The sequence below is a fragment of the Perna viridis genome, chromosome 5, assembly GCF_037379345.1.
Source record: "Perna viridis isolate PV_CMFRI_1.1 ecotype Kerala chromosome 5, ASM3737934v1, whole genome shotgun sequence".
Lineage (NCBI taxonomy): Eukaryota > Metazoa > Mollusca > Bivalvia > Mytilida > Mytilidae > Perna > Perna viridis.
The window spans coordinates 35950940-36011887 of record NC_142449.1 but is presented as its reverse complement, the minus strand read 5'-3'; the positions used below and the strand labels follow the sequence as shown (position 1 = coordinate 36011887).

The window sequence follows — 60948 nt, the reverse complement described above, 5'->3', positions numbered from 1 at the left end:
CCATGTCTGGTCTTTATCCCTGATAACATTCATTTTCTGATTACCGTTATGGCCTTGGTTCCCTTGCTAACTCTATCATATATCATTTATTTTTAATGAATATCAGTAGAAAACTCAAAATCTACTTTGGATGAAACAAAGTATTTTAAAAAAAGGTTATACAAATGACATGAACTTAAGAAAATCAGTTTTCAGTTCAGTTTCATGTTTAATACTTCCTAAACTGATTGATCATTTTCTTCCTTTAGGACATACGTGCCCTTTGGACTCACGTCAACAAACATGAATTCTCAACTTTTTTTTAATGTTCTAAGATATGTAAATTTCCTTAACAGATCTAAAAACATAACCTTTCACCTGATTTCATATTTATAGACCCTCGTTTTTGTTCTAAATTAGCCAAGTTACAGTATTAACAATCCTGGATTTTTCATTGTCTTTTTAGTCCTTTAACAAAGAATTGATACTAGCAAATACACATGCTACTGTGTATATCATGAGAGATAGAAACTATGTATATACAATAAAAAAAAATATCACAAATTTAACAAAAGCATGTAAACTACATTTATTTCTCTGATTGGAAAAGGTTAATGTTGAAAGAACTGTAGCCTTATTGAACATAAAAGGTCAATTTCATTTTGTCAAAGTAATAAACATCACCCCTTCCACCACATGAAATAAAATCTTGGCATTTTCACTTATGTGTAAAGATTGGTTTCATTTTTTGAAAAAAACTAGAAGTTTGTCTGCCTTAGTGCCTTCTGGTTTCTCTCCTGTCTTTGTACACATTCATTCATAGTACTAGCTAGAAAATCTCTCTGGTTTTCGAAGGCTATTATCTCATCCCTTTTCCTACTTCGATACCCCCGTAAAACGGCAGTATGGGGGTTATCTTTTGCCTCAGGATGGGCTGTCTTGTATTTAAACTCCCTCCTTGTTATCACAGGTATCAAAAGGTGTCCATTGTTGACAGGAACTAGATCATTACCTGAGTGTGGATCAACATATTTAGGAAATTTCTTACGAATTTCGACAACATCTCTCAGAGATTGCTCTCTTGCCTCCTCTAAGTTGGTAATGACTCTGTGAGGATAGTGTACTCCTTAAAATTGAAAAAAAAAAGACATTGACTTGTTAAATGAAAGACTGCTTTTTTTATTTAGAACATTTCATTTTCAATACACCTATAAACAAAAAATACTCTAATTATTTTTTCCAGGTTTAAATAATGGTACAATAGAATTAGCCATACCATTGAGTCTTGTCTTATCAGCACAGCTTACAAATGACGATTAAAAAGGGGCTATGGGGACCCTGTGCTCCCTTTTCCTCAATAGTTTAGTTGATTATATAGAAAAATGTAGCAGGCCCAACATTCTAGATCTTCCACTGGTCTAAAGACTTTCAAACTATCATGATTTTTCTATGAACAGAAAACATCAATGTAGCACAACTGAAATAGTTTTGTACAATTCTGATGATTTTATCGGTGAAATTCAATAAAGTCATTACTAGATATTTAAAAAGGGAGGATGTACACTCTTAATATGAAGAAGAGGCTTCAGAGAGTGAGAAGCCCCTTGAGATACAAAAAGACTCATATTTGACTATTAATTTGACAGTCTTCCTATCTTTAATCAAATATGATTATTACAAGCTCTGGTTAAATTGATAACTAATTTCAATTTTCAATTTGCAGTTGTCAAAGTTCCAGAACCCTTAATTTCTGACTTAGGACCTTTCAAATTTCATTTACCCTGGTACAGGGCCTTCAACTGCAGGTATATTCATTGACACTTTTGAGTATTTTTGATTTTGTTGAAGTGGACCATCTGAAAAATGAAAAACAAATCCAGGAATTTACTCTTGAAAGTAAATTTGGACCTCTGTTAATTTATCATTTATCACTTTCTAAGTAGAACCCATTTGAATTCAAAGTCTTCAAATTTAACCTTAAAAGGTCAATAAGTCATGATAAAAAAAACTCTTATGGCTATGACTCATATAATTGCATGTATTTCTAAGGTCTCTTATACTTAAAGCATATGTTGGACATAAGGCCATTATAAAAACAAATTCTTCGATTATCATCCAACATTTTTCAAAATCAGGGGCGGGCAAGCAAATTTCTTTTTATCAATTTACGTGGAAAATGCTCTCAATTTTAAAGAAATTGACCATAATTGGAAAAAATATAAAATAAAATTTTTTGAGGAGGGTGACAAAAAAATCAGGAGAGGATGAGAATCTAGGATTTTTTTTTATTTTGGCCTTATGTCAAAATATTCTGAGCATATCTTTATACCTAATTCTACTTTACACCTCTTCATTATAGATGGAGGACATTTCCATGGTTGATGAATGAATTCATTAGGAACCATAGCTATCTCAGGACACCATTGTCTGACATATGACCCCTCAGGGTCACAGGTCATGGCAGCATCTACTGGGTGCATCACAAAGTTCCACTGGTCAAGGCCACTCATTCCACCATTTTGCCACATCATAGCATTGATAGCTACATCAGCATCCAATAAAGTGTCCTGTAATAAAATGGTCATCTCATAGCTTTGTGGTAGTCCTTTAAGACTTACATATACACCATAAAGATCAGTAGTTAACTTGGACATTTACATGTGCAACATAAACAGCTCAATATAAAATGTAACACAAGTATGAAATTTATGTTAAAGGACTTGTCTATGTGGAAATAATAAATACATGAACCAATTCAGTATACCCATGTTTCTAAGGGCAGTAACTCCTTAATAGTGTAAGTGAAACTCATCAAAAAGTGACCTTGACCTTACTTATATAATAAGAAAAAAATATGTACTAGTAGATTTCTTGCATACATCAAATCTGATACAGACACAGACAGAAAACTATAGTCTGGTAAAGTAGTCACATTAATGGAACATTAAGTTACAACCTGCTATGAATGGTGAAAAAAGGGTTGGCATAATGTTAAAAATGGCCTGACTTGAAAACAACAATTAGGATTTTGCTATATTTTAACTTTACCTGTATTTAATAGTACAAAAATATATGAAAATTTTAAGAAATATCATTGATTCCAACAATTTTATTCTCAACTTACCATCTAGAAACTATAGAGGGATGTACAGATGGGTATGCACATTTGGAGGCTATCACATAATACCTGGCCACTTTGTGTGGTAGGGTATAAAAACATTCACTATGCATAATTACAGAAAGTAGTATACACACATTTCTAAGGGAAATAACTCCTAAATAAATCATACAAAAATCATCTAAACAGATCTTAATCTTAGCTTTAATAATAGAAAAAAAAATAACAATATTAAATACATGTATATTCAATGTATTTCTCAATAGGAGCAAAATGGCTTGATGAACAAACAAGGAAGGAAATCTGATCAAAATATATCCTACCAATTTTTCAAAATAATTTAGTGGACTACATCATATAAAAATAATATTTGATTTCAGCTATTCTTAAATCTTGTGTTTCCTTTTAAGAACAGGCAGTGACAAGATTTTTTAATATGTCTGGACATTACAGTCTGTAACAGTCTTTTACAGTGTTTACAAATGGATTACAGTAGTTCACTTCCCGTGCAACACCCACACAGGCCCCATTACTAAATTGACTTTAAATCATTAATAATAATCTCATTATTGTTTTATTGTATCAATAACAAAAATTAAATATTTGATGTATTTAAATCTCCTTTTTCAATTACTTATAGCCAGTAACATGGTTAACTTCAGGAAATAGGAGTTGGTCTTCTCTCCATTAATGGTCATTACCTGATGAACCTTTTTAGGTAGTTAACTGGACAATTAACAAGGAAATTTAAACTTTTTATTATTTCATAAGTATTTCACTCAGGTTTTATAGACAGTTTAAATTTCCTCGTCATACCAAAAGAAGAAATCAGATGAATGTCATCTAACCAAGGTAAGAACTCTATCCCATGAAGTTAACTATAACACTCACTGTAATAAAATGATTCATATTGTTGAAGCTACACATAGACTGCTAATTTGAGGGCCAAACAAATCATTCTCATTACATGTACTTAAATTAACTAGATTGATGAAGTGAATAAACTTTAGTGGTGTTATTTATTTGTGAAAATGTCATTTACTTGTATAATTTGTTCTAGCTATCAAGTATTGTCCTTGAATGATTTAGAATGGTCTTATTCTGTGCATTTATGACTGTAAATACATGTATTAACCTCCATCCATTTTTGCAAATCTTTTTTTTTTTTTTTTTTATCATTGATCAAGTTACCAGCCACTTATTTTTGCTAAACAAGATTGGCATTAATGCTTCTGAATATGAAATACATGTAGTCTTTTTTACAGTAAAACATGTCTAAATTGAACCCTGTATAATTTGAAGACCTGTCTAATCCAGACACTTAAAATTCCTTTTGTAACAATTTTAATGTATTTTGGACCTTGGTAAACTGAATCAGTTTCTAAACCAAACCAATTCTAAAGTCAAAAGAGGTCTAGTTTTGACAGTTTTCAATGTATTTCAACAATATTATTTTTTTTTATTTTAATTCAATACCATAGATTAAGGCAAAAATTTATTTCTAGTGAAAAAAAGTTGGTAACAATCATTTCCAAAGATTTATTTTCATCAAGACTTACGTATTTTAAGACTTATATAGCCTGACTTACCTGGAACCACCTATATCCCTCTATCCAATGGAGATGGAGGTAAGAGATGAGGAAGGAGGCTACCACGTGCCTCATATAGTTGTTAAGCCAGCCTGTCAACCAAAGTTGTCTCATAGCAGCATCCACTAAAGGAAAGCCTGTGTTACCTGTCTGCCAGGCTTTCAAATGAGCTTTGTTCTTGCTCCATCGCTGATGCTTTAAAAAAAAATTACGGATATAATTGCAAAATGAATCATTAAAGGACATAATGTGTCAGTTAACAGTGCAACAAACTATTGTATATGTAGATCTATTGACAATTTCGAAAACTATTTTCAGGAAAATTGATTGATGGACATGATGAACTTTATATTATATTAAAAAAAATATAGGTCACTAACATAATTTTGAGATAATTGAGGCCAGTGAGTAACATTAAAACTTACTTTATATTGAGGTCAAATTGGTTGACTTGGTATATTAGGGCAAAGACACTAAAACTAACTCTACACTGAAGTCTAGTTGGTTGACATGGTTAATCAGGCCAAAGACAAAAAGACTTACTCTACACCAAAGTCTAGTTGGTTGACTTGGTTAATCAGGCCAAAGACATTAAAACTAACTCAACAACAAAGTCTAGTTGGTTGCCTTGGTTAATCAGGGCAAACACATTAAAACTAACCCTACACCAAAGTCTAGTTGGTTGACTGGGTTAATCAGGCCAAAGACATTAAAACTTACTCAACAACAAAGTCTAGTTGGTTGACTTGGTTAATCAGGGCGAAGACATTGAAACTTACTCTACACCGAAGTCTAGTTGGTTAACATAGTTAATCAGGCCAAAGACACTAAAACCTACTCTATATTGAGGTCTCGTTGGTTGACTTGGTAAATCAGGCCAGAGAGTTAGTAGCCAGTATGACAGATCTCTCCAAGCAAGCTTCCTTAAGAACTTCGGTGACTTCATATGTTTGGCTTCAGTCAGAACAGCTCGTGGGCTAATCTGTCCAAAATGAAGGTATGGTGATATTCTACAAGTATTAACATGATCTGCTCTGCAGGATTCCTTCTCATACTTTCTTATACCTGAAAAAGAAGAAAATTTTTACTTGACTTGACCTACTCTGAGCATCATTCAAGGAGGTAGACCTAGGGTGTGACAAAACTCTTGAAATCAGTGATATGTTTGTATCATATTCAATTCCTCCAAAGCCTATCAAGCTTTCATTTGAAACAGAATAAAATCAGTCAAAGTTACTTTGATGCTTACATGAGACTGATGTAAAATGCTGAATACCAACATTCCCATGATTGTAAGAGTTATGCCCCATACCCTAGGTCTATCTCCTGAAATTTGAAATTTGTTTTGTTTGTTGGGGTTTAACATCCAAGCAGCAATATTTCAGCTATATTCAGATGACAAATTTGAAATCCATAAAACCCTGAGTCTTCATTCTTTGTATTTAACATCGGGCTACATGATGTAGCTTCTTTGACATATTCTGGTAGAACTCATTGATGTTGGATTTGGCTTCAAAGGGAAAGCAAAATACATCAAACAGGTGGTTTTTATATACAGATTAATTTTACATAGAATGCACCACATAGGGGTATTTTAATCATAGTCTCTTATGACAGGTTGTACAGAATGCAGGACTGTGGTCACTAAAACAGGTTTGTATTGCCTAAAACCCTTGTACATAGTTCATTTTTTATTCACTGGTAAATAACATACCTAAATGAAGTAAAATACAATAAATAATCTATATTCTAACCAGAGTATTTAATTGTACATGTGTTCAAAGGGTAATATCCTACTCTTGTTTTCTTTTCCCAAATGGGTCCCACAGCTTTATTTCAAAGCTAGAATACTTCAGCTGACATTTTCCATTAGGTGGGATATGTTGTTTCTTTGACATATTCACCATTTCCATTCTAGTTATATTCAAGTAGTAGTCCTTGTAAGAATCATGCAAAATCTGAAAAATGTGATACCGCCCCTCCCCCCCCCACACACACACAAAAAAGGCTACATATTTGTATTTTTGTAATTGATTTTTAATGGGTCTATATGAAATGTGTAATTATTCATTCCAATCTGTCTGCTCTTAGAAGATAATCAACATTGAAAATCAAATGGATTCCATTGTATTTGAGTGTCATTTAAGGGAGTTTTTCCCTTCTACAGTGCATTCTATATAATTTTTATCTCCTATGGGTGTGGGTTATATGACAAACTGAATGTAAATTTCTGTTTACTATGGCAATTCAAACAAAATATAAAAAATAAAAATAGGTTGGCTTTTCACCAATGAATCACATTTGCATGATTCTTAGCTGGAGTGCTAAACTATATTTTAAAAATTCAGAAACACATGTCTGTTACAAGAATTGTTTAAGGAGGTAGACCTAGGGTAAGGGACATAACTCTTGAAATCAGTGATATGCTTGTATCATATTCAATTTCACCAAAACATATCAAGTTTTCATTTGAAACAGAATGAAACTAATCCATATTACTTTTATGCTTACATGACATTGATGTCAAATGCTGAATACAAACATTCCAATGATTGTAAAGGTGGTGTCCCTTACCCTAGGTCTACCTTCTTATAATCATAAATCTTATAAATTTTCTAGCACAGTGCATTCAGGCCATTAGAAGTTTGATCAACTAATGGTTTGTTTTTATTCAGTTTGCAGACTGGTGTTATTTTAATTTCTCTTTTCAATTGTGATCTCTTCAGAAACAAAATTTTCTGAGGTCAACAACCAAGTGAACTTATTATGTGTGCTGTAGGACACTTTTATCAGAATTTTAAGCATTTCCTTCGAGTCCCTTCCTTCCTTGTGTAAAACTTGACTTTCAGACTCAAGAAAATATTAAATTACAGTGAAAGTACTTTTATTCGATACCAATTTTCGCTGATTAAGGAAGAAACATGAGTTTGTGGATTCTTTAATTCATAGTTCAGAGGTTTCAAGTATACATATCAATGGAAATCTCCTTTTTTGTTGGGAAACAAATTTCATTGTTTGGCCTACCCATGAAAATTGGTACAAAAGAACTTTCATAGTACTGTAATAATGATGCACTGGGAGAGATCCAGTGATTTTGAAAAGGGAAGGGGGTAGAAAAAAGGGAATTACAGACAATTATATGCATATCGCTCAAATTTTGCAAGGAATTAACAAATATTTCCAACCCAACCCCTAGATGAGGCTCCCTGATTTGTCACTGATGCAGGGAAAAAGTACTGATAGTATTGAACTGGTCATTATCGTACATAGTACAGAAAAAAGATATTGCTGCTTGGACGTTAAACCCCAACAAACAAACAAACAAACAGAAAAAAGAAACAACAATTGAGGGACTTGTAATTGAAACAATTTGATTCAATGAGCACAACTGGTATGATCAAAGCAATAGTACAAATACAAAATAATTGTCAATAACTAAAATAAAATATTGAAAATGTCAACAAAGAAAATAAGAAATTCCTACAGTGAGACCAGTATAAACCAAACTACTTTTCTACTGTAGACTTTGCTTGGTTCAGACAGGTATTTAGCTTTTCAAGATTCAAAATATATTAAAACTGATATAAAGGGACTATAAGTGTCTGGTTAAGACATGTTTTTGGTTTATTCTGTGTTTGGTTTAGACAATTTTTCAGTTGATTCAGAGTTCAGTTTACACAGGTTTCACTGTACAAATTTTCCAATCACATTCACTTCCTTTTTGATTTGATTTATTAAAAAAAATATAGAAGACAAAAAACATTGCCTCCTAATGCTCAATTACAACTCAGTTGTCCAGATTTTACTTATGGTAATTAGATTTATGGTAATTTACATAAATTAGATGTTTTCTTAAATGATATTCAGTTTTCTAGTTCATCATATGCTATTAATTAATGCAAACTCAGTATATATGGCAACAGTTGCCAAATTAGTAAACGAAAAATAACTCAATTAAAAGGGTAGAAATGCATAAATTAAGCTACATCTTGGAAACAATTTTTCATAAGTGAATAAAATTGTGTTACTTTGAGACTCAAGTTAATCAATTGTTTTGTAATGCACAATATGGCCATTAGTCCGGTGCAGATTCATAGAAGGTCGAGGACAGACCTGGCATACACCCCCTTAAATCGACAAACTCATTATTAGCATGAAATCTTGAATTTTCACAACTTTACCCATAAAATTTTTCTTGCCTTACTTCACTCAGCCTTGAATTCAATTTTCATCCTTCTAATCTGAAATTCTGTATCTGTCCCTGTTAATGTTTCTTACCTCATCCTATTGGAAAGGTAAAGTATCAAGTACGGTATGGTGGGCTATTTTGGCAGGTGTAGAATTTGGTGATTTTGAGGCAAAAAGGTATACAAAGAAATTTTGCATTTCTGATTTTTGAAGATGTTAATTCTCAAGACCTGAGAGGCCAAAAATCCTCTCAATCTTGACGATTAGAATTATGTATAACTGTTCTTCTGTGCATATACATGGTGACTTTCATCTTTACTGCACAAGTAATTAGGAAAACTGGATTAGAGATAGAATAAATTTTAGTATCATGATTCAGGATAGAGGATATGGTACAGTCATTGTTTTAACCAAGGGTCAATTATGTAGATTCATTAATGAATCGTTACTCATCTAATAATAAAAAAATAGGAGATGTGGTATGATTATCATTGAAATAGTTTTCAACCAAGTCAAGATATGAACAAGTCAAGATACGAACAATTTAACTACATATCACCAAACAGTCTTCACTGAAGGATAAAACCCATACCATAAAACAAGCTGTACAAGGCCCCATATTAAATGATGTGAAACTATTCGAAAAGACAAAATAGACCTAATAAATACAAAAAATGTTAAAGTTCATATCACTGCCAACAAATAAATTGATAAATTGGATTTATGATTACCAGAAACACTATGAAGCTAAAAAAAAAATCTTATCTAGATTAAATTCAATCATGGTGTTTATAAAAAAAAAATCATGAATATTTGTATATCAATATTGGATTTAGGCCAAAACAATGTTCTGTATTAAAAATCTTCAAAAGTTACTAAGGTGTTACCTGAGTGGTTCCTATGGTGCACTGTTAGGTCACCTGATGAGCTCATGCCATCACTTTGAATCATTAATGAGATGTCTGTCATCTGTTAACTAACTTAACTTTTTGCATTTTCTCAACTATATGGTTCCCCCTTGAATCACTTCTGTGTTGCACTTGCTTCTCGAGAGCCCTTAATTGACCAAATAAACTTATATTCCTTGTATTGGTTCTTACTAAATGTAGCTACAAATGATACATGTACATGGAAGAGCTTCTATTAATGATCTATTTGAGTTCAATGTGTTAAACAAGATGGCTTCCAGAGATTATCTAAGCTTATGAATGGCCAAAATTAATAACCCAACTCCTCTGAAAACATAAATGTAGGTGCCAATATTTGGAAAGTTGATAATATTGTAAACTTTAAGGCCCTTTACAAATAAGTTCAATTGATTGTTGCAGCTGCCCTAATAAGTCTTTGTAATTGAAACTGCAAGAGGAGGCATTTTGCCTTTAAAAGGTTACAAAATATTACCTTGAATGGTATAAGGTATACATTCATAAATGACTCATCTTTTATTCCAAATCAATAATTATACAGATATAGACAACCAAGATTTCAAATTGTTTATGTGAATGTCAGATTAAGGTTCTTTAAAGCCATTATATTGCAGATGTCATAGCTTTTTTTAAAAATCTTGTTACCGGTATATTCTAAAATATTAGTACTACCAGTTTTAGAATCCAAAAGTGAACAATTTCAAGAGGTTCTTCTAAACATCAGTCTTTATTTTTTCTTTCCTCTTTTTAAATTTTTTTTGGGTTAAAATATACCCATTAGTTCATAAGAGTTGAATTAATTTGAATATAATAGAGATTGTTAATGAGACATGGCAGATAATAGATAATAAATCATATTAATTTTGAAACTTCAGTAAAATATATGTACATGTACATGTAGGGTCGGCATCACAAACAGAGATAAGGTCTGAACTAGTAACACACAATTTATTTCAGTCCAACATAAACTACAAGAGTCCATTGGTTTAGGTGCACCAATATGCCAGTGAAAGATGCATATTTATGCATATTACAGGTAAAACACACAGGTAAATAATTTTTACTAGTACATATAGGTATTCTGTCTACAACTTCTTCAAAGAAGAATAATAAAGATGTGTGCTTAATGTTGAGGAGACAACAATATAAATAATCAGAAAATTGACAGCATAAGAAAAAAAATATTGAAAACATTTAAAAATTATTCTTCTTTACAATGCAGTAGAACCTGTCTAAACCAAACCCTGAGGAAACTGGACACCTGTGTTGACCAGATATCTAATGAAGTCCATTTCAGTTTAAATAAGATTTGAACCTGGGTGAACTAAACACCTGCTTTAAACAAACACAACATTTAGTATAAAAGGTGTTTGGTTTAGACAGGTTTCACTGTATTATCATATAAATGCAACACTTTTTTTCTTTTAGCATATTTACGTTCACCATCTATCATTTTATAATGTACATTTACCTGAACATGTACAATTAAGAAATTTTTTATGTTTCTGGATTGACAGCATAAGAAAAAAAAATATTGAAAACATTTAAAAATTATTCTTCTTTACAATGCAGTAGAACCTGTCTAAACCAAACCCTGAGGAAACTGGACACCTGTGTTGACCAGATATCTAATGAAGTCCATTTCAGTTTAAATAAGATTTGAACCTGGGTGAACTAAACACCTGCTTTAAACAAACACAACATTTAGTATAAAAGGTGTTTGGTTTAGACAGGTTTCACTGTATTATCATATAAATGCAACACTTTTTTTCTTTTAGCATATTTACGTTCACCATCTATCATTTTATAATGTACATTTACCTGAACATGTACAATTAAGAAATTTTTTATGTTTCTGGATTCCAATCCAAGCTATATAAATAATCACCAATGAAAAAACTAGTCTGCATTTTTCCTTGAAATGATTTATATGCACATAAAAACAGAAAAATTACAGATGTGTGTTGAGAAATTAACATGTAAGGGGGGATAAATCATATTTGCTTCAAAAATGTATACAAGAATAAAAACTGGTTTTAGTTTGGTACATGTTCATGTGTATACTATTAATTGTAGTTTAAACCTCTCAATATGATTTACTTTAGCAGCTTAAGACATGATACGATAAAACAAATATCTGCAAGCGAAACCATCAGAAGTACAGAAAACTGATATGCTGGGCTGACAGATGGACAGAATGATAGACACCACACAACATAAAGAAGTCACAGGTAGGGAACTAAGAAAACCTGAAATTATTCTTTTACCACATATACATGGTAAACATGTATTTATAATAACTGAAAATTAACTGCCTGAATGCAAAGGGAGATAAATCTAAAAATATTTTTACTGACTTTTTCATTGCCTTACTGCATTACTACAATGTATGTTGATGCAAAACAACTTTCCTTTGTAAGAACAGTAAGTACATTTCACATTTCTCCTAAAGTTAAGAAATATTGCTAAAATTTCTTGTTATGTTAAAATCGAAATAACGGATTGATGGCTTTCATGTAACATAAATGTACACATTGACATACATTTTTTGTATTGTTATGTTACCCCAGCATCTCACCAAGGACTCTTACATACATGTACATACAGGTTGTACACGTACATGTATGTACGTATGTATTACTAAATGTTCAATTGTGCAATATTTTTCCACAGTAGCCAGATTTAAAAGGGGAGGGTTGTGATCATCCTAAAGAACTTTAACTCTGACACATTTTTTGCACAATTCCCAACCGGGTTGTTGCCTCTTTGACATGTTCAACATATCCATACTTGTTACATTTAAATGGATCAATATGAACAAATACATTAAAACCTGTCATAGATACTACTGTATTGCTGCTCGGGCATTAAACCCCAACAATCAATCAATCAATCATAGATACCACCTGTATGCATGCAGCAATAATAGGTTTTAAAATACTTTGATTACAATATCTTTATGTAGCGCATTCTACAAATGTATCTAAAATTACCTAGTATATAAAGACATACCTGTTAAGTGTTAAACCTTCCACGTTATGTGGGAGACTCACGAAATCAATGAAAAATTTAGAACCTCCCACATAAATGTACATGTATAAAAGGTAAATGCTTCATGAGTTTGCATGACATTGAAAATGTATTAGCTTATTTTTTTTTTTAATTTTAAAGAAAATCTGATTTTTTTAAGAATTTTATTCGTTGAACTAAAGAAATAAATTTGACTTGATGATATCTTACAGGAAATTATTGTACATTTATGATCCTATTATATTGGCTGTGGTCCTTATAATTCCTACTTTTTTTCTGTTTATCTTATCATGTACATGTACATTTGTATCTCTCTTTCGATTATGGTTAATAAGTTATATCAAAGTGCAAAAACTTCAAACTTGTTTAGTTTTACAGAATAAGGGCAATAACTCAGACCTAAACAAATTGCAATATAATTGAAAATTTGTTAGTCCCTTACATATATAATTCAAAAGTTTTGCAATACTAAATTTTCTATCAATTTACTTTGATTCTTTGATTTTGACATATTTGAAAGACTGAATAAAAAGATAAAAAAAGGAGTTGTATGCAATATATATGTACACTACTGTCAACACAGATTTTAATTTCTCCATTCTCCACAGTGGATATATTATGAGTGGAGTCACAGTGTCTCTATTCTCCACAATGGAGTCACCATTACTAAAATTGTCTGTATTTCACTACTCCTGTCTTTATACCAAGGTATATTTAATAGTTCTAGCAGTTTAATAACATTTCTCAGTTATGGACAGAAAAAATACTGAATAGTAATGAACTGGAGCAATTTTATCTGACATATGTAATTTTTACTTTGGTGGAGTGATAGCGGAAGACATCAGTGACTCCAGTTTGAAGAGTGGAAATTTAAAAATTTTGGTTGACGATAGTGTACATGTACATCAATACACGCTTCATACAAATGAGTAGTAACTGTTTTATGCTGTTTTGCTTTGGGACTCATGTACACATTTGTACAGTTGTACATGTCTTATTACACATGTTTGTGTTGATATTTCATATAATTTTGATGGCTTAAGGTTAGAAAATTATTAGTTCATTCTGTCAAGTGTGTATCCTACTTTGAGTTATTTGGTAATTTGGTACAGTGAAGTTTGTTTTACATCAGATTTCAATTTCAGTTTCTAATTTTATAAAACATACATGTGTTATAGTCTGAAACTCTCATCAGATTTTGAAGCTTTGGTTAGGAGTTTACCTCATATTAAACTAACAGACAATCACTAAAGTCAATTTTCTATGTACCGGTACCTACACTGCTTAATATTGTAATGTACAATTAATAATGTGTAATAACTGAGGTCAAATTTGGGCTATCAACGGCTCAACTCTTGGTAAATATTACCTTTAAAGTTAGATTTATCAGGTTAAATGCAGTTTGAATTTGTCATTGACAAGTAAACTTTACGAACCTTTTTTATACATTTACAACTTTCAGTGAAACTGACAACTGTTATTGACTCATTGACATTTTCTTTTATAAAGACAATTTCTTTATAATAGTAAATACATGTACACTCACCTTCTGTAAGAAAATGACCAAGAGCATCCCATGCTCCATCTTCACTGAAATTCCAGGACTTCAAAATAGGTGCTGCCCAGTCAATCTGTCAATGTAAAGATGATGCATATTTACAAAAGATATACACCAATCATGATTGAAACATACATGTATATTGTACACGTAGTTCTAAACCATCTTTATGTTTTAATGTGTTTTTAATAAAAATGTGGATTTTTACATCTGTAGTTAGGGATGTTAATGCAACAATTTACAGTGAAATGCAGTTCAAAATAAATTAAATCAGGATTCACTTGAATGATTGTTGCAATTTTTATACAATGTTGATTGTAAAACTACGTGTACATGCAGTTGATAACAAAATATAATTCCATAGAAAGATATAGCAGTGAAATTATCATTTTTCGCTTAACATTGTAATAGACAAATGTACATGTACATGTATATAAATTGTATTATCCATCATCAGGTAATCAAAGCTGATGTTAAATGATGACAGTCTTCATAATACATGTATAAACCTTTCTGGTCCACCAGCCCAAACCATATTTTGGAGAATCTTATCATTACTGGCCTGCAAGTCGAATTGCTATGGGCCAACCTCCATTTTACATGTCTTAAGCTTCAGAGTACTGGTTTCTTGTGAAGACTATATTGATCATATGACCTTACCACTGATCCATCTTTTCTCCTTGGCATCTTGGCTAATTCTAAATCATCAAGAGTATCACAATCAGGTAAATGAGAACACATGGGTAATAAAGCAGGACTCTCTACTGGTTGGCCTATTGGTTCTGCTGCAGATTGTCTACAGCATTCCATGAAGTGGGTTACTGAGCCAACACCTCTCATACCTAATGTCTCTGTATTAATGGATGATGGTTCATGTAACAAATAAGAGTGAAACCTGTTACATTGAATCCCAGATTTTGACAGAGTTTTACATATTCTATCATCCCTCTCTTTAAGAAAAGGTTCATAAATGTCATTGACCATCAAGGAATTAGCACCAGTCTGTCTGCAAACAGTTTTCAAAATGTCTAATGAGCTTTGATGCTTTGCATGGTAGAACAGAATTCTATTTCCAAACCTGTCATTTAAACTCTTATTTAAATCTTTGAGAGCACAATGAAGCCACAGCTTTGTAGCACCTCCCGCAGCAACAACATTAAAGGGATCCTCTTCACGAGAAGACCAAATGTAAACAAATATCACAGGACCATTTGTTGCTGAAGCAGCCATTACAGCAGGGTTATCATAGAGTCTAAGGTCTCTTCTGAACCAATAGATTACTGGCTTGCTATTCAAAGGTCTAGGAACAGATGCCTGACCTTTTTTTCTTCTTTTCTTTTTTGTCATCTGTTCAGATATTGGAAGTCCTGGGATATTCTGAATGCATGCTTGTTTAAAAGGAGTATCTTCCTTAAAGCTATGCTCATTTCTCAAATGCTTGAGTGGTTGTACACCATTTTGGTGTATAAACTTGTCATTTCCACTGCTTTGCAATTTCTGTTGTGGGTGATATTCTGTTATGCCTAATGACAATGATTTAGCCAATTCAATATCAAGTTCAAAATCTATGTCACTTGTAAGGTAGCCATTTTCTACACTACAACCTATAGCTTCATTGGATTGTGTGTTAGTCTGAGAAAAGTATTCTTTAAATACATCTAGCAGCTGCTTATGTAACTTTGGTTTCACATTTCTGAGTGGGTGTATGAATGCGCTGAAATGGTGCAGGGTATTTTCAAACCCCTCTAATGATAAAATCAAACAAAAACATTCTTCAGCTGTGGTTGAATCATGCGCACACTGTTTCAAAATACTGCAAGAGTCTTCTGAAAACGGGTATGTGTCGTTCATTTTGTCATCTGCAATGATTTGTTTATGTAAGCATATCGGAACTCCTCGGATTAAAAGGTGCATTCTGAAACTTCTTTGTATAGTCTACGACTACGGGTGAAAAAAATATATTTTCATATGAAAGAAATCAATAAAAAAGTAAAATACAAAATGGTTGGTACAGGATTATTTTAAATCAAAATAATTGGTTTGAAATAAAGGAATGTGCCGTTGCAAGAGATCCGACAGTGCAATTCCGAATGAATGTGAGTCAATGATTAGTTTATTTTTTCGAACGCAGTTCAGATGACTGATAGAAATTTACAAATTTTATTTTTATGTGCAGCTTTTAATTTTCCATTGAAAAGAAACAATAATGCAAATTTTTAAAAAATATTGTGTTTCAAAATTATTTTAGACTTGGCCAATTAAAAAACGCCAACCGGATTTTCCATGTAGTGACGTCAGCTGACTAGGAAAATCTGACGACTTACTTTATTGATAAACAGGTATTTTGTCCTTTAATAACTTTATTTCCGAAATAACACATCATCAAGCCATTGCCATTGCATCACCTGCTTCACACTGCTATAGGATACTGATGTGTATACCCAATAAATACAAGAAATCCGAGAAATACAAGAGTATCTTTGCCAACGGCTAATCAACCATTGATTGTTTACATTGTATGTTTTTGTACAACTTGAACTTGGATTGATTTATTGAAAATTGACAGTTTCAGTTGCAAATTAAAGGTACCATCACAATGGATATGGCCCAGCTACCTGTAACCCTAGTGATTAAAGCACCAAACCAGAGAATTGGGGACCACACAGTTGAGTGTATGCTTGGTTGGACTGTGAAGAAACTTAAAAGACATTTGGAGGAAGTGTACCCCAGTAAACCAGTAAGTTTTGATTGACACATATTTGTGGCATTGTTATGTGAGAAATAAGACTAAAATAAAGTATTTTTTATGTGAGTCAACATCATACTGCATGTACATTGTACACTTGAACATGTAAAAATATTGAGTGAAAACAACTTGTACAAATGTACATGTACATAAAGAATTTAATACTGATAAGGTCTGTTTCTTGTAAGTAATGTAACACATGGAAGGCATTCAATAGCGTTTTCCTTTGATCTTTCAAACTTTTGCCAAATCTCACTCATTTGTGTCTTAAAAACTTAGCAGCTCTGGTCTTTGAAAAGTTTTTGACTGTTTCAAGCTTCAGTATATTAATATGTGGCATTAAGCATAGAAAAAAGTTCCAGAATTTGTCAGAATGAAAAAAATTATACAGATTTTTATACATTTTAAAGCATACATTGTGTCTACATGCTTGTAAGTATTCATGCCTGTTATAATGTGATTATAATGTGATGTATGCCATGTATATCAGTTGTTTGTAATCACTGTTTTTTTTGTTTTTTTTTTTTCAGAAAGAAACCCATCAGAAACTGATTTATTCAGGAAAGTTATTACAAGATCATTTATTGCTTAAGGATGTTATCAGACAGGTATTGGTCAAAGTATAAGTGAGAACACTGTATTATACTGTTAAACAGTTAATACATACGTTATAATTGTGAGTTTCATCACCTTTTCACTTTGCCATTTGTACATGTGGTAGTCAGTTCGTTGCAGTTTATTGATTTCTGAGAAGTTATTTTATTCATTTCACTTATAATATAAGCTAAATTATCTCTCTGACCTTTGGAAGCCCTGACCAAGAATTAAATAAATATTGAAATATACATGTCTGTCTCATTGAAGTTCTGAAATTATGACATTTCGTATGTAAGGTTAGTTTGCGAGAGTTGGACTCATATTAATGTTTGCTGATATAGCTTTCATTAAAAGACAACACTAATACAGAATACCTGTGCCTGCTTACATGGTGTAGAATGAAATAAAACAAATTACCATGAAAACCTGTCGAAACCAAACCCCTTTTGATCTTTGGTTTAGACAGGGTGTCTGATGTCATTTTACTAAGGTTTCAAAAGATTTCAATTGAAAAAAATTGGACCGTAAGTGACAGTCACTGTAAGAATCAGGCAGTGGGTGAAACATGCTATGAAAAAAAAACCCCACCTTTTTGAAAGTGTAATTTAACTAATTGCATTATCAGAATCAAGGAAAATAATCAAGATTATCCATATTGTTTTGGTGAATTGACTTATGATTGTATTGAAATGCACAGGAAAATCTTATTTTTCTAACATTCTATTGAAAAAAAAACATATAATGCAGTTGAAAAACAGTCATTACACTTTTCCTAAAGGATCAGAAGTTGCACTCAGCTACATGTACATACTTAATACATTGTATATATATTTTTTTTAATTTTAGGATGAAACACAAACACACCACACAGTTCACTTAGTATGTAGTCAACTGGAATCTATAGAAAGACCAATGGTAAGACTACCAAATGTCATGGGAATTTTTAATGATGTATACACACTATCACTTTTGTTGTACATTGATTAATGACCATTTCTGGACATAACCTTAGAAAATAAGCTGTTTCTGGAAATGATTGAGTCATGATAGTGTTTACCTATTCTTTAACATTCAAAGAATAGGTAGACATTGGTTGAAAATGCTCACATGAGGTTGTTTTTGGCGTGATTTAATTTTCGCTACATTCACGTTCAAAGTTGAAACACAAATATTAAATCACGCAAAATATTTATGAAGATAAAAGAGAGTTATTCATCTTTATCAAATTCATTGAAGTGTTTGTCTGCCGCAAAAATTTCATTATGCCAAAAAACCACTCCTAGTTATTGAAGAAAAACATGAAATTTTCAACACCCCCCCCAAAAAAAAACCCACTCTTTACATACGTTGTATTTACTTATTATTTATTTAGTCAAGTGGCCCCTTATTTCTCTATGATCATTTTCTGAAAACCCAGAAAGATATGCACTTCATAACTCATTTAAGAGACTGTTCTTGCACAAACCAGTTATATTCTGTAATATGGGCAACACAAGGTAAATTTTACACCACAAGCATTTTTGTTCCTATGTAGATATTTTGTAAAACTCATGATGTCAGGAAAAACAGGTCAAAAGTGAAAGACTCAGAATATACATGTATGTTCAAAGTTCCCTAACAAATCATCTAGATTATGAACAGATCAAGGAGTTATTTCCCTTTATTTTAAATTTTATTGTGCTATCTTTTCATTTTTTTTCATTCTTACATGTACCATTTCATTAAATTATAAAACAACATTCATTTTTTGAGAACATGAGTAAATATTCTTAAATGGATGAATATTATTTGAAAACAAACTTTGGTGTGTGCCATCTACTGCCTGGGTATTCTATGGACACCCTCTTAACAGCTAACAATGTTGCATGAACCCAACATGGGTTTAGAAATTCTTACACCTATCAAATGCACCTCTTCATACATGGAAGATATTTTTTTGTTCAAAAAGATTGGATTTTTTTTTCAGTGAATCTTGTCTTGTTATTTACATGTACAATCAGTGATTTCATGTGCATTTTGTTTAATCATATTTTATTCAGAAAAAATAAGTATGTGTACATAGTATTGCAGTACATGACAACAAAGACCTGACTATGAAAGGATTTTGAAACAAGTGTTGCCACTTTAACATGTCCATGTTCTGTCGAAGTCAACTCAATTTTGTTGATGCCTTTTTATTTTGTTATACATGTACATGTAGTAACCCATATATGGGACTATTTGTCTTCAATCAATAAAAAAATGAAGTGATAATAATCAGAGAACTACATGTACATGTATATTGCCATCACATTGTATATAACTTATTTTGCTGTAAAAATCATTACTTAACTTCTGGTTGGTTTTCAGGTGGTACCAGAGTCAGTGTCAACAGCTGCCCCAACTGTCAATACAATGCCAAATACAGATGGTTTACGTTATAGAAATAATACCTCCAACTCCCCACAGAATAACTCTTATGAGTAAGTTACACATATTAACTATTTTAGTTATTTGTTTTCTGAAAGTTATTGTATTTTCTTTAAGTAAGCAAGACTTGCAAGTTATATTAGTCTGAAAATGAAAAAGATTTGTTTAGAATTTGTTTACTCTTTGGGTTCTTTATAACAATACTAATTTCTTAATATCTTTTTTGTTAACATCATATCTACATTGTAGCATTGATTAGATAAAAATAAAATTAGGGCATATAATAACTCCTACAGTTCTATTTATAATTAAGAATAAGGCTAATTGTAAAAAAAAACCCAAATAATTTCACATACTTTTTAGCAACTTGTGTACATGTACATCATGTACTTTTATGAAATATTAAGGCAAATATATATATTTATGTTTGTTTTCTGTTATGATGTTAGTCATGGCGTGGCACGAGTACTGGAGCTAGACCTGTTATATCTATGAGTGTATCTGAATTATCCCTTAAAATTTACTGAAAAATAAATCCAGGTACATTTCACTTAACTTGACACTTGTCCCCCTCTAAAAAAATAGAAAATATTAAAAAGATAATCTCAATCTGCGGATCTTGAATTTTACCTCTAGGTAACTAACAGCAAACAGCCATATACTTTTTGGTGGGCTAAATCCATGTACATGTAGTTCAGGAAACATTTACTATGTTTACAGTCTGTACAAACCTGTAAAGGTTAAATGCGTTACCTTAACATAAAGATGCAAATTGATTTTCATGCAGATCTCTGCCCAATATGAATCCTACACAACCCCAAATGCCCCAAACTGGTATGACACAGGAACAGTATATGATGATGATGCAGACATACTATAATCAGATGGCTGCCCAATACATGCAATAGTAAGTATTTTTTTTTCATGAAATGTCAGTTTTGTATGTTTGAATGTTACAAAAATTAGTGCTAACTGGCAAAGTGTTTCAAGTAAATTGTTTTTAAAAAAAACTTTTTCAGAATCATTTCACTTAAAAATGTACATGAATATCTTAAGATTAAAGAATTTATGACATTTTTAATACTGGAAACATTAATTTTCGTGCATGCTAATTTTCACGGATTCTGTCAAGTGAACATATTTGCGGATATCAATTTTCGTGGATTGAAAAAATGATAATCCTGATATAGTGTTCAAAATCAGTTTCGCGGGTATCATTTTTCGCACTATTATGTTCACCGTAAAAATCAGTACACTGTGAAAATTTATACTTTTACAGTATTTGGCATTGTTTTTTTGTTAATAATAGTAATTCTTATCTTTTCATAGATGATAGTCAACTTTTCCAAACCCTTTTGCCATCTAATCTTGATATTTTACTTGAAAATATTCTGGTTATAAATCATTAACCTTGCCTGTACTCTAGAAGTTCAAAAAATGAAAGTTCATTTTCAGCAGTGGACATTATTCTTTTTCTATACAGTTACCAAACTGGAACCTTCCCGGCTATGGCTGGTATGAACATGATGAATATGACCGTGCCTACACAAGGAGAACAAATCCCTACAGAACAGATTCAACAAAATAATGTACAAAATCAACAGAGAGACAATAACGATGTTATTCTAGATGCTCGTGGACGTGTGGTTGAAAACGTGGACAATGATGACGATTTCGGACATGATTGGCTGGATTATGTTTATACATTTAGTCGTTTCATGGTTTTGATTAGTATTGTGTATTTCTACTCCAACTTTACAAGATTCGCAATAGTGGCACTTTTCTTCTTTGTGGTTTATTTGTAAGTACCTTTCACAGTAAATGAGTTGACAATGATATTTTACAGGTTTTTTTCCCTTTATTGTAAATGCTTCGATAAGTGAATAAATATTTTTTTGACAAAAAATTGATGTGTATAAATAAAATGGAGTGATTTAGGCCAAACACAAAAACATGTATTAAGTTCACCATGGAAAATCTTATATTGAATTGGATTCATAGAAGTTCAAATAACATGCATTCATAAAGAAACATAAAATTCAGATTCAGGTTGGAAACGAGCATAGCTAATACAACTTTGTCTCAATAGTCAATATACAAAGATTTAAGCAGTGCACAAAACTTATTCCATGCTTTAGTTAAATCTTCAAATGTCTGAATATGAGAGTAATATTATAGAATTTATTTCACGTCAACGACACAAGTGAGTTACATAAACTTATTATACAGTGAACAACCAAATTCACTGCCATTTATACCCAGTAACAAATAGCATGTATGAAATTTTGTTGTCTCTGCTCTTCCAATGTATAGGATGAGTCTACTTAATGACAATCAAATTTGCAGGTTTTTTTTTTTTTTAGAACATAAGAAAAGTTCAATTTTTGTTCTCACTTCTCTTGAACTTCAAATAGTTTTCTCGCCACTGTTAACTTTTTGAATGAAAATTGAAGATAAAGTAGATTAATTCCTGTCTGATTTTTGTTATACCCTCACTCATTGGAATGGCGGCTGAATTGTTATCACTTGTACTTTCATCAGTCTGTCTGTCTGTCCATTACTCTTTATTCTAACAGATTTTTGAGCCAGTGATTTAGCTAGCACTCGCCATTTTCGCCATTGACGAATGATTTTCGAAAGTGGTGAATTTTTCTCGTGCACGATTCGTCACTTGATATTTGGCTCCCCCCCAAAAAAAAATATCGGTAAAAAAGCCTCTGATGTTACCATGACCCCATAATTGACAACTTTATTACCTTTCCCAAGCCAATTAGGGTTTTACAACAAACAATCATGACCAATATTTTGATTGCATCACCTTTGTTCACACCTTGCTTGATCACCTGGTTGAGGCTAATTATCCCGACAAACAAATTAATTAACGGTAATGATTTGTTTGTTGAATGCTGTGACACGTTCTCAAAGTACTCAAAGTGTCATCATATGTATTTAAAATGGAAAGATGTTTGGATTTTTCAATCACAGTTTGAATCGCAACTATGTCCGCCATTACGCATTATTTTAGTTCGTCGTCACATGACAACGTACCTAAAGGTCAAAAGTTTAAAAATAAGTCAACTACTACAAATAGTCGCAGTGATCGACTATTAAAGGCAAAATTTAAACCAGAGTGGTCAAAGATATTTCCATGCATATACTACATAGATGGGGCGATGTACTGCCGTCACTGCCAAGATGCAGGACTTACCAATACATTTTCTATCGGAAGCAACGCATTCCTAAAAGATAATATACAGAAGCACATCAACACTGCTGATCATAAACGGGCAGTTCAGTTCTGATATGGGTTCCTTTGATTTTAAGATAGCTTTCACTTTGTGGTGCATGGCTAAGGACAGGAGGTTTATGCATTACTGATCAAGTAAACAGTGCTTTACATTCTTAGACACATGCCAACAATAAAAGCTGATGTATATAATTTTTAGATTTTTACACAATGATATGTATGAGACAGTAACAAAGTATTTTTTTGCATTTTTTATTCATGAATAGTTGCTAATGTAGAAACTGTATGTTGTTATATATTTTTTATTAATATGAATTATCTGTTATTTATATACCAGTGTTGAAATAGAAATAAACATGTTATTATTTATAATATAGTTGTTATAAGTATATGTATATACATGCATGCTGATAAATTTGCGACGCGAAAAGAAAAAAACAGTATTGAGATTTAGTCTTACGCAAAAGTGACTAATGGGTTGAAAATCCTGGCTAAATCCCTGTGAGCTTCTATTGGAGAGAATGCTTAGATATTTGGTATACTGTAATAAGGATAACTCCACTCAAACATTTTGTGTCAAATATGAAAGGAGAAGATATGGTGTAAGTCATTTCAAGGTTTGATAGATATGATTAAAATAAGGTATACTTTTATGTATCATGATGTAGCATGCAATATCTTGTTTCTCATAAGAATGCTTTTTTTACAATCATATCTTGATTTATCTTCTCATTACATGTAATTTATCCTTCCAGATATCAAACAGGATTTTTTCGTATTAGACGACGAGAACCAGCACAGCAACGTCAAGTTCCACAGAACCCTGAGGCACAAGAACAGCAACAAGAAGAAAACACACCAAGAGAAAATAATCAGGTATTTATTCATCCTTTGAGTATTAACATTGGATGGTTATCATTTATATTATTGGTATTTATGTATTTACTATGAGGCAGATATAGCTTGTAAGAGGACGAGGTTGAATATATAAATATGTTTAAAACTCTTGTTGTCGCTATTTTCCCACTCTTGTTGATTTTCTCAAAATCTTGATGGATCTTGACACTTCTTGTTGCTAATTAGTAAGACCGATAATACATAGTGGTTGTACTTTGGACTGTCTGGCTTAGGCCAAAAAGACTCTCTCTTCTGGGTTATTGGAAACAAAAAAAAGTATCTGTATTTAAATAATTATTGAAGACCATGGAATAATGCTTTTTAGCAAAGAAGATATGAAAATATCAAACTTTGTATGGGATGACTTCCTGTTATACTATATTCAGGCTCTCTGTGCTTCCATGCTTGTGACTATTTCGCATGAAATACTGTTAAGAGAACTTCGTCCTCTATTAGGCATGTTTACCATTTTTCAATACAATTACACAGTTCAGCAACAGATTCATGCTTACTCATGAAACATTCATAGAAGGGGAAGCTGACTTGGAAAAATAATGGAACTCGAAATGCTCTGGCAGTATTTAAGTATCAGTTCACATAAAGTTCAGATATTGCCAATGGTCAAGTGATTCATTGTAAGAAAAATCTACCAAACGAACAATGCTTTTTTCAGGTTACACATGCTATACTTTAACATAATGATAATTATTTCTGCATTCAGATCTCTATTTTTTATTTTAAAAATCATATATATGTATTCGACTCCCACTAAAATCAACCAAATCAAACCAAATCAAGAACCATAACTCTTGCAATGTGCTAATTTCATGTACAATCTATATCATTTGTATCTCAAAAGCACACAACTAAATGAAAACTAAGACCGGTTATGTGATCAGTAACTGTTTCTGAACAAGAAATAAAACTGAATTTTGTGGGTTTTCGAGATGCATGAATCACTTTCTGTCTGATTTTTAGAAAGACTGTTACTTAAATGTTTTTAGCTTCACACTTTTTTCTTGGTTTGTATTTGTGATAAATAATTCTATTTATCATAAAAACAGTGAATTAACATTTTTATGCTGTGTAATAAAACAAAAATATTCACACGCGTAACAAATTATGTATTACAGTCGACTCCACTTAATCGCATATCGCTTTATTGCATATTTCAATTATTAGCATAATTTTCTCCTGCACAAAACCATTTCCTATTATTCTATTAGGGAAAAAATCGCTTATTTGCATAGGCCTTGCAGGTGCATTTCGGTTTATTGCATAGAGAATTTTGCCGGTGATAGGTATGAAAGTAAAATGTTACCTTGTTATCGGATTGTTTGAACCGGATATGGCAGTGTTTTATTTACAAATATCAAAACTCTTTTGTCGTGTGATGTTAACTTTATTTGACATTAATGTTGATTTCGTCAATCTACGTACCAATCACAAAATTAAAATTTATTTGAAAACAATAAATTATAGAGAAAATCTTTATAATAGCAAATACAAAAGTTAATCAACTGAAATACAAAAAAAAAAATAACAATCATGTAAATGTAGTATGTTGTACACATGTTTCTAAAAGTATCCTCTCATCAGAAGCATTAGAATCAAATACTTAAGAAGTTGGAAATCATGAATAATCCAGAATACGATTATTGGTGTTGAAAAAGCTATGATATTTTATTTACAGACATCATATGCTGGCACTTGTCACATTTTCACATTCTCCTGCACACATGATCAGATTTCTTTTATTTTCTCCTTACAATTTAAAAATTATCCTATGAATCATTATGAACAAGGAATACAAGCATGAATGGAGAACAATATTTCACCACTGTTCCAATGATAATCTAGTACTCAGAATTTGAAAAAAAATTGTGTTAAGTCTTTAGTGCTTGATATATCCTCAGTAATCATGATAATATGCCATAAACAATACATTGAAATAATGCATGATTTTTCCTCTTTTTCTGATTTGCAGGAAGAGAACATTGAAAATTCAGAATCAACTGAAGCTGCCCCAGCCCAAGAGCCACCTAAGCCCAGTCCATTGTCTGTAGCATGGACTTTCTTCACAACTTTCTTCTCATCTTTAATCCCACAGCCACCACCAGCTGTTAATGCCAACTGAAAAATGAGGGAAACATGTCTTGACATATTACTTCAGTCTGGTGTTGGATACTAGGTGTACACATTTCAGCTGAAACAAATCGGAAGCAATAATTAATTTTTTAATGTTTTTGCATATGTGGTGAAATATTTCATGTGAGTATTGTGGACACTTCTTTGGAAAACAGTTTTCACTGGGTTGCAACTTGCAAAGACATCATTTCAGAAGACTTTGCTTGCATGTTCCTGTAGCTACAATGTATATGTACATTTCAAATTGATTATTGAAAACAAAATTGAATAATAAGTTTCCTGTCATGTCAAAGTGGTGATTTGGTATACGTCGAATGAATTAAGGAGATCATTTTGTATCATGATTAAGAGGTAGTAGTGCTAATATCTCTTCTGTCATATATTACTTCATTCAGGATAAGGTAGATAATTTTTCATTCATGAAAATCTTTACTTGTACTACATGCATGTACAAAAACTAGTTGCAATCATATTTTGGTCTCATCACTTGATATTGTATACATTTTAACTCTTTAATCAATCTTAGTGTTTTGTCATAATTGGCCACATTTTTGTATGCATAATTTTTATTAGTGTCACATAGTTTTTAAAATTGAATATGAAATCCAGATTTGTCTCCCTTTAAGAGAAATCCAGTGTATGAAAAAAGTATTATAAAGAATATGATATGACATAATAGCTTTCCATCTCACTGATAAAAACAATAAATGAAAGTTGTCAGGGATAACACAGTACCTTTCAGGGATTAAATTACAGAATTTTTTCCATTACCTAAATTTAGCAAGTACTGAAAATTTACACTTGCTACATGTAAATGTAAGTATTTTGGGTTATTTCTGGACTTTACCTATATGACACATAGAATTCTACTAGCAAGTTTTAGCAAGTGGATATATTTTCTTCTTGCAAAATTGAATTTCAACTTGCATTTAGCAAGTATTTCCCCTTAAATTTGATTACTGCCTTTATAGACCATATACAGCCATCTGAAATTGCAATTTTACGACTGAAAGGATCTTTACATAGGTTGTTGATAACTCTCTAACTTTAGAAAGTTTATTTACAATGATATGTAAGTGATGCTGAAATGCTAAAATAGTGAGCAGTAAAAGGTTGGGGTCGTGGTTTTTTTTTTTAAATTAAGTTTTCCCTAAAAATTTTATTAATGTTAAAAAATTAGGATGATTATGGATTTAATTTAATGTAAAAACTTTGTCTTTCTAAAAGATGATTTTTGAAAATGGTTGTTTCTTTTGTCTTTTCATTTTCCTTTATTATTCCCTATTCTTTCCTATATTTTTGGTCTTCTAAAAGATTTCTTAAAAAAAGAATATTCTATCCTTTTAGGCAAGGAAAAAAAATGTTTCCGCTATCATGCTCTAAAAACTAGGGCAGGTAGGTGGGCCAAACTTATATTTTTGATAGTTTTATTTTGGAATCAGGGTTGCCAGGGTTAGTGAAAACATTGGTATTTTTTTTCAGGCCTTCATAACAGTTCTAACTATTAAGTTGTTAAACTATTTATTAAAGGTCTTCTTAATAAATTTTTTTTGTCTTTTTAAAAGTTTTATATGCTTGTTATTTTTTTCCTTTTGTTACATTTGTACTTTTTTGTTTAAGTTTGTTATTGATTTAATGTACATAAATGTAAATATACTGTTAACAGATGAAATGCCAAAAATTTGATAAAATGCATTTTTATTTTGTTCATGGCAATGAAACAATATTACGAAGTTCAGTTGTGAAGTAAATGTAATTCATGTACGACAAAAAATAAGGGCATCTGTTGAACATTTTTTCACCCAAAAGAAAGACTTGAAAACCAAGCTTCATTATATAGAAAACAATACAGAAAAAGGATATACGTGCAACATGTACAAGTTCCAATATAAAAACAAATATGAAATACAGGTACAATTTAAAAAAAAAAAATACAAGATTCTATTTTATTTTAAAAAGAATATTGAATGATACAAAAGAATATATAAAATGATGTAAAAAAGAAAATGCATTTTTACCGTGTTCATTTGATATTATTTTAAATTCTAATCAAATTAAAATTTAGTTAAAAGTTATAATTGACTCTGATATGTTCATGACACAATTTTTTGCATCCTAAATCTGATTTGTCTGAAGAATACAATGTATATTGTTGAACCTTGATATTTTTTATACTTTAAAAAAAAGGAGACAAAAAAAAATCATGTTTGACATTTCCATATGTAGATGTATACTGTTTCATTTTCAAGTTTTGTGTAAATATTTGTACATACTAAAAGTCAGTCCCATTTACAAGTACATTATCAGATATTTATCATAAAAGAATAATAGAGAATTAATGTATATAAGGTTGAATTTTGTTCTAGACCTGTTAAAATGTTTCGGTCTTTTGATTTGTGGGCATTTGCTCTTTTTGAAATAGAGATAAAAATGTTTCTGGTTAAGTTTTTGTTCTGAAAAAATAATGGCTCTGTTTTCCTTCAGTTTAATATAGGCTTTGAGCTACATTTACATTTCTTTTGGTTTAGAGTTGAAGAATATTGAAATTGATCATAACTCAAAAACCCATTATTTTATTGAGTATTTCATTGAAATTTTGGGACAAAGGAGTTATAAGATTAGACTAAATTTATCCTTAACTTCTTATGCCTCCCAAAAAAAGAATTGTCATTTTTTTATTATTGTTCTATAGGGATGTAAGCATTTTAAGCAGGTCTTATTTATGGTGCTTTAGATATGGTGAATTGGTATCATTGTATGTATATCATTTACTACTTACCATATGTTTTCTTTCTGTGATGTCTATAGAATTCCTTCATGTATCATACGACACAAGTATGTGGGAAATAAATTAATTCTAATGATTTTTAGTAATATTCTGAAATAGAGTCACAATACATTAATTCACACTTTTCGTTTTGCTCCCGGTGACCCCAAGTTTGTCACTGAATGACCTTTTGACGTCAGAGAAACAATGTGATAAAGGAGAGTTCAGTATCAAAACAAGAAGATATATTTTCATCAATGGTGTCCACAAGTGTGAATATGTTTTACATAACTAGTAAAAATACTTGTGGAAAATGTAGTAGTCGGGTAAATGGCAATGTGACCACCATTGAATTATAAGAAATCTGAAGAAAACCAACCAATCATCATCATATGATTGAACATAACAATGTTTTTATAGAAAGTTGTTATAATCCTAACAATTAAGTTATAAGTACAAAACGGCTTGTGTGATACAATACGAATGAAATACAGACAAGAAGAGAAATAAGGGAACAAAACTTGACCAAAAGTCTAGATTATTGTCTTGCGGTGACTTAAAATCCCAGTGTAATGGGTTTAGATGGTATATACTGTTTTGCGATATATCTTCCTCAGTATCTTACTATAGCCTCATCATTTGCTTGGTGTTTGGTAGATATTGGTCAGAGAAATATCGAATGGAATGCATCAATAAGGGGTCTAATGTTATGGAGTTTGATCCTGTGGCACATCTGTTTCGGAATTATTTACTTGTGAAAGTACTTCTATTCGTGAGTACCAATTTTAGTGGTTAAGGGGAAAATGATCAGTTCACGGGTTCTTGAAATCGTGGATTTGACAACTCTCATACGAATGAATGGAATATTTTCTTTTCGTTGGGAACCAAATTTCGTGGTTTACCAAACCCACGAAATCCACAAAATTGGTACCCCATTAATAATAATAGTTTCATATACTGATTGAGCTCTTAATTCATAACGCCGAATGGCCATAATATTAGTATTTATTTCCTGACCAGTACGAAGCGTTATCGGGTAACCTGATAATGCCTGTTAGTATTTTGAATGCCCCACCCAATTTGATGACGTCACTTTACACGCCTTAGACTTCTCGGACGCATTTGTTTATAGAAAATATTTGGTGAATGGACCTTAATCTCTCGGATTAAAATAAAAATATGATGTTGTGATTCACATTTATCAGATTTTACTTATCATATTTATCAAAATTTGCAGTATTACTAATATCAAAATACCTAAAGCACCGAGGCTTCGTTCCTTGTACTTCACATGGTAGAATCTCTCGGTGTTGGATTTGGATTCCTATTTCAATAGTTTTGGTTTTGAGTACTTCTTGTATACAGTTAATTTTTGGATTTAGATATTCCCATGTATTTGATTCTTATGCTGCTGATGAGGGGTTACTCCCTGAATATCGGATTTGCAATAAATATGGATGGTATTTCATATTCAAGTTTATTGTGACATTGTCTCATCTTTTTACCCGCTAAGACACTATTTCCTTTTTGCTGACACATATGTGGACTTATACCAAGTTATTCAAGGGAGTGAAATGTGAAAAGAAGCGGTATATTTTTGTCTATGGATATATGCAAATGTAGAAGACTAAAAAAACAGTAACGATAGATGTTAGGAAGTTGCATCCCATTGCTTTTTACATATTGTGCCAATAAAAGCTGCTATTTCATCGCTAGTTTAGATCAGGTCCATGTTGTGTATTTTTTGATAAGTTTTTGAATCATTTCATCTTTGAAAAATAGTTTAAAGTAGTCTCACTCATTTGCATTTGGTCCAAGGTTGTGACATTATTTTGGATGAAAGTTTTATGTCGATTGGATCTTGCTTTTCACGCCAGTTAGGCTCATTGTTTGGAATGTTGTTTGGGATAAAATGGACATTTTCATCTTGATCGGATGGAATTGTTGCTGCGTCTGAAGATTCATTGTCGCTGCTTTGCTGCAATTCCTCGCCACTATCAAGCTCATGATTTCGCTCAATTCTGATAGATTTGTCATGACGTTCATTTTGTGTTTTCTTTACTGGTAGTCCGTCTGCTGTTAAGAAGTACCGTGCAAATTCATGTTATAAGAAAATATTGCAAGAATACATGATCACATTCACATTCTTTTTGTTCACAAAACGGAGTTATTGCAAAGTTATAATCATTTCAATGTAATGTGTTAAAATGTGGAAAGTTCTGCGTGGCAAGATATTAATCCACATGCGATTGGGTTATTTATACTCATGCAGGGAATTATTTGTCAACCGTGCAAAATCTAACTGAAAATTAGCTCTTCAATAAGAGAAAAAATATGGTTGTACTACGATATGGGTGAAAAAATAATAGTCAACAATGGCTCTGTTCGTTAAAATACATATATGTATGAGATATAAATATAATATTTACAAAATATGGCTTGTCTTAGACAGTCGGTATCCAAGACGGAAGTAAATTGTACTAAATGACTCGCCATCGATTTGCATTTTAAAGATATTTTATGTCCTTGTCACTAAATGTATTAAATAAGAAAATAAACCTGAAATATTTGATTTCATTGCTGTGCGTTATGCCTTATCAGCAACAGTTGACGGATTGAAAGATTATGTCGAACATCTATTAGAAGAAGTGAAAAGGGACATTTATACGAAAGTTGCAGGAAAACCGAACTGTAAGGATCAATGTAGCATTACGCAAGGCCGGAAATTCAAAGACTGGTGTCAAACATGTTCTACAATAAAACACGTTTTAAAAAATCATCACAGGTATACTAAACAGTGGGAAAATATCCAATGGAAATTGATTGACTCAAGTACCTTGTATTATTCACTAGAAGAACTTGCAAAGTGTTTCATCAAAGATCCATCTACTGTCGGAAGAACTCATGAAGGATTTGGACCTCTGAAAGATTTCGGAAATCTTATGTCATTATTCAGAAACTTAAAGATTTGCGATATTAGTTTGCACAATGTAGAGTCTCTTCTAAGGATTCGTAATAGATACTTCGGACACAATTACAGTGAAATGCTACATAATGTAGAGAAGAATGAATGTATGAGTGAATTACTTAAACTTTTTGCTTTTCCGTCTGTTAGAATATATGAAAGTTCAAAATCGGCAATTGAAATAATTAAAGAGCTGCAAAAAACAGACAATGCTTTAGTGAAAACTTTATTCGAATCTAGAAAATCCTTTCCGGAAAATATAGTAACAGACACAGAAAGAACAAATCTTTCAAATGAAGAGAGACAAGTTGTCGATAAAATGCTGGCTGAAATTCCAGAGAGGGTTGAAATAAAGAGATTCGATAACTGCAATATGTTATATCTTGCAGTAATGCTTATGATTATAGTTATTGGCATACCTGCAATTTATTATTATTATATGGCACAAAAGCTTGTTGTTGAAAACCAAAATGGAGGTAAGAAAGCAATTATTTGACTATTATAAAACAGTTCAATCTTTAAGTTAGGTGACATATAAGGACTGAATCGCTCATCTGGAACTTAGTTCTTCGCTTTATCAATATATCACGCTTCCTTCCTTTGAACATTTATACGTATAGTTATACATGGAAAAAAACAGCATGTAATATACACAAATTTTGACCATTTTAACGTTAACTGTCGGAATGCGAAAATACTGAAATTTTCGGAGAATAGACAGTAACACATTTCAAGTTGTTTTAATTTTACTACATATTATATTGTATGTACTACTGGATGCACAGTAATTGCACAGATAAACGTTTTCACTTTTAACGCTTCATTTTATATTTCAGCTGAATGCATGAAACTTATATCATCAGGCCCGATAGGATTTCCTTTCGATTTTATCCCATATATCGAAAACTTGAGAGAAGATATCATGATAGAAAGAGCATGGCTATCGGAAATTGTCCAATCACAAATAAATCAGACCGAAAGAGGGCTATTACTTTCGGCAGAAATGGGCTATGGGAAATCTACATTGATTTCAAACATATTGTGTGCTGATAAAAAGTCTCCTTGGCACGATGTTCGACATCAAATACTCTCTTATCACATGTGCCGTTTTGATCATGTTTTTCTTAGCAAACCAGCTGTGTTTATAAAAGTATTGGCGCAAATGATTGTTAGTAAAATACCAGAACTTGGAAACATGATAGTTTCGGATGAAAATGCAATGAGGTTTCTACAACTCGATTCTACTTGCTCTGAAGACCCAGACTCATGTTTAGAAATGACAATTTTGAACCCCCTAAGAAAATCACAATATCATCAAAGGTGGTTAATAATTATTGATGCTTTGGACGAATGTCAGGAGGCAATTACAAATTTGTTGAAACGAAAATTAAAATATTTTCCGAGTTTTTTAAAGTTCATTATAACATCTCGAAATATAGAAGAAGTAACCAATGCACTGAGCAAAATCAAAATTATAAATTTAGATGAGTTTGAACAACAAAATAAAGATGACATCAAAAACTATTTGACAACAAAAATGCAAATGGATGATCGAGGAATACAAAGATCTTTAAATTCAACAGGTTTTAATTTTCTCCTGACTAAATTGTTTCTTTATCAAAATGGTGAAAATACTTCTCATTTACGGTTGTCGTTAAATGAAGTTTTTGATCGAACTTTCCATAGAGTGTTTGGAAACGATTACAACAAATTCAACATTTTTAGACCTGTTCTTGAAGTTCTATGCGCTATATATAAACCCATTCCAGAATCCGAATTGATTAATATAATTCGGACTCCTTTCAATGATTCCGAGCAATACCTGATTTTGCATATGATTGGGAATCACTTGAGACATTTTGTTCGTAAAACGAGAAATGAAGTAACTTTGCTCCACAAATCTATTGGCGACTATTTAACGAATAAATCACGGAAACATTTGCAATACTACATAAAGAAAGAAAACGGGCACAAACTAATTGGAACCTACCTGCTTGATAATGCTAACTCGTCTAATTTTTTTGGGGACGTCATTGTTGAACACGTGTACCACGTTAGCTTGGCAAACAATAAGATGTTAACGAAGGAATTAATAAAGAGGATGAAACTTGTGAATTCTTCGAAAATCTTAGAAAAGTTTCCTTTACACCAGGCTGCAAGGGAGGTCAATTCTTATCAAACAATTAAATTACTGCACCAGCTTCTTGGTGCAGGTGCTGAAAATCTACGCGATGACAAAAATGCCACTCCAGCTTTCATTGCAGCAAGTGCAGGAAATTCCGAAGCTTTCCGTGCATTACTTGATATAGGAAGTACCACAAACACTACACAGCCGAATGTCGGCTTCAATGCTAGTTTTGTAGGTAGGCGTAAAAAGGTATTTCTCTGTAAGTACATTTTGTATTGTGGTTACAATCTGTTACATATTGCATCCCAGAACGGGCATATTGTCGTGGTTAAACTGATTCTGAAGAAAAATAAATCAATGATCAACAGTAGAACTGGCATTGGTTTGACTGCCTTTCATTTAGCATCTGAGCACGGTCATATACATATTCTGAAATATTTGTTGCAGTATTTTAAAGTAAAACCCGACTCCTTGTCACTACATCATGCAGCAAAAAATGGTCACAATGAAGTTGTACAACTTTTATTATATAATGGTTTTGATGAACACTGCCCAATTTGTAATGGGACTGCATATTGGATTAAAGACCATAGAAAGGGCAAACATATAAGAAATAAAAAGCCTATTTTGGAAAAGTATTTTGAACAATGGAAACCTTTTTTAAATGAAGTAACTTTACCGAATGTTGACAGATCAGTTGTTCAAGACAATTGGCATTTGATAACTTGTGAATCAGCACTTGAAGCTGCCGTTCAAAATGGTCACTTAAATGTTGTTAAATCTCTACTTAACTCAACAAACAATAGTTTGAATTGTGCTAATTTATATGGACGAACTCCGTTGATGACAGCAGCGATAAAGCAAAACTTGGAAATATTTCGATACCTTTACGAACACGGAGCCAATTCATCGACTAGATGCGCTAAAGAAATCAAAATGAACACGAACCCTTTAAAGGGGTCCGATTCTCAACATGTATCTTCAGAAACGTGTATTGAAGGAGCATCTCTTGAACACTTCATTGCCGCAAACTTAAAAACAATTGAAATGTACCGATATGTTGATAAAAACATTAGTTCTCTTAATTGGTCGAAGTTGGACAAATTCAAATTAACGCCACTCCACTATGCATTTTGTTCTAAAAGCATGGTTCTCATAATGGCTACTTTGAAAGGATTAATATCTCCAGCGAACTTACTTTTAAAGAGAAGTCTAAATGGATCAACTCCGTATCATTCATGTGCTTCATGTGAATCGTATGCGTTTTTTATTTTAGACGTACATTATAACGGGAGTAAAATAGAAATACCTGAAGTTTACGACAATGAGAACCGTAGTATTTTACAATACGGAATACTTAACCATTTACCTTCAGAAAAACACAGGAGTTGGTACTTGTCATTATTTGTCAATTATCTTGATATTGCTGGGCACAACTTACGACACGCTGACAAGTATGGAGAAAATTTTCTTCACTATGCATGTAGATCAGGGGTATATTACGTTCTACTGGATGCTATTAAAAGATTGTCAAAAACAGACTTCCACAAAGCAACACTCAAGAAAAATGTAAATGGTACAGTTCCAATTGAAATAGCCTTTATATACATGAAAGAATGGCACAAAAATGATCCAATCAACCTTCCTTCAGGCTGTTCCTTGGATATAATATTTACTTCCCAATGCTCGAAAAATATTACTGATTTGTTGTCACCCCATGAAATGTGTATATTAGTTTTACTGCAGTATTGCTTTTCAAAAGATAGCATGAATACATGCGCGTTTAATTTTGAAAGGCTTTTTGATATTTCTGTCAAGAAATCAAGGCTTTATCCCGTTTTAATGCTACGAATATATGCTAAGGTAAACATCGATGAAATATTAGCATCATCATCTAGATTTAATGAAATGCTTAAATTTTACAAGGGACCGTATTTATTGGATTTATTTATCCACGAAAAGAACTGCATTGAATGTAACAACGGAAAACCAAGCCCGATGCATGAAATTATATGGAATGACAGAAACATTCATAGAAATATAGATATTATTGGTTTGCTACTGAAATTTAAAGCGTCTTTTCTGGATCAGTGTTTTGACAAAGATGGTTATAATGTGTTGCATCGAGCAGCCATGGGTGGCAATGTAAATGCATTAAAAATTCTGTTTGTTATTGGTGTGGACATTTTTAAAAAATCATTAAAGAATGAAACTGCTTTAGACATTGTTATAGAGCATTCTCCGTATCTAATGGAGGGTCAAGCTCCATTTTATTATTTTAAACAAGAACACAGTCAAGTTTTGCGCTACCACAGAGAAAACAAAAGAGAGGATATTCGTGTTCAGGAAATTCCAATGATTGACTTTGATGAATCCTCAGTACTTATCCTTGACAAGATGTTTAATCGAGCTGACGGAAGAAAAATAAACATTCTGAAGCACAGACTTTGTCCGGAGAAAGTTAAGTCTCTTGGCTTGCTACATGTATCAGCAGCAAAGGGATTTAAAGTGTTTTTGAAAAAATGCAGAACACTGTTTGGGTTTGAAGTACTAAAGTGTAGCAATGTACACAATATTTCACTTTATTACTTAACACTTTTATTCAAACAGAAAACGATTACTAACTGGTTTCATGATTTAGGTATAAAACCATTATTACCAAATTATAATCTCCACGTGGCAATTTCAGCGAAGTGTGCTTCTCCAAACACTTTCACTGACTGGACATGTAAATTAGTGTTTTACCACAGGTTCCCTTACTTGCAAATTCACAAGATCTACAACTGCTTACGGACACTATTAGAAAAAGAAGGTCCTTCTTTACTTCCAAAAAGGGTGTTCAAAATGCGATTTTCACATCTTTCGATCTATAGGTCACTAATTCTAATCAACGTGTATAATGAAGCGTGGTTTCCTTGGTTATCATCCGAAAGTTTTAGTATTAAGCACAAGTTTGAACGAATTTCCAAGCTTCGAAAAAAATCGAAAAAGGTAAACAGTAAATTGATACAGGAATGGAACGAAATGATGATAATATTTTCTGTTGTTAGACAAGCTTTGATCGAGATCCAGAGAAAGTTGGTCATCTTGTATTTTCGTTATCTTCATTTTGAAGTTGGTGGTAAAATCAGTCTGTTTCACGAGCTGTGTAACAGTATATCATATGAAGAATCCAATGTTTCTTGCCAGGGTTCGTTTCACACTTACAGAGTCATGTCAAAGTTAAACTATCTTGGACAATTGAATGAAAGGACTGACATCAGATTTTTTCAAGAGACAACTTTGTTAAAGGCTGACCCGTTTAATTTTGTTCATGACACTAAGTTAAATAATGAGAGTAGAAACTTTTTAAATAACAAGTTAAAGCGCTTAAAAGATCGACTTCTCAAAGCTGTTCTTAAGTTATGCCGTCTGTGCAGTTTACATTTTTTTATTCATAAAAGTTTATATAACCTTGTAATTGGTTTCATTGATTTGTGTTTTTATATAGTTATACTGTATTTATACTTTTGTAATTTTAGATTTGTTCTCCTTTTTGACTTAGGGTGCGCTCATTTACTAGTCATTGTACTTGTATCTTTGACTATTTCCTGTTTTATGTATGATTGTGTACCACAATAACATTGTACCAATGCAGTCAGATTTAATTTGATGATTACTTTTCCATCCTTTTGAGACAGACCATAATGTAAAGTTTTATTATATTTAAGGTTTATATTTCATGATTGCTTCAGTAGTTTTTGTTTACATATAGCTATTTTGATGATTTATCATGCACCTTGTTCATTCATTAATAACTAGGTAACCCCGTCTGAATAGTATGGCATTATTATTCTGTGAGTGTCTTTGCAAAGTAAATTATATTAGTCTTTTTACTACCTTTTTATGACTTGTGGTAGATAACGAGAATCTTGGTATCCTACATACTGGCCTTTTTTGTTTTGATAAATTTATTGATTTTTGTTATTTTTCCTACAGAATAAGAAATAACTTAAGGAAGATAATCAAAGTTTTATTACACTACACTCTTCCCTATATTGTATTGATTTTTGACTTATTGCTTAATTATGTGTTTTGATCAACTTCATTTTTTCAATTATTATTTAGAGGGTTACCTTTTTCTTTTTGTAACTTTTTACCGCCATGTATTATTTCTAGATATCTACACAATCATGTCAACCTCAAAATATATGTTATTATGGACATAGTGTTATTTGTGGATATTATACAAAATGGTCATCTATCTGTCAGTAACCTGGCGGAATAACGTCATATTAGACTATACTCCAATTTGTACTTCTGTGCATTTTTATACTAAATATTTTGACTGAAATGTTGTTATTCAATGGTATTTATTAAATATTTTCAGTCTGCACAGCCAACTTTACACAATCACGCAATGGTCATGCTGAATTTTTACAGGTTGTACATAGTATTTTTCAGCCTGACTTATAGACTAAATGTAAAGAAAGAGTCATTTGTTAATAATTATATCGACAATAAATGTGTTTATTCTACTGAATTTCCATTGAACTTTTAATTAATGATAATTATCTGCATAGTGTACGATTTTGTTAACCTTATTTGTTGTGCCAAATATTATCAATTTATTCTAATATGGCGTCCTTAAAAGTCTTTGAGACCATAACTGTTGTTGATTTTTGATTGCATATGAGCTGCACGCGACTTATTGGGCGTGGCTTGTGTGTAAATTACTGCCCACCTTAATCATGTGAACGAGCACATGTAACATTCCGATTTGTATCAACTGTTTTCATTCATTTCAGTTGCGTGAATGAACATCAAATTCATATTTAATAAAAATGTTAAACGTTATCTTTTAGAAAAGTTTATTATATTCCGTAAAAATCACATACACGGTAGCACACACCACGTACGCCGTCATAAATTGTATGAAAACAAACAATAGCAATTGTCAATGAATGAAACATTGTACCTGTCCATGTGTGAACACTGTGACCTTATAATGCAAACAACTTTTGCCATATCTAACACCGTTCTACTTAATTCGCCCTTTCCTTCATTACAAAAAATGCAAAGTAAAGATTCACTGGCGACCATTTCAACTGACATTGTTTAAAGTGTATAGCCAAATATGGACAAATATGGTGGGTATAAGGTTACCGCAATAGGTCACGAAATTGTAACAAAATATCCTAATTGTCCCATTAGAATCGAAATAAATCACGGAAACTCCATTTTATCTTTGTTTTACCACGGGCTGGCCATTTATGCCGATATTTTAACCCTTCGCTGTCGCTCGTGATTGAATAAGGCATAAATGGTCAGCCTGTGGTAAAACAATAATAAAATGGAGTTTCCGTGATTTATTTCTTAAATATCGTTTGTCAGTAGATTATTGTATTCATTTGTAACCAATTTATTGCAACATTTTCACCGTATTTTCTTTAAACAAAATATAAGTAATAGTAAAAACAATATAACATAGGATAATACCAAAACTTTCAGCATTTCATAAACAGATCTAAATTTACAGTACTTGTATCAGTATGTTGAATCAAATTTGTCATATAATATATTTTTAAAAAGTCTACAGAACTTTCTAAATTTTCTATTTTTATATTTTTAAAGTTCAAATAGTTTTTGAATTTATACTGCTTTCTTACACTCACATTCAGCTTGTGCATAAACATGTAACTTCCACCGAACAAAATAATTATTCGATTAAAATATTTGTTTGTCACGTTTAAAGAAATCAAATTATTTGATTTCATTTATGTAAAAGTGTAATTTTCGGATCTGTGTGATTTCAAAGGATAAAAATATTTTGCCCACTCTAAAGATGAAAATATTTATTTTCAAAAAGGTCTGATACAAAATATATATTTTAAAGTTTTTCAACTAGTCATCCTCTAACGGCATGTATTAGTCAAATAAAATCATTTTTTTCTGTTTTGTCATTTAAAACTAGTATAAATTTGTGACATGTTAACAAAAACTAGAAAAAGTACTGACAATTATTTAAAACAAATGTACAGTATAGCATATGGATTGAAATTTCAGTACTATTTTTGTTTAAAGGTCACCTATCCTCAGTAATAATAACTGTCTTTAAAAGGATCGAACCATTGTTTTCTACTTTTCGTGGAGTTGATGGAGACAAAACCTATTTTCCTTTTCCTTTATCATCAATACGTTCAAAATTTAATAAGGGTTTTTCTATCTTGATTTTTCCTAAATATTCTTTTCTTGTTTCTAATTTCTCATCTTCAGTTAAATTACAATTTGAACATTTAATTTAACAGTTCTCTTTTGGAATTTTTAAATATTTTTCCTTTTCTATAAGAAGGGAGTGATTGCTAATTCTAAATTAAGTAATGTATTTTTTTGTGTAAAATTCAAAGCATTTTGATTTCAAATAATATTCGCTATGTAGAGACTGAGTGTTTTATTGATTTAAATAAACACAGTTTACTGTTTACATCTATATCTTCTTCTTTCTGTTATACATATACTCATATAGTTATTTTAAATTGATTTAACATTTGTTCTCAATGTAGGTAGTTGTTTATCAGTGGTATTACTTATATCTTTTATGTCTAATCTGCATATGCTAGTGCGAATTTCCTCTGACCCAGCAACCCTCCCGACATATCAATATCCAAATAAAAAAGAAGAGAGGAAATTCGGACTATGGATATGCATATCAACTGTACACCCCCATGGAGTCCAGATGCTATGCTCGTTTAGTGATGAATTAATTTTGCACGTTAAAAGTTTTAAAAGGTATAGTTATGTTTATGTGTTTACCGGTAATTCTTAGCTCAGTTTCGACTTCTAGGTATTAAAGAAAAGGTTTTACTTTACCCTAACTAGCACATATTTACAAAAAAAATAAATAAATGTAGTATTTTAGTACACAATTTTTCAGTATAAAAAGAAGGTCTATATTTCTTCCTTACGCTTTTGTTCTTTGTTTTGCTCTATACAAAGAAATATATAATTCTATACATGTATATATTTAGTTGTTGGTTTTACCGTAGTATCAAATAGACTATTAGATACACCCACATACTAGCATTTAAATGAATTTGTATATAATTGAATAAAAAATAGAAATTTGCCAGCTTTTTTTACTAGCTCCTCAGAACTTCGTTTTTTTTATATTCAACGTCAATATTGTTTACTTCAGTCTTAATAAATATAATGCTTTTCAAGGTTCTAACAGATTGTTTTGTAAACTCTCTGGTTTCTGGCCAACTAGGAAGGTCATCTGTAAACAGCAGAAAACCCAATTTTGCTTTAACCCGCTGTACAAAGCTATCTTCTATAGAAGAAAAATATATTGCAAACTATTGATTATTTTTCCACCACTTCACAGCCAAATGTGCCACACACGATAATCATATCACAAGTATTCGTGTATTAACAATGCAAAAAATAGCAATGCGTTTTTGTGGGTTTCGGTAAATACACACCTAATTCGGCTCTGTATGATGGGTGATATACATGTAGACTGGATAACAAAGGACATTGGTCTAGAATTACCAAGAGTTAACAAAAAAAAAGTGTTTTCATGGGGTAATTTAAAAAAAAACTGGCAATATTAGGTTAACACAGTAAAAAAAGTATTAATATCAATCATTTATGTGATACACACGATGTTATGCCGAAATCTGCTATGAAAGATATTGAAGATGTCTTTTAAAAACTTTTAAACATTATGTTAAATGATACAAAAAAAAAAAAAAAAAAAAACTCCGTTCATATAGAAAATTCAAAGATATGTATGGTACTGAGAATGTTTTGATAAAAAAAACATGCCTGGTAAATATATAGAGGTTCTTTATCTAAATTTTGGTGTGGTGTCGTATCGATAAAAATCGAAAAAAGGCGATACGAAAATTCATATTAGTAAGATAGAGCATGCATATGTTTAAGGAATGCCCGTTGTATTTATGATGATTTTATGACCATGTCTGATTCCTAAAATTTTATACTGCCAAAATCAGCCATTATACTGTTTAAACACAACGAAAAAAATGTTTTATAAAATTACTATTTCACAGTACTTAAAAGTTACATAGTCTCTCATTACTCTATAAAGAGTGACTGATATAATCTTATACTGTGCATAAGACTGAACATTAGGTGAGACTTGAATAAAGTACAAGTTTTGTCTTGACTTGTCTATGATAATCGTATGACTATGTTCCTGAAAATATAAATTATATTAATTGCCGGGAGAGGACTGGAACAATTAAAAAAATGCCCAATGACAATTTTGATAAAAAGAAATAATGGTCCCATGAAAATCTACTGCATTAACTATAGATGAAAATTGTCTTCTCTCTTTTTGGTGCTTAGTATTCTGGATTTTATATGTAGAAATGAGCTAATTAATGTCTCATTTTGAATTTTTTTGCGGACATATTTTAATAACAATAGCACATCAACACCATTCACGCTCATTGGACAGGGTACAAGCAAAAGTTCAACGTAAGAAGTTTTTAACTTGCGGCAAAGGATATTCGACAGTATTACAACTTTTGTCAGTTGTCGCACACTTTTTTTTCGTAACGGTGTATCCATCTGCACCATGAAAATTTATTTGTTTACAACGTGTCATAGTTTTCCTTTCCTCTTTCGTCTACCCTAGACTTGACTTTTATGAGCTGCTCGGTGGATGTTTCTAGAAAAGCGGAGGACACTTACCCTACCGGTGCACCTGGTCCATGTTCCCAGTTTTTAGTGGACTCTGAGTTGCTCATTTACTTTTGTGACTTTGTATGTATTATTTTGGTTATTTTGTGTTCTTTGTTGTGTTTGTCTGTTTTCCATGTCTTGTCCTTGGATTACATTCTTTTGCTTTCCGTTAGAATCTTGGTTCCCTTGATTACTCTTTTGTAAGACTCTTGTGTACTCCATTGGTATGAAATTCTGAATTATGAGAGTAAAATGTAGGGAAAGTGTAAAAGAAACCATTATTCCCCGTTCATTTGTATATATAGTGAATACCTGTGCCACTTAAACCCCTACCGAGTTGCCGAAAAGTTGTTTTAGAGCAGATCATACAGCAAAGCGCCTCAAAGCAGAAAACAATCTGACCTGACATGAAAAGGAAACATTTATTTCAGTTCATAGGTGCCACAAAAGCATCAAAACTGCATATCTAAATATATATTAACTACTTTTAGGCTGTAAGGGAAAAAAATAGTGTAAATGGCATATTCGCCAAAAAAACCGACAGCTCGAGATCGACAACTCCAGATGGCCTTGGCTTGCATAGTTTTAATCTGCCGTAAAAAATCTTTTTCAGCTTCTAAAAATTAGTTTTTTATATAGGTACCCCTGTAATAGGTGAAAATACTGTTTCTACAGTGTCATGTATTAAAACAACTATTTTTGTATTAAATCAGATAGAAACATGACTAACTGGTATTTTCTACTTCAGAAACATGCCATGCAATAGAAGTAATGAAAAAAAAAAGAGAAAATCCATCATATATTTGATTTGAGGCTATTAGAGGACTCTTCTTTACTTCTTCTGTATAAAGTTGAAGTCACGACACCATCGATATAACATTTGTATTCAACAAATTTATGTCAAATTGTGCAGTTGAGACTAAAACATTATTAAGCTTTCCAACAATAACGCATTTACTGAGTTTCAAACATAAACCAATCTAATAGGAAGGCCACATTTTTGTGAAACATGCTTACATTGATTGTGCATACAGTATTTATTAGAGGAATATTGTTTGTTTGTTTGTTTGCTCGGACGTTAAACCCCAACAAACAAACAAACAATATTCCTCTAATAAATACTGCATGCACAATCAATGTTAGCATGTTTCACAAAAATGTGGCCTTCCTATTAGAGGAATATATATGTACTTAGTATGATGACTAATTTATTATTACATGGACACTTGTGGGAAATTATATTTGATATCCCATGCACATCTTCAAAAAAAAACCCTTAGGTCCCACGGAAATTGTTCTATGAAAAAGTAAATGTCCCATGCCAATTTACCCCGGTGTCCAATGTCTTGATAAATTTTGACCGGTCCCTAAATCCGAAATTTTGACCGGTCCCTAAATCCGAAAGAAGGAAATTTAAATAAGAGGAAATAGTAAATTCATATGCAAATGCAAACATTTGCACATAGGTCAAGAAACAGGTGCTAAATATACCAATAACAGAAAAAAACAAAGAAAAAGATCTCGGAATCACCATAGATAACAAACTAGATTTTCAAGATCATGTAAATATCCAGAAAAGCAAATCAGAAACTAGGTTTGTTAAATGGGACTTTTAAATATTTAGACAAAGAAATGTTCCTTGTATTATACAAAAATCTAGTACGTCTACATCTAGAGTATGGTAGCTCTGTTCGGACAGTTCTAAATAAAAAGGAAGCAATCCTAATCAAAAAAGTGCAAAGAAGGGCAACCAGACTATCAAAAGACATCCAAAACATGAGCTATTGCGAAAGGCTAATCTATCTAGGGTTACTATGATTACAGTACAGGAGGGCCCGATCAGACAGAATTGAGACATACACAATTATTAATGGTATTGATCGAGTTGAATGTTACAATGTCTTTCCTATCAGAGAGTCGAATACGAAAGGTCATAAATATAAGATACTTAAAAAACACCGCAAAATAAAGAAAAGGAAATTTAGTTTTTCACAAAGAGTTTTGGACATTTGGAAAACATAAACATTATTAAGAGTTCCCTAAATATTCATTGGAAAAGCCATCCAATAAAATTTCTACCTGACTTTTATGGGCCGGAAGCAGGTATTGATACAAATGTTAAAAAGGATCAGAGAGGCGACGCCTAAGAAGATCTCAAAGACAAGGTAAACAAGGTAAGGTAAACATAATTTTATTACTTCAACATTAGCTATTTGCGGCTACTAAAGACCCCGGACTATCCGGTCTGATTGGCGGCAAAGATATTCGGGATTCTTCTTGACTCTCCTTTTCCTTCATTTCCGGAATAAATCTTTTAAACCATTTGTTATATTTGAAGTTAAAAATTGGAATTCTGTCACTAGCTTTCACAAATATTTTCAAAATTATAATTCTGCATTCCTGCGACACATTAGGTTTTCCTGGAAATATAACCTTCTGCTGGGTTTGTTTTAAAAGTTTCTTGTGACTAGAATCATCAAACGGCAAACGACCATAAACCTACAAAATAAAACGTACAGACACATTGAAATGGTTTGTTTCTAAATCAGGATTTTAAAATTATAGAGTATAATATCGGGAAGGAAATAAGATCAAGGATGCAAGTTTTTCAATGTGTGGTCGGGGTGGTTAGCCTTTTTATGGTTTAAAGCAAGTTCACGATCTACGATGCTCTATTAAACATTTAACATTGGCTTTGTCGTCCACAAAATACATAAAAAAGTAATGGTTAACTTTTTTTGTTCCACGACCTTTTATGCATTGTTTGAGATCCGCAAACAACTACAAGCAACTCAGTGGTGTATCAAGAGTTTTAGGTAAGGAGGGGGGCCTAAAAAATTTCTTGACAGGATCACCAGTGAGGACCATGAATTGATTCGAATTTGCTAGGAGGGTTTGGGGCATGCCCCCTTAAGAAAATTTTGAAATATTAAACCTCAAATCCTGTATTCTGAGGGTATCTTGAACAATTAATCAACCATTTTTAAAAACTGCAATTTTCTAATGGGGGCCCGGGCCCCGCCCCCCTCTAGATCCGCCACTGCAATTCTATTAGGCAATGACTGCCTGTCATGGTAAAAACATGCGACAAATTCAGAATTTTATTAAAGCAAGCAGGATCGAGAAAAAAAAAATTGAAAACGATAAATGCACCATGCAAACAAATTTCGTTCATTTTGGATAATCCTACTCAAAATTATGTACATTCACTTTTGTGATTTTGTCGTCCATTTTATGTATATTTTCTTTCAATGGCGGCAAGTGATACTAGTTTGATATATGCAAATTTTCACTTCATAGACTAAATAGTTATAATTGTATTATAAACAAAATTCTTATTAAAATACTTGAGTTTTAACATGAGTTTTTGATACATTATATTAGGTTTGAGGCATGTTATTGAATACCGAAATCTCCCATTATTAAGCTTGTGTGGACTAGATATTTTAAAAAGTCTACAGTAAGAAACTGAAAGTTAAAATAAGAATTAAACTACTACCGCTATAAGGCCTGGATCATATTCTACGTCTTATGATTATTTGACGTCAGAAATAAAAAAAAACCTTTCCCTATCTGCTACATTCTATAAAATGTCAACAAAACCCCGCAAAGATTGATTTTTTCCATTTACGTGTACCTAGGCTCAGTTGAATCTCCACTAGGGCGGTTTGTAAGACAGAAACCTCGTCGAATCATGAAGGGCAACGTCGTCCTATTATGATATAGTTTTTTTTCTACCTATGAATGGTTTCAAGTATAGCCAAAAACATCTTTTTCGCCTTAAAAGGGCGATTACTCTTATAATAATTCATGTAAAAACTTCGACCCAACGGACACGTTTCAAGCCGAAGAAGGTTAGTCATATTTATTCTTTCTATCTCTCTCTTTTTCAGATACGACTTGAAATATGTAGATTTATTCCTTTGTTCTATAAACACTAGTAGTTACCTACGTGAGCTATCAGTGCAATATACACACTTGTCAACCTTAAAATGCTGGTGATCAAATATGGTCACAATTCAGTCAGCGGGTCCAGAAAAGATTTTTTTTAAGAAATGAAACTGACAACGATATCCAAGACGGGTGACATGAGAAGACATATCAAGCTCATTTTGTGATCAGGTTGTTATTCGAAAGTGCATCAATTTCAAGAAATTAGCCACCTTTCTTCGCATTATAAAATGATGGCATTTTTTATTTAAAAAACATTGTTTTGTTTAGTATCATTGTACCTTTCGGATGTTGGAAATAATGTACCTAACTTCAGGGAATGGAGTTATATTGACCATTACCTTGTGAAATGTCCCAGGTAGTTATATAGAAAATTGGCAAGTAAATGACCTAAGGAAGTTCATTTTATCAAGGAAGACCAACTTTATATATTACCTGAAGTTAACTATATTACTCGCTGTAATATATTTTAGTACTTTATTACTTACCATTGTAAATAATACCACACCCATACTCCAGACGTCTGCAATCATTGGATCGTATGGCGTTCCTTTAAGTATTTCAGGGGGTGCATACGCATAACTTCCGCAATATGTTTCACTAAGTTTAACATCTCCCATTTTACCCCTGATAACTTTCTTTGCAAAACCAAAATCTGTAACTTTTAAATCTTCATTTTCATCCAACAAAAGGTTTTCACATTTTAAATCTCGATGAACAAGGCCTTTTGCGTGCATATACCCTATGCCTTGAGCCATTTGATAGAACCATTTGCCCGCCGTTTTTTCTTCGATTGTTTTACGTTGACGTATAACATCTAGTAAATCTACATTGCCACATTCCATCACTAAAAAGAATCTTGTTGTTGTTTCAATAACTTGGTAAAATTGAATCAATGATGGATGTTTCATTAATTTAATAACTTCTATTTCTCTGGGCAAAAACTTTGTAAGGTAGTCATCTGGAGCTTTCCTCTTCGAAATAATTTTTATTGCCACTTGGTGTTTTCTGTTTACATCATAAGCCGATCGAACACTTGCATATGAACCTTGACCGAGAAATTTTCCGACTATAAAACCCTGAGATTCTAAAATCTGATACCTCTTAGTGTTTTGTTTACTTTTATTTGAAGTTACGGAGGGATTAACAGCTTCTGGTGCCCCTTTTGTATCCTCACCATCTTTCATTGTCTTGACTTCATGGAATTTAATCTCTAATACGATCCAATTCAAACTGAGAATCATCATTCATGGCTCGGTATCCGTACAAGAAAGTCATGTTGGACGTTGGCAGGGAAAGAATGGAGGATAATTACGGAACGTCACAGCCAGTATAAAGGTAACGTCACTATTGGACGAGACTGACGTTACATGCATCATAATGTTTTTTCTTCTCCTCCAAAGGTCGCTATGCATGTTTATTTTCTACCAGCCTTATAACTCTTTTGAAATATAACAGCTAGGTGTTATATCAGCGGGCGTAATTTCAACCAAATAGTTTGTACATGTATATGAAAACTGTATTCGATTGAGAAAAAAATGTCTGCATCATTGTAAAGGGTACCGGTCCAATACTGTCCAAGGTTAGGGAAGGCTTGAGCGCTCCACATACTTTATGTGCCAGTCTGCCAAGCCAGAAAAATTAGTCCAGTGGTTGTCGGTTTTTCAATTGTTATTCAATTTACGTTTTTCTGTGGATTAGGTTGATTGTTGTCTTTTATGAATACTTTCGCTCCTTTTTTTTTACATCTTGCTTTATGGTATATGTGTTTTGCCCATCATTGAAGACCGTTTGATGACCTGTAGAAGTTTTATTACTTTTGGTGGATGACTCATACCGCATCTCATATTTCTTTATATATTAATAAAAAGATAATGATCAGTGATTAAAGTGACGTTCATCATAAACAAACTTTGTTCTGTTAACAATGATAAACTATACTTGTATTTGTTTATATACAAATCTCGTCTATCTTGTACTGCACGATGTGCTTAATGGAAATAGTTAAGTTGTTTTCTAGTCTGATAAAGGGATAATGGAAATTCATTTTGATTTAAGGCTGGCATATCCCATTTCAATGTGACAAACAAAAGTATGCAGCTCAACTTGTATACAAATACAATCGAGCTATAAATGAGTTAGAAGAGCAGGCTTCGGGTATTTTGAAGAGGAACAATCAACGTAAACAGACATTTAAATCTCCATAAAATAGCAGTCTAAGTTTTTACATTTACATTTTGAAGTGCAGTTTGGACAAGAATTGACAAGACTCAAAAAAAAAAAAAAAAAAAAAAAAAAAAAAAAAAAAAAAAAAAAACACGGAGCAATAGCCAGATCAAAACAAGAAATATGAATTACGACCCTTTTAATGATAATCGTTTAAGCGGTATAAAAGAATCACGCTTAGTTTGTAAAAGTTCAGAAAAAGGTATTACCGATTCGCAATAGAAAAAGAGTGCATGTCCTCGTGGTGTAAAAAAAAAATTGGACGATTTAATTATGGAGAAATCGATAGTTTATAAGATTTTGTTGATCGTGTATCATTTGCATACAGGTGAGAGTTACTTGTTTTACTAATTTTACGTTAGGAGACATGATCGAAATTTTGTGCATGTTTTATCAAACTGTTAACGCCCATATACTTCATAACTTGTATACACATTTCATGGCGTTATCCTAACAAAACGAAAGGGAGCGACATGCACAAAGAACGCACCTCCAGCTATTTGTTATGCCCGCGGTCCGTTGAGTCTATATTCATATTAGCGCTATAGCGTGTTCAATGTGTCTCCCAAAAAGCTCCGTGTTCGTTGTGTCGCTCCGGTTTGTTGTGTTACCAAGGATACCCAGTGTGATTTCGTTTGTTACATTAGAATGTAAAGAAGGAGGAGAAATCATAAGTAGATAAAGAATCGAAATAATTACGGTATCTGTTAGTACATTGTAGTTGACGAAACTAACTATTTCAAGCCAGTGTATTCGGGATATAAAATACGGAAACCGTATTTTAAATAGAATTTATATGACTGTGCTATTATCTATACCACTTTGTTTAATTTTAGGCCTATCCATTTATGTAGACAATGGAAATCCTTACAAAGACAATCCTCTGAAAGTTGCTGAATTGACAATTTCTAAAACATCACAAGGCAGTCCATTACACACTAAAGGTATTATTTTCTATTTTTTGTGTTCCTGAATATATTCTTTCACTTAAAGAGTTAATTAAACATTCACTTGAAGTTTGTATCAATTATTTTATAGAAGGTACGTGTTTATTACAATTTTATTTGACGCCATGAAACTTTGCAAACATTCATAGCTTATTACAATGAGTTAGATATGTGCATCGTTTGATAGCGTCCTAAATTACTAAACTGTCAAAATATCAAACGAGCCTGCATTGGCGAATTAACTATTTGTGTTGATATTAAACTAGAGGCTTAAAAGAGCCTGAATCGCTCACCTGGTTAACCGTTTGCTTATTTGAAAAACTTGAGGAATGAGACAGGCTAAGTTAAAATCAACTAAATTGTCAAATGTAAGAAATGCTTTCCATAGCATTTTCATGACCTCACCAGAATTTTGCTAAAGGCAACAATTTTTGAATTTTTTTTTCAAAAACCTGTCTTCCATTTTTAGTATAGGCAGCCATATCTATTCACGGATTGAAAATCACAACAGTCATTTTGAGCACAATACACTAAAGAACTATTATGCTTATTTTCATTCAATGATCTTAAATGGTTTTAGAGAAGAAGATTTACATGTAAAAAAACAAAACAAAACAAAACTATTTCAGGGGTCGTAACTCCTACATTAGTCAATGAATGGTTTTGATAATTTTGGCATAGGTCCTTCTCATGATGCTTAACTATTTTATCCATGCCAGAATTTGGTAAAGGCAACGGTTTTTGAGTTATTTGCAAAAAACTGTCATCTGACCCCTATGTTTTATTTTTAGTAACGGCGGCCATATTTTTTCATGAATGAACATTCTCAACAGTCATTTTATGAGGGATACCACCCTAAGGAACATAAATGCCAACTTTCATTGAATTCTGTGCAATGGATTTTGAGAAGATTTTCAATGTTGCACATGCGAAAAATGAAAAGAAAAACTGTTTCAGGGGCCGTAACTCCTACATCAGTTGACCAATCGTTTTGAAAATTTGGCATAGGTCCGTCTTATGATGCTGAACAATATTACCCTGCCAGAAATTTGCTAAAGGCAAGGGTTTTTGAGTTATTTGCAAAACAAAGAAAAACTGCCATCTGACCCCTATGGTCTATTTTTAGTAACGGCGGCCATGTTTTTTCATGAATCAACAATCCCATTTTGTGCAGAACACCATAAGAAATAATCATGCCAAGTTTAAAACTTGTCAGTCCAGTAGTTTCAGAGGAGAAGAATTTTTAAAATTTGTCCACGATGACGACGACGGACGCCAAGTGATGGCATAAGCTCACTTGGCTTCCGGCCAGGTGAGCTAAAAAGAGATTGTGTCAGGCAATATACAATTTCCACGAGTAGTGAAAACTTTTCTCTATAATTAAACAGGGGTCATTATTTTTTGTCAGTAAAACGTCAACAAACGCCAGAGGAATATCATATCTGTGATAAAAAGTAAACAATGTAACCCATTGAACTCTTCTTAACACTACCGAGAAAGCCAAGCCAAACAAAACCAATGTACAGACAAATAGAAACAAACAAGCAATCGAAAAAATCGCAAAGATCAAAAGACGGGTACACATTTCTAATGAATGTTGTGGCTCCGGAAAAATCATCCTCAAAATGTCCGGGCTACATACACAGTGAACCTAGGACACCATTGGACACACGAACCCTGACATGTGCGGATGCGGAAGATTAAACTAAAGAAAACTATTTATTAGTAAGAAACTATACATCGTCCTTGACAACGAGTGAAAAAATAACCTTTCATGAAAATCTAAATTCTATATTTATTTGAATAATTGCTGTTATTACTGTTTGACCTGTTTTTTAGCCTATTTCCCCCAAGATGCAGGAACCTACCCAGTTATATTGTTTCTTGGTGGTTTTAACACAATCGTTTTAGCCGAGTATTACGAGACATTCCTGTATAGAATAGCATCCCATGGTTTCTTTGTATTCGGGATCGATTATGAATTTCCAGTAGACAAAATCTCTACTGAGAACAGAGGCGCCAAAGTGGGACAGGACATCTCTAAATATTTCAAACAATACGAATGGGTATGCATCCATCTTTTAAAAAAGAGAGCACAAAATTTTGCATTCTTTCAAAATATTTCTTGTTTCTAATAGTGAGTCGGGCATTATATATATTAAACAAAGGCTTTTCCACAATACAATGTACAAATCAGGGGTGAATCCAGATTTTAGATCGTTTTTTTGGGGGGGAGGGGGTGTGGCACAAATACATGTAAAGGTCGACCGCAGAGATGCAAGAAATTTTTTGGGGGCAGAATTTGTAAAAAAAAATGAAGATTGTATGCAGACCAAATTATTTTTCAGAATTTTAGGGAGAGCGTAACCCGTGCTTAGAAATAAAAGTAGCAATTCTCATACCTTACTAAGCAAAATTAGTTTCATTGAAATGTCGTCCTCGGAATGTTTTTAAAAAAGAACTTAATTAGTTTATATAGTTTCATCCTCCCAAGTCAGGGTTTTGAGTCCATCCTCGCTCCCTCAAACCCTCGACATCACTCATTCATATTTAGCGGGTATCGTCCAGCGCCATCTAGTAAGTTACCTAAATTTAACCCGGATCTAAAATCCAATCAAATCACTCGTAATAGAAACTCCTCAATACAACTTACAAAACGGCTACATACACATAACGTCATTTTTTTTCCGCTAAAGACTCTAAACAGAATCTACAGTTATCATTTTTGGTCATATTGAATCTTTTGTGACATCTTACAACAATCAGTTTCTCGTATCATTGTTTACCTTTCCACAGACATTTTATGTCAAATCAAATTTAATTGGAGAAACAACCGATCGGAATTGGCTGGACGATACCCGCTAAATATCAATGAGTGATGTCAGGATTTTGAGGGAGCGAGGGTGGACTCAAAACCCTGACTTCGGAGGATGATATAGTTTAAATAGTGTACATTTTCCTTCTCATTTGTCCATGATTTAATTCCTAAAGTTCGTGCAAAATTTCGCATTTTGAAAAAAAAAACAGCAATTGGTGCAGTGAAGAGAACGCAATCCGGCGATAATTACAGATACATTTATATAGAGGAAAAAAACATTATGGAAATTATAATTGTGTAAACTGTTCCATGTATATTCCATTTATTCAAATACTAAATCTTCGTCTGCATTTACATATAGTATTATTCTAATGCGAATTTGAATCTGCTGGTACATTCGCATAATGTATAAAAGATTCCAATGTAACTCGATTAAAATTGAAGTAAGGGACAGACTTCTAAAAGGGGGGGGGTATTTGATTTTATGTTGAGTTAGAATTTTTTTACGAGACAAGCACGAAAATGTTTTTTCAGTAGCAGCTGGAGTTACTTTGTTTATTTAAAAATAAACATGGTTAAGTAATTACTAGTTGCTGAGTAACAGAAATGCTCAAAATTGGAATAATTCATATATTTTTTTTCAAAATAATCCCAGTATTGCCTCAGTATAAAAATGGTCGGTGCCTAATACGAACCACCCAATTCGCATTGATACATTGTAACACATTCAAAAATGCGCATTAGAATTCGCATTGGATTGCGAATTCTACAGTTATGGTTAAGCACTTTTGCAATAGAACTTCCGAAAATGGAAACTGCAAAATTGAAAGAAAGTAATGAACCATGTTAAATTACGGCATTGGGACTTTTTTATTGTAGCTTCAAGGTTTTATAGCGGGAAAGACAGTTGCCGTTCCATTTTGGAATATGACGGGTCTTGCTTGCCATTCAGCAGGATGTGACAGTACATTGAAATTGATAAAACAATATGCAGACAATTTCACTGTAAGTGTATGCAGTAAGTGCTTTTACATTGTCGGAATTGATACGGTGAAAATACTTAGTGTATTAGTTGTAGCCTGTAAACAGAATAAAAGCAAATACAAAACAAAAACAAAACAAGACAACCCCCCCCACCCTTTCACAAAAAAAAGACAAAACAAACCAAAACAAAAATATATAAGAAGTAATATTACTTCAACACATTAAAGTACTAAGTCTGGGAAAATTTATCTTGACGGTATTTTTTTCATACATCAACATAGTACATTTTATGCGTAAATCGACCCAATCAAAGTGACTTGGTTTAGCATCTATGGGAAAACAAATCAGTACAATATATGCAACAATGGATATGCGACATATTTTTGCATATTTTATAATGATTACATACATTGCGAAAAAAAATATCCGTGATTAAATCGGATTGGTTTCTAATATAGTCGACTGTATTTCTGGAGCCCTTCAGTTATGATGTTAAAGAGAAAGTTAATCTGGGAAAACCGGCATTTATGTATGGGACAGAATTTTCAGAAGGAGTACCACTAAAATGTGCCATTCCTGGATACGATTACAATACCTTCTATGACATATGGAGCTGTCCTAAGGTGGTTATGAATGTTGCGGTAAGTGGACCTCGCTGTATAAATATATATCTAACCACACGAAGTGGAAAGGTATTATTTGGTGCCATCCGAAAATATCCTAGTTTTTTTTGTCTCTCTGGCAGTTTCCAATAACTAAAAGATACCGATGGGCATTTTTAACCTCCCCAACCGCAAACGCGTTGAAATTAATTTGATTAATTGGAGTTATGTTTCTTTGAATATGATCATGAAGAAAGGGGAACGATTTGAGTTTAATCTTTTGTTCCGTCTGTGAAATAATTTAGCAAGTATAAATGGGTATTAAAAATATCACAAAGTGATGGGGGTATCATTTAATGTCCCATTAGATGAAGCACGAAATCACAAATCCTTGTACACAAGTTTTGACACGACGGATTAACTACTAAATCCAGATTAGTTTCAGAATAGTTTCTTGAGTAATTACACGTCTTCCTTTCGTTCGTTTATCAAAAGCCTAAATGAAATAGACACCAAAATCATGACGGTTTATGACGGTTTATAATTATAAACCGTCATGATTTTGATGTCTATCTTCATTTCGTTCATTTATCAACAGCTTTAATTTTACTTCTAGTTTTGTTTCTTTGTAGAACTTTGGTCATTGCGATATTCTAGACACGGTGCCATGGACAGGTAAGTACACAGGCAAAATTATTTCACATGATTTCCACCTGAGTTGAGAAAATGAATTGAGTGGCAGAGTTCACGTGAAATTCGGGTGAATGGAGCCTTCACGTGAAATTCACACGAAATGTTCACACGAAATTCGTGTTTACTGAATTTAACATGAAAATCATGTGAATTTCATGTGAATTGCACATGAATTTTATGTGAATTTCACATGAATTTCACGTGAAGCTCGATTAACATGAATTTCACGTGAAAATATTTGCTTGTGTAGGTCAAGAAAAATTGCGACATTACAAAGGGTGCTTACGTTACTGGTGCACCTGTCGATGCTCTCAGCCTACTGAGTTTGAGTTCCACACTTGACTATATATTTATTCATGTATGTTACTATTTGTTGTTACGTACCATCATTCTATTCTTTGTCTTTTAATCTTGTACAACATGTCGTATAGACCCAGCCAATGGTTAAGTTTATTAGGTTTCAAATTTTTGTTGTCGATGTGTTGGATGTTAATTTGAAAACAATTTTATCATTTTGTTCTGTTGACAGACATTTCAGCGGAATGGCAACCCCCCCAAAACAAAACAAAAAAAAAAAAACAACAACAACAACAAAAAAACAAAATACACAAAACAAAACAAAACAAATAAAACAAACATAAAAGCAAAAACAAAACAAAGAAGAAATAACTTAATCACACCATGACTGGTTCATAAAAATATATATATAATTAAGAAAAAAAAAGGATATAAGAAAACTAAAATAAAACTATGAGAGAGTTCATACCTACTTTCATCTATTTTGATTATAAACACGTTTTACCTTTTTATATCCTAAAGTTCATATACTTAGCTTGTGTATGTCACTCTGAAGTATATAACGTTAAAAAAACTAACATTTTTTTGATATCTTAATTAAAAGAAAACTAATTCAAAACATGTTTTAATAAACTACCAAAAGCTTAAGTTTGTATTTTGTCTTTTTAGTATGTAAAATTTCCCATTTCTGTAAAGTGACTGCAAATGAGACATTGTTACCAGTATACAGAGAATTTGTTCAGGGAGCTGTTAGCAGTTTCTTCATAAGCACATTACAAGGAAGGGCCAATGCTGTTGATTTTATTATACAGAAGCCGCTCATACCCCTTGCTCTGAAGGAGCTTAAGAGTGATTGGAACTGCACAAAGACAATGTCATAGAAAACTATTCATGTTTAGTGGACTTGAATATTTTAACTCAGCGTAAATATTTCTTTGCTTACATATTTGTGTTGAATAAAATGTGCTTTTATTTTTGAATTAACTGACACAGAAAGAAAAATAAGAATAAGATCGTCTTGTTTTGTTTGTGTTTTTGTAGACACCAATATTCTATCATACATATAGATGATTTGGTATAGAGTCTGGGTTGTACGTAACTGTTTTCTGTCTATCCGCGTTCACGTGTTTTTTTTGTAAAATTTCCCATTTCTGTAAAGTGACTGCAAATGAGACATTGTTACCAGTATACAGAGAATTTGTTCAGGGAGCTGTTAGCAGTTTCTTCATAAGCACATTACAAGGAAGGGCCAATGCTGTTGATTTTATTATACAGAAGCCGCTCATACCCCTTGCTCTGAAGGAGCTTAAGAGTGATTGGAACTGCACAAAGACAATGTCATAGAAAACTATTCATGTTTAGTGGACTTGAATATTTTAACTCAGCGTAAATATTTCTTTGCTTACATATTTGTGTTGAATAAAATGTGCTTTTATTTTTGAATTAACTGACACAGAAAGAAAAATAAGAATAAGATCGTCTTGTTTTGTTTGTGTTTTTGTAGACACCAATATTCTATCATACATATAGATGATTTGGTATAGAGTCTGGGTTGTACGTAACTGTTTTCTGTCTATCCGCGTTCACGTGTTTTTTTTATTATATGTTTTTTGTTTCCGTTTTCTTTTTTTTCCCTTCATTTTCTTTCAAAATATTTCCGTTGTTATCGCTCTAGAACACGAAAGTTCTTACTTGTGAATTGACCAAAATTAAAATGAAGAAAAAAAGACTTAAGTAGCAGTCTTTTTAAGAATCGTGCAAAATCTGAAAAATGTGATACGCCCCCAAAAAGGCTACATATTTTAATTTTTGTAATTATCTTAATTTATGGGTCTGTAAAATGAAATGTGTAATTACTCATTCAAATCTGTCTGCTCTTTGGAGAGCATCGATATTGAAAATCCAATAGAATTTATTGTATTTGAGTGCCATTTACAGAGTTATCTCCCTTAATTTTGAAATCAACAGTGTATTCTATATGAATTTTATCTTCTAAGAACACGGGTTATATAAAAAACTGAATGTTAATTTCTTTTACTATGGCATTCAAACATAATATAAAAAAATAAAAAAAAATATGTACATTGTAGGCTTTTCACCAATAAATCACATTTTACATGATTCTTAGCTTGAGTGCTACTTAAATATTATATGAGAACATTTTTATCCAAATCGGAAGAGACGGAAGACTATACCCAGTTTCATATAGTCTATTTGTCTCTCGGTTCACTTGAAATAAATCTTTTCGCATTTTCATGGCTTTTACTGGGCACAATTTAACGAAAAAAGAAAAAGAAACAGATATAGTGAAAGCAACATATACCCAATCGTATAACATTTATAAAAATAGTAAATAGAAATAGAAATCACAAAAAGGTCTTCAATAAGTTTAACCACACCTTCAAGTAAGTTCGAAAATAAAAAAAAATCCACGGTAACGGAACTTCTTCAAAACAAAGTAAATCAAGTAAAGTCAAATAACAACACACACATTAATGACCAACACTGACATTGGGAAGAAATCATTCATTTCTAACCAAAAATTATGCAGGTGCAGCAGATACCTTGGAAATAGTTGACAAACATCTAAAATTGACAAAATTAGATTAAGGCAACGCAAAATCATTATAAAACATGCGGCATTTATTAAGTAATTGTTGAAAATTTAAAATTTGATCTTGAACTTGATATCACAGAGCAATAAATCGTGCGATAAAAAAAAACGCAGGGCCAAAAATTTACTAGATTTCAAAAGAAATTAAATGTTTATCTCAGTGAACGTACTAACACGATAGCACGACGACTCCAACTTAGAGAAAAAAAAATGAGTTCAATCGAAAATGTTAACATTTATTTTAGCCGATAAATAAATAAGGAACTTTATATGTCTTAATTGTTAATTAGACTACAAAATGACTACTCACGAATTTTTTAAACATAGCGTGAACGGTCGGAAGCTGAATTATCTCCCTTTGCATATTAGCATTTTCAAACAAAGCATGCCTGTCCCATATTTTGATTTTGTCCAATTAACCGCTTAGATATAGATAATCATAATCATTGCCCGTCTCGTCAAAATATCAACATGTCTGGAGATAACATTTACGTATAAATAATGAAAATTCAGAAATTACGACTTCAACTTATAGTTAGGACTATCCTTAGTTTTATAAGGCAGGCCCTTTTAAAATTATAACCAAAATGTCATGCAAGTGGATTTTTGTCATGTTTATAATCCAGCTAGGTCGTGATATATATGGTAAGTTACATATACCAAACCACCAAATAACCGATTTCACACGTGCATTTACACGTAGACAGATACACTAACTTAATTCAATTTTCACATGGCACGAGTGGAACTATCAGACTGAAGTTATAATTTAAAAAAAAAAGTTTTCTCGCTATTTTTGAATATGTAAATTGATATGGTACCCACCATACAGAAAGTTTGATTTCCTTTGACTGTAAAATTTTATCCATGATTCAAGCTATATACTCAGAGAATGGTAAACAGCACCGGTGTTCTCGATCTCAGTGCATGGCTTATTTGCTATATGTATAATTTCCTACATTTTTGTTAAATCACCGCTTTAGTATAGGAGAAGAACATAAATAAGCTGCATTGCTACCGGATTCATATTTTTCAATTCTATAGAAAAGCAGAGGTCGCTTACCGTTCCGGAGAACCTTGTCCATGCTCGCAATTTTAAGCGGAATCGGGCTAATTGCTCATTAAGTTAAGTTTCTACGTGTGTGTTAATTTGGTTATATATGTTTTGTGTTGTGTATGTCTATTTTTTAAAAATATTTTTTTCTATTTGTTATCCCAGGATTACTTTTCGAATCCTGGTTCTCTTTCCTTTCATGGTAGTGTCAGTACCGCTGTAGATTTTCTTTTGAGTTGCTGTTTGTTATGTTGACATGCTTAACTTCGCTGTCATCTCTTGACATTAATGGTTCATGTTCTGTCTTTGGTTTTTTCTTTACTTTTATTTTAACTTCACACAGAATAAATACATGAAGTACATGTAAAATGAAGGCAAATGATCGACCTCAACAGGTTTCACGGGACTCCAATTCTCTTTGTATTCATCCCCTATACCGGTATATTGATGTTAGGCAGTATATGCTTCAATGTGTGGTAATCAAAGATTGGACATTTTTATTTGAATTCACCGACAATTACTTGTTACTTTTAAGGACACAACAGTTTTGCAATTATTTCGAGTAAAAATAAAATACATTTCAGTGGGTTATATATGTAAATTGATACTTTTTTTTATGACAAAGGTGTTGCTTACATTAAATATTACAAAGTTTCCATTTCTCATACAGTTAGAAAAAGTATAATGCATTTCATGAATTATTGCAAGTAACATGATTTTGGTTTTATTCTCTAAACAAACATTTAAATGAATGTTTGATGTATATCAATATATGAAAATCATAAATACTATGTTCATACTGCAATTCATGACTAATATTGTCATTATGGACGTTGCAGTCGGGCAAATATCAAAATGTTTGATTTTGATTTTTTATTTGTCACAACACTGTACTGTTTTATATTAGTTTTTAATTAAAAAAAATGTCTTTGTAAATAGAAAAAAAAACTTCGATATTTATTTACTGTGTGATTATTCCTATCTATTGATATTTTGGCAGTACTTGATATATGCATGTTGTGTTAATCAAAGATTGGACATTCCCCGAAATATCACTTTTACGAGCATAAGGTATTGTTTATGTCTGAATAAAATTGCTTGAAACGGTGACAGTGCATCGAGTAGCAGGCGAGGTTATTATCAATGTTGAAGGCAACATCGCCTCCCATGGGTAGTCTTATCATCACTGCTCTCCCTAAAAAATATTGGGTTCATATCATTTAATAATCTGATGTGGGCATGCCCACGCCCTGGGCATTATATAGACAATGCCCTCGTGACATTTTACGCATATTACTAGACACACGCTGACAATATTATAACCTATATGAATTTTTTATACCTCATTTTTTTTCTGACACGATTGCTTAAAGCTGACTTTGTATGTATTATTTTAGTTACTTTATGTTCTTTGTCATGTTTGTCTGTTTTCCATGTCTGGTTCTTGTCCCTGGATTACATTCTTTTTATTTGCGCTAGAATCTTGGTTCCCTTGATTACTCTTTTTATGATAAACTGTCATATACTGTTTATACTCAAAAATTCAAAAAGACCAAGACTTCTTTTGCTTTCAAACTATTTACTTGATGACATTGAACAGGTAAAGATGTGTATGTCGACGATGGGAACCTGTACACTGATCATCCAGTAAAAGTTGGAGAGTTAACACTCACACCGGATGGCCAAAATAGCCCTTTACATACGAAAGGTAAATAGACATCTTCAAAGATATGTATATTGAGCAAGTAATATTTCCACGCTTTTATTTTTAAAAGAACACAC

At 32.2% G+C, this 60948-nt stretch overlaps 6 protein-coding genes across 8 annotated transcripts in view; 4 read left to right on the top strand and 2 right to left on the bottom strand.

The window, feature by feature from the left end:
• Positions 1 to 556: 556 nt before the first annotated feature.
• LOC148617263 (uncharacterized) lies at positions 557 to 16295 on the bottom strand. The gene is made up of 6 exons (XM_088584797.1): positions 15049 to 16295; positions 14377 to 14461; positions 5525 to 5751; positions 4687 to 4881; positions 2309 to 2546; positions 557 to 1105 (listed from the first exon to the last, which is right to left on the bottom strand). The coding sequence occupies exons 1-6, from the start codon at positions 16237 to 16239 to the stop codon at positions 738 to 740; spliced, it is 2304 nt and encodes a 767-aa protein (XP_088440923.1). The 5' UTR covers positions 16240 to 16295; the 3' UTR covers positions 557 to 737.
• A 383-nt stretch (positions 16296 to 16678) lies between these two features.
• On the top strand, positions 16679 to 29297 carry LOC148617262 (homocysteine-responsive endoplasmic reticulum-resident ubiquitin-like domain member 2 protein). 2 transcript variants are annotated; one of them, XM_088584799.1, is made up of 9 exons: positions 16679 to 16727; positions 16974 to 17125; positions 17665 to 17742; positions 18578 to 18646; positions 20081 to 20193; positions 20928 to 21047; positions 21624 to 21941; positions 24143 to 24263; positions 26272 to 29297. In XM_088584799.1, exons 2-9 carry the CDS (start codon positions 16985 to 16987, stop codon positions 26419 to 26421), a joined length of 1110 nt encoding a protein of 369 aa, XP_088440925.1. In that variant the 5' UTR covers positions 16679 to 16727; positions 16974 to 16984; the 3' UTR covers positions 26422 to 29297. The 2 variants fall into 2 exon arrangements, with proteins under 2 accessions (XP_088440925.1, XP_088440924.1); XM_088584798.1 differs by having other exon boundaries at positions 16955 to 17125.
• Positions 29298 to 30655: 1358 nt separating this feature from the next.
• LOC148617261 (uncharacterized) lies at positions 30656 to 39128 on the top strand. The gene is made up of 2 exons (XM_088584796.1): positions 30656 to 32640; positions 33001 to 39128. The coding sequence occupies exons 1-2, from the start codon at positions 32142 to 32144 to the stop codon at positions 37911 to 37913; spliced, it is 5412 nt and encodes a 1803-aa protein (XP_088440922.1). The 5' UTR covers positions 30656 to 32141; the 3' UTR covers positions 37914 to 39128.
• A 6027-nt stretch (positions 39129 to 45155) lies between these two features.
• Positions 45156 to 48297, bottom strand: LOC148617260 (testis-specific serine/threonine-protein kinase 4-like). Its single transcript, XM_088584795.1, has 2 exons — positions 47420 to 48297; positions 45156 to 45479 (listed from the first exon to the last, which is right to left on the bottom strand). The coding sequence occupies exons 1-2, from the start codon at positions 48176 to 48178 to the stop codon at positions 45186 to 45188; spliced, it is 1053 nt and encodes a 350-aa protein (XP_088440921.1). The 5' UTR covers positions 48179 to 48297; the 3' UTR covers positions 45156 to 45185.
• A 1027-nt stretch (positions 48298 to 49324) lies between these two features.
• Positions 49325 to 56979, top strand: LOC148617259 (uncharacterized). 2 transcript variants are annotated; one of them, XM_088584791.1, is made up of 7 exons: positions 49325 to 49485; positions 49994 to 50101; positions 51944 to 52170; positions 53802 to 53927; positions 54365 to 54547; positions 55141 to 55183; positions 56168 to 56979. In XM_088584791.1, the coding sequence occupies exons 1-7, from the start codon at positions 49431 to 49433 to the stop codon at positions 56377 to 56379; spliced, it is 954 nt and encodes a 317-aa protein (XP_088440917.1). In that variant the 5' UTR covers positions 49325 to 49430; the 3' UTR covers positions 56380 to 56979. The 2 variants fall into 2 exon arrangements, with proteins under 2 accessions (XP_088440917.1, XP_088440918.1); XM_088584792.1 differs by lacking the exon at positions 54365 to 54547.
• Positions 56980 to 58602: 1623 nt separating this feature from the next.
• LOC148617258 (uncharacterized) overlaps positions 58603 to 60948 on the top strand; it is a 7487-nt gene continuing 5141 nt past the window's right edge. The window contains exons 1-2 of the mRNA XM_088584793.1: positions 58603 to 58757; positions 60767 to 60874. Coding sequence (XP_088440919.1) covers positions 58700 to 58757; positions 60767 to 60874 — 166 coding nt within the window. The 5' untranslated portion in view covers positions 58603 to 58699. The remainder of the gene's footprint in view (positions 58758 to 60766; positions 60875 to 60948) is intronic.

What these genes read in the sequence shown, in the direction of transcription:
- LOC148617259 (XM_088584791.1), top strand. Translation starts at nt 49,431, where the DNA reads ATGGAGAAATCGATAGTTTATAAGATTTTGTTGATCGTGTATCATTTG. An exon ending in CAGTCCATTACACACTAAAG is followed by an intron (nt 50,102 to 51,943) that starts GTATTATTTTCT and finishes CCTGTTTTTTAG; the next exon opens with CCTATTTCCCCCAAGATGCA. An exon ending in AGACACGGTGCCATGGACAG is followed by an intron (nt 55,184 to 56,167) that starts GTAAGTACACAG and finishes TTGTCTTTTTAG; the next exon opens with TATGTAAAATTTCCCATTTC.
- LOC148617260 (XM_088584795.1), bottom strand. Translation starts at nt 48,178, where the DNA reads ATGATGATTCTCAGTTTGAATTGGATCGTATTAGAGATTAAATTCCAT. An exon ending in GTGTGGTATTATTTACAATG is followed by an intron (nt 45,480 to 47,419) that starts GTAAGTAATAAA and finishes TTTATTTTGTAG; the next exon opens with GTTTATGGTCGTTTGCCGTT.
- LOC148617262 (XM_088584799.1), top strand. Translation starts at nt 16,985, where the DNA reads ATGGATATGGCCCAGCTACCTGTAACCCTAGTGATTAAAGCACCAAAC. An exon ending in TTAAGGATGTTATCAGACAG is followed by an intron (nt 17,743 to 18,577) that starts GTATTGGTCAAA and finishes TTTTAATTTTAG; the next exon opens with GATGAAACACAAACACACCA. An exon ending in TTCTTCTTTGTGGTTTATTT is followed by an intron (nt 21,942 to 24,142) that starts GTAAGTACCTTT and finishes TTATCCTTCCAG; the next exon opens with ATATCAAACAGGATTTTTTC.
- LOC148617263 (XM_088584797.1), bottom strand. Translation starts at nt 16,239, where the DNA reads ATGAACGACACATACCCGTTTTCAGAAGACTCTTGCAGTATTTTGAAA. An exon ending in TGGTCATTTTCTTACAGAAG is followed by an intron (nt 5,752 to 14,376) that starts GTGAGTGTACAT and finishes CTTCTTTTTCAG; the next exon opens with GTATAAGAAAGTATGAGAAG. An exon ending in CAACGAGACCTCAATATAGA is followed by an intron (nt 4,882 to 5,524) that starts GTAGGTTTTAGT and finishes TTTTTTTTAAAG; the next exon opens with CATCAGCGATGGAGCAAGAA.
- LOC148617261 (XM_088584796.1), top strand. Translation starts at nt 32,142, where the DNA reads ATGTCATTATTCAGAAACTTAAAGATTTGCGATATTAGTTTGCACAAT. An exon ending in TGTTGAAAACCAAAATGGAG is followed by an intron (nt 32,641 to 33,000) that starts GTAAGAAAGCAA and finishes TTTATATTTCAG; the next exon opens with CTGAATGCATGAAACTTATA.